Genomic DNA, 52,500 nt, shown 5'->3' with positions numbered 1-52,500 from the left:
AAGCCCGACGCGGCTTCACGCTAAGGTTATATCTCAGTTCTTCGATGGGAGGTGACAGGGTTTAACATCACCTGGATCTATTTTGTGCAATATGAGGTCACGTCTTGCTCAAAACACATCACATATAGTATTAAAGAATATTGGACTCCAATACTCAGACGGCAGATGCACCGTACACTAGAGGAGACTAGCTCAAACTCATGTCCATGTCTGCTGAGACTATCATAAAGGAAAATGGCATTAACAAGAGCAGCTTCACTAACAGAAACAAATAAAGAGGATATGTTCGTCCAGGTTTAATGTAGGTCCTGACAACTGAAATGAAATATGTTCTGACACTCCCGATAAGAAAGCACTGCTCATACAAACACAAAGAAGAAATTTTGTTCTTATAAGACAATAACTTTGGAAAATATCCACTTCATTTGACCAAACCACACTCCCGAAGCCTCATATTAATATCAGCTAACCTATATTTTTGTACACAATGAGGAGTGTAGATTTTGTCCCCCATGAATGCGTCGACTCTCAGTATGGAAAAGAGGGCAACCAATAACGTTTTCACTGTAAAGTATATATGGCTTAGTGTTGTATAGAAATCGGCGCCTCACCTTTAAAAGAGCTCTGAGGGCTGTAGAGATATGAGAAAGACACAAATGTTTGCAAAGTGTATCAGCAACGCCAGTTCATTTCCAATCCTCTACGTTATACATTTCCTCAGTGTTGTTATTCACACACATACACAACATACGTGCTTGTCAGAGGGTCTATCACCATCTGAATCCCATCCATCGATTATCTATCAGGTGGGAGGGGGAGAGGGGGGGGCTGGAGCCCATCCCAGATGACTTTGGGTGAACACCATGGACAGATCACCTGTCCATTACAGGACCAACACAGAAAGACGGACAGAAAAAGACCATTTACGCTCAGAATTAAGACCTACAGTCAATTCTCCAATCACCAGTTAACCTAACGCGCACCCGTCTGGGTGGTGGGAGGAAACCGGAGTACTCGTACAATTACAATACTCAGGCAGGAACATGCAAACACACGCAAATACGCAAACGCCACGCAGTCGAGGTTGGAAACACTGTGCCGTCTAACATCTGGTTCCCTCGCATCCCAAATCCTTCTGATAAACAAAAACCTTTGGAAGTCCTTTAAACCAACAAGCCAAAATTGTCCACTTTAAGAAGTGACTATTTTGTCATGACTCAATCCACATTAATCAATATTTTTATAAATGTGTTTGCCATGCAGCTAATTTGCTGCATTTGTTTGGCAGGAAGTTCTTAATCCAGAGAAGTAACAGCGGAGAGTGTGAAAATGTGCACATTCGTCTCCATGTTTTAACAAATATCACATTTTACTGTCTCTGCCTGGATGTCCCCCTGCTCTCGAGTGATGTTTGGAAACACCTCTCAATTATAACTATATACATTGTCTACAGTCTAAAGTCTATTATACTCTATTATCATTAACTGATGTTCCTAAAACATGTCAAAAATTAACTATGCGAGTCTTTTTGTGTTAAATACGGCACATGTTCAGTTGGTGTCGCCAGCAGCAGCGATGTTATTCTGGACTGTGGCCCATCATGAAATGAAATGAAATAAAGGCAGCTCCATTATATTCTTAATTTTGTTTTAAATACCGATGTCAAGAATTAATCCGATATTAGAAGGACTAATGTTTTCCAGAGTTTCATGACAATTTAATTGGTGTGATGGGTCAAACTGCCTTAATTAGCCCTTCTGCTGACTCTAAAATTTGTAAGAGTTTCAGTGTCCAATGGCCGTCCAAACATTCATGCTGAGGCTTTCACACTCTGAAACCAGTGAAATTGTGTCCTGTAACTTTGTGTATTCGTGCTCTCGTGGAAGTAAAACGGGAGCATGTATTGAACAATCGTCAAAACTGGTTAAACCTCCTTCATATGCATCTTTGTGTGTTCGTCTGTGTGCTGCTGCGTCATTTGTCAGTAAACAGATAACGCCAGAGGAGTGGAATTGGGGGTGAAAGAACACACACCCTAGAGTGCACAATATATTCTCTCGCACACACACACACACACACACACACACACACACACACACACACACACACACACACACACACACACACACACACACACACACACACACACACACACACACACACACACACACACAACTAGAAGGCTTTCAGTTTCTAAATCAATCCCACATCCGTAGCTAATGCAGTGCTGGGCCCTCTTCAGGAAGCATTAGGCCTATTAGTCAAAGTGCGTACGCATTCCTGTATGTGTGTGTGCGCATGTGAATATGCGTGTGAATATGCGCGCGTGTGTGTGTGTGTATGTGTGTGTGTGTGTGGAAGCAGCACACTCAGCAGTAGCCGATCTCAGTGGATCCTGTGGGGTCAGCAGGTGCAACAGGGAATGAGGGACCATCTTATTGTGTGTATGTGTGTGTGCACGTTCCCTCCCCTCGATATCCACTGGGCTCTTTATCGCTCTAAAATTATCCTCCATTTACTGGCAGACGCTGGACAGCCTGAGAGGGAAAGAGAAATACGGACACTCCAGTTTGAATGTCTTCCTGGATCACTTATGGGTTCAGAACAAACAGACAAACAGACTTCTTGCTTCGTCAAATAATCAAATTCAATAAGTGCAGATACGCTAAGAAGCCAGAGATATAAAGAAAGAAGAGTGGGGATGCGTCAGCTAAGCAAAGGAGATGCATTAGCTTTGCCGAACAACACGCAACATCTGGAATGCTCATGTGACATTAGCAGCTGGACTTGTAGTCTAGCGGTAGTACTAATTCTGCGAAGCACCTAGCCGCCATACGTCCACCGTAGGCTACTCTGCTCCATCTTACACCACGTGGAGACAGCAGGAACTGTGATTGGTCAGCTCGGTCTACCCAGGTTTCCTTCAACAGGTTTAAAATGCAGGTGACGCATCTTTAACGAAGCCATTTCCTGTGAATGAACGCAAGCAAATGCGGCTATAGCACAGCAGCAGACCCAGAGTCAGTGATGACACGTGACAAGATAGAAGTTATCTGGATGTAACTCCAGCTATTCAAAAATAATGTTGATTTACATCAAAAAAATTTAATATTATAAACACTATTACGGTGGGAAATATACTGCACATAAACCATAATCTGGCCAGATTACATACAATACATTTGTCTGGCGTTCATTTATCATGAGTTGAAGAGCGGTTCATTAACCCTTGTTTTAACTATAATGCTAGTTTATGTTGTTCGACTCATCATAAACTACGTTGGTTAGCAGATACAGATACTTTCACTGGCCTTGTATTAATGTTTGAGTAATTCAAAATTTGGACACAATATCTTTTCTCTCGCTCCTATGAAAAGTGAGATTAGTGGATTAGCGGGAGTCACTGCCTCTATGGGGAAAAAAACATGTCGCTGTTGAATGTTTCATATTTTTAAAAATGCTCTTTGATGTGAGGGCCACAAAGGTGTCAATGGACCGAGGTGATGCCAGGAATCTAAAGCCCTCTACACATAAAACTTGCATGGAAATCAAACAGCAGTCAGTCAGTGTCATCTGCCTCTGATTTAAAATCAACAGCGACGCCTGCACCGCCACCTCCGTCTCTCCACTTAAAGGAGCCACTCACCTAAAAGTAACTGTTTTAGTCCGTCGTTTAGCGGGAAGTTTCCGTCTCGTGTCTCAACACTGTTCTGAGACAAATCACCACACAAACACATTCTCTGACAAACCTTACTACACACTACAATTACAGCCTTGTGGCTGTGGGCCTCCGCCAACAAGTGAAGTTGCAGTTTACACCCAGGTCTGTCCAGACTCATACAATATAGTGAAGAAATAAGGCAAATAAATCTGATTGTGATAGAACACAAAGTTGTTGCCACGTCTGTAGACAAAGTTTCAAATATGGACGCCGTTATTCATCATTTGACCGAATGTGAAATATGGTCACAATCTCTCCTTCTGTTCCTGAGCTGCAGCGCTGAATAATGAACAGAAAGGTGTTTTGGCAGAATATTACGATGTCACAGTGAAGTCGACCTTTGACCTTTTAGATCTAAAAATAAATGTCATCACTTCATCATTTTGTCCAATTAAACATTTGTGTGAAATGTTGTCTCCCTTTTGTCTTTGATTACAAAAACATAATCGGTTGATGCTCAAATTCAAAGTTGTGTCTGAATTCGAGGACTTCCGTTCGTCCACTTGCATGTTGGTCCACCAACTTGTGTACTGGACGTATTTCGGCAGGTTAGCGTTGTCTCAAATCGCACACTGATGTTGTTCAGTGATGACTGCAAGGCCACAAACATATTTTCCGGCTTTGTTAGGTTATTTTACTCTAAAATGAACCGGCTTTTGGTGCCCTTCGTTTCACAGACAGAATAAACAGGCTAATGGCTTCCGTGCAACTGCAGTTTAGTGAAACTCCTCATCTCATCTCAGACAGGACGCCTTCAAAATAGTTTAGTGGTCCCTTCCTTTACGTTACAAAGCCACGATGGTGCTCACCGAGGGTGAAAGTGTTCAGCGTTCTCTACTGAATTTGTGGTCTGTTGTGAGCGCACCATTGGGGGACTCATCGTGAACTGCATGTATCCACACGTGTCAGTGTTAATGCACCTATGCACCCAAACTACCAAGTGCAAGTACGCGATTAGAGACACAACCCAGGTGAACATTTGAAGATATTCCCTCAAGAGATTCTTGGGATGTTGCCTTCATGAGAATGGGACAGCAGGACAAAACAACACTAAGACCCCCCCCCCCCACACACACACACACACACACTGTAATCGTCCCTGAGGATCTTCACATCCCGAGGTGGATCAAGTCTCGGCAAATCAATATCAACCATTCACGCACTTGGAGCTCATGCACGATCGTGTGAACATGCACGCTCACAGACGTACAAGTTGCTGCACCTATATAATTTCCCTGTACCCCCGCAGCCCAGACGAGAGGTGGACTCAAACCGAGTTTTGTCGTTATTACCAAATAAATCGAAATTGCCTGGAATTATCTCAGCGTGCTCAAGATGGACAGAGGAGAGAAGATCAGGAACACCCATATAAATAATGGCCCTTACTAGCGCCAGCAGTGAGTACTCCAATCAGTCAGACAGGGCCAGTTAATAGACCTGTAGAGATACTGAGGATAGAAATGAGGCTGGAGGATGGAGAGAGCCAGTGGAAAAGTGAGAGGGAGGAGAGGAAGGAGGAAACTAGCAGAGAAAGCGAGACAGTGCGACTGGCCATTATAAATCATATCCGCTGTTGGCGCCGGCCACGTATCCTAGCAACCAGACAGACCCTCCGCCTCTCCTCCATCCACTTTTCTATGTTCCAATAACAGCCTGGTCAGTCTTATTACCCATACTGCACTGGGCTATGTCCCCCAAAAACTTATGACAGAGTTTGGTTTGTATTTACGGCTTGCTGACTGATCTCAGGAGGGTTTGTATCAAACCATATTAAACAAACCTAGCAGGAGCTGATCTCAGAACAGCACACGATAAACAGATAACAGACCCTGGTGTCTCTCTATCTCACACACTCACACTCACACACACACACACACACACACACACACACACACACACACACACACACACACACACACACACACACACACACACATACAAGCAATGACAGAAACCAGCGCTGTCTGTGTCTCCATGATCTTACTCACTCTCTGACTTGCACACTAAAATATAGACAGCTGTAAGAATTAATATAGCATACAAATTAAACCCTTACCGCATACAATGTCACACAGATGCCTGCGTGGACATTATCCATGTCATTCTAAATGTCCACGACTGTCGTGCACAGTGAGTATCATAAGTTGCTCACTTTAGTTTGTCGTTCGACGTTGGGTGTAGCTGCCACTAAACATCATGCACTAACAAGAAGGATGGAGGTGGTTTAAACTGCAACAAAACACACACACACACACACACACACACACACACACACACACACACACACACACACACACACACACACACACACACACAGAGTTACTTGATAAATACACACTAAAATGTAGAAATTCAATTGTAAACACACACATTTACGTTTTATGGGCTGGCAGCTTGTTAAGCAGAAGAAATGTACAAAAAAAAAAAAAACAGATAACAAAACTCTTTCACAGACGCTTAAGGTTTTAAATAGCCAATGGATTAATTTTATAATCGGCACAAATATTAAACAACAAAAACACTACGTATTACTGACAGAATACACGGCGATCTCGAAAAACTGCTGAAGCACTACAATTGAACCTCATGTAAAATCTTAACATTTAAGGACCCTCCTTCCTAAAAATGATGACAGTAAATTCAGCTAAAAATGATTATTCTTACAAATAAATGACCTGCCAGTTATTTATTAATTCACTAATCAATTGTTTAATCCATTAAATATATAGTAGTCTAATCAGGCATAAGTGAAAACCACTGATGTACCATGAGTACATGAGCATTAACATATATGATTTAAAAAGCCTTTCCTGAACATAGCAACAAATGATAAATTCAATGCAAGTTTAATATGTAAAATTAAACTAGTGTCAATTGGTCAGCTGAACTTTGCACTCTCACAGTTCGTGTGATTTTTGTCCTAAATCCACTACTGCAACTACATACTAATTGTATACAGTACGCAAATATGTTGTTACTTATAATATCACAGAGAAACATATAAACAAATCACAATGATTTCCATTTTCTTGGAAGATATTTAAAGAGCTGTCTCAGCACTATTTATTGAAATATATTTCTGTTTTTTTATGTTTTAAGTACACGTAATATCTTATTTTGAGCACAATTAATTTAGTGACCTTTCCAGTATAAACACACCATAAAGAAAGCCTGCTCATAATTATTATGTAGTGTTGACTGGGGGCTGAACTTCAGCACTGTTGACTCCCTGCAAACACTTGATATCCTTAATTTAAATAACTGCATTTGTTTTTTTTGTACAAACAGATCAAACGTGATGTCTGTCATTTGTGGTATTTTTCTGCTGATTTCTGCTTGCAGGACTGAGTTGACACAATACTAAACACTTGCAGGCATTATCAGTTCGATTACACAGACAATCAGATAATTTAGAGCACATTGTAATGGCTCTGGCTGTTTTGTGAGCGTTCCTCCTGATTGTCCCAGAACTGATGAGACTGAACAGACTCTTTGTTTAAGACAATTTGCTGCCAGACCATGAGTTACTGATTTTGAATCCCAGATAAAACAAGAGGAAGCGCGTATGTATAATATCTAGCTAGCAGGACCAGCATTTAGTTGTGAGGCAAAATGAGCCCAGCAGCACGATGCTGCAGCTTAATGTTGTCTCCTCACTAAAAGCTTCCTCCAGTTACTGGTCTCCAGACAGCTACGGTCTTATACTGCTCTTCCATGGGCTTGGCTACAGCCTCATTGTCTACTGGCTTATGAAATTTTGAGTACTCAGCAGAGTGAGCGGACAGTGTGTGCATCTATGGCAGTGAAGGAAATGAAGCACTCAGGAACCACTCAGTCTGCCCATCGTCTGAGAGCCACCAGAAGTGGGTGGTATGAGAGGAAAATTGTGTTTGAGGAATGAAGGACGAAGTAGTCAGAGAGAGTGGCTGGTTCTCAGTTTTAAGGACGCGTCCTTGGTAGGCGCCATTTTTAGGATGCTACGATGTCAAACCCCGCGAAAGGCTGTTCCGATGTCTATGATCCTTTGAAAGTCTACCAAAGACGGGAGTCATTCATTCAGAAAATTCTGCACCAGGTGTCCATCCATGTCCTCGTAGCACCCACAGTCGCATGTACAACACGTGACAACTTTTCAATGGTACACACCTAGAATATAAGGACTCTGTAACACAACAATAGGTGAGGGGGGAAATATTCTCACATATTTTGAATAGAAATATAATTTATGAACCATAGTTAACTGTTTTTATTTTATTAGGGAAATTTCATATATACAAAGGTAAATTTCTTAAGTCAGTTCCATCTCTTGCATGTTATTTTGAGTCTCCAAAATCTGCAACAAATAAGAAATGCAGTCTGTCACCAAAATTAATCTTATTTTGTATCTGATCCAGCTATTATCATCTGTGCGGTTGCTCTTTTTTTTTTTTTTTTTTTATTAAAGAAGCTGTTGTGACTGATTGTGGATGCTTACATTTAAAGGTTATATATATATTGCACTTTTCTGGTGTTTTTTGTTGTTGCTAATATTCTTATGCAGACACTTTGTGGTTTCAAGTACCGAAAACCATCTGAATATAGTTTTACATCTCCTAAGCTTCCCTCTGGAGCTGTCTGTGCCATCAATTAGATGTCTAGGGTTTTCTGATTGGCTGACTCTTTGCTGACTGACACGCTCAGAACAACCACAGGTTTTCTTTAGACTAAAGTTTTGACAGTGGGCCGGTGTGAGGGCACACATATGACAGGAGTGTGAGTTTGTGACAACACAAAACGGCACAGTTACTGAATACGGGCTGTGTGCATTTCAACATGACCTGAGCATTTTGACACTTTCAAAGTATTTATATAGCACCTACTTGATGGTAAAAAAAATAAATAAAAGGAAATCTTTATTTATACAAAATGGGACCTCCATTTTTTTTTTAAATGGCAGTAGGTGACAATGATGGTCAACTAGGTTGCAACTCGCCATTAAAACAAACAAGAAGAACAAGGACAAGAAGAAGAATGACGCACACCTGCACACGCTGAACAGTTGAATTATGGAATCTCCCAATGCAATGAAGGAGTCTTGTCTTACCTCTGACGGATTCTGCCTACCAATACCGCATTGTTGAGAGTGAGAAACACCCTGTGTATCTATCCGAGAGTGTGTGTGCACTAATAGAGCACAACTACACCACCTTGTGGACCAGATGTGAACGGGCTCTCCTCAAATCGTCCTCCGCCTGTGAGAGAAAATCACAAATCGTTTGAGAGTGGCTCTTATGTCACAGTGACTGAAAAGCAGTTATACACATGGACTTGCCACCATGTTGGGGGAATGAAAACACAAGTAAAGCTGGTTCAATGTTGACTTTTTTCTTACTTTCATAATATACAGTTTATACCAGACATACTGTATGTTCTTTGGAGACAAATTTAAATCCTATATCATCCTGCTGAATTCATTAAGTGGCCTCCAGTTCCCGAGGTCTCCGAAAGACACAAATAACTCTTAAATGTGTAGTCAGCAAGCACGGACTACAGAATAATTTCTTGAAGGATACTCCTGAGCTTTTAAGATAACTCCTCTATAAATCTATATGATAAACTCCCTTTTAAGATTTAATGAGATTCACGAGAAGAGTAGAGGCTTAAAAAGGGGGAAAAGTAAGATAGCAAAGGTGCTATTGCTGTAGCAACATGAACATACTGTACACTCAAATCCTCAAGGATAATGAATTAAATTAACTTTTCATTTAATCTCTGCCTTATCTTAAATTATAGGATGAGAAAAGATAAGCAAAGGTTTAATCTCTGCGTGAGCAATTGTGTTTTTTTTGTCTGAAAAAGTTTGAGGAAAGCCCAAATCCTCTACCTTGGTTTGTCCTTGCATATGACCTACAAAAAAAAGAAACAGATTCATCTTTCAAGAAAACAACCCCTTGTTGGGCGAGTGCCTGTTTGTGCATGTCTAATTAACCCCATACAGGAATGGGATTATTCTGGAATTATTTTGACCATGGTAACCATAATGCAAATATCAAATGATGTCCTCATTTGTGTAAAACGCTAATCAATTGTCCTTTTTCACAACCGTTTGTTCAAAGAGAAGTAGTACAGCTAAAGGGTTTTTTTTTTTTAAGCAGGATGGGTGAAAACTATACACAATTCAAAACTTGCTCACATTTACACCGAGAAGTTATATCGGGGTGGCCTTTCAGAAATGTTATGTTCAAGTGAAGTTTCTCAGGAGAAAAAAACATAAATGTGCTTACAAAGATAACAGTCGCTAGATCGTCATTTAATTGATCGGCCTCTGATTGGCTGAATGGCACTGGAGCTGGAATTATGCTAATTAACAAGGTAACTGGCTCAACCGAACCTCTGTTGTATTTACACTCCTTCAATTTTATATTATTCAGCTGTTCTTTCATTCTAATTACGTATTTATTTTAAGGGCTTATGTCTTAGCGTTGTGTTTAATGGTATATTACCTCTGTTGTTGTGTGAAGCCACTGGAGGTCAGTAACTGCAGTATATTGACAACAGTAACGGTGAATTTAGCCCTGCAGCGGGCACTACGTGTTTCTTAATACTTCAGTTTCCCTGTAAAAAAAAATAAACCGCAACATCTTTACCGCTTGGATAAAGTTAATAAACTAAATGAGGGAAGTGTCTATCCGAAAGCTAGAGGAAGAATCCGTACTCCTGACTAAGACGGCCCACCTGAGCTCCTGGCCGTGTCGTCCCTGGTTGTGCTGCTGCCTTCATGTACAGTTGGAAAAACAAACAACAGCACTTTAAAACCTCCCAAATCCACAATGAGCCACATAATTAACCGACTTGTTAAAACATTTCAATAACACCTTTATTAATCACGTCGTTAGTTAGTAACCTGCTGCACACAAACTACTCTTTTTTTTAGGTTTTGGTTTTCTTTACGGACTGTACATGAACGCATCATAAATAGTTCCGACTGTACTTTTTCACAACTTCACCAACTCGCGAGACCATCAAGTCATAATAAACCATGCGAAGGATGGCGGAGGAGATACAACCTGGCATGGAGCAGAGGTGAGCCGGGTTTTGACCAAGTTTTTATAACCATACCATTAGTTTCATACCGCGGTTTCATATCAAAGTTTGTCTGTTAATTTCAACGCAAATGGTGTTTTTTGTTTTGTCGATAACACTGCCCAACAACATTGTTTCTTGAATTAGCGTTGACCTCTTCAGTAGTAGTGACAAACACGCCCGAAACTATGCATACGTTGTTAAGTACAAAGGTTGAGTTACCACTCACTTGTTGTTTATTAGGGGTATTAACTAATACCTTTACTCGAATACAAAACTATTTTTAATCTCTTTAATCACATTTTTTAGCCTGCTTTTGTGTTTCAAAGTTCTGGATTTGTGTTGACAGTTTCTGAATGCGTTCATTTGGTCTGTGCCGAATCGTGGCTATATGGATTTCTATAAGTTCTTCAGCAACTAATTATATATGTTTAAAAGAAAGTAAACATGAAATTGATATGTTTTATTAATGTCATCGGACATAAAGGTCACAAAATATACAAAACAAAACATGTGTTTGGGCATCGTTCTATATTATTTGCATGTTGTTGTTTTTTTTCTAAAATAATTATTTGTATTTATCTTATTTTATGTATACGTATTTGTAAAAAAAAAATTCATATTGTGTGCACCTTTTTTGTGTCTATGCTGCTGTGACGACTAAATGTCCCCACTGTGGGATTAATAAAGTCTAAATCTTAGTCTTATCAATTTTTTTGCATACCAGCAGCACTGATAACAGGAATGTCACATGGTCAAAGTACAATTCATAGTTTGTTTGTTTGTTTGCATGCTCTTCATGTGTCCCGTCTGCCTGCTTGGTTGCATGTTTCGTCTGAATCCCAGCTCCTGGATATTAAGTTGGCTTCCCTCTTGGTGCCCCACTTCTCCTTCTCAGCTGAAAGATGCAGAGGAAAAAATGCTCAAGAGTAAGTGTGACTTAAAGAGCTGTTAGTTCACACGTTTTTAGTCAGTAGTTTGACTGTTGCATAAAAAGAGTCAAAAGGACCAGATTTGGTTATTGAAAAAAACAGAAGTTGGTCTGATTAATGTGAAGCAGTTGTAATGAGTCACATTTCACCTACTTTTCATCCATCCCCGCCCCACAATCTCTCTTCTCAGCTGTGAAGCGGCCTTTCTCCAGGCAGCACGTCCGAATATCCAGTGGCAACTATCTCTGGACCTTAGCTTTTTCCACCCATCCGCAGCCATGTTACCCGTCTCTCCCACCTCCGCCTGCCCAGCCCAGGACCCCTCTGGTTCTGCTGCACGGTTTCGGAGGTGGGGTTGCCCTTTGGGCCCAGAACCTGGACTCCCTGTCCGGCAGCGGACCGGTCTACGCTCCAGACCTGCTGGGCTTCGGCAGGAGCAGCCGTCCCCAGTTCATCGCCGACGCCGAGGGGGCCGAGGAGCAGTTCGTGGCGGCCCTGGAGGAGTGGAGGGAGAAGGTGGGACTGGAGGAGATGGTGCTGCTGGGACACAACCTGGGAGGATACCTGTCTGCGGCCTTCACGCTTAAATACCCACACAGGTGCTCTAGTGTGTGTGTGTGTGTGTGTGTGTGTGTGTGTGTGTGTGTGTGTCTGTGTGTCTGTTTGAGAGGACACATGGTCCAGCTTCTTACAAGGGGTTTTCCAGTTCTTCGGACAGTTTCACATCAAGTTTCTTCTACAGAGAGCAGCGACCAGTTGCCCTTGTTGGAGATACATGTCCAAATTCAAGTTTTATCTACAGAAGTAAAAGTGATGCATAAGGACGGTGTGCTGCTCAACTGCAGCAAATACCAAGAAGAAGAGGTTTGGGTCAGGGACTTTGGAGTTTAGTTGACTATTTAAACAGCAACTTGATTGAGTTTTTTTGGTCATTTCTCAGTCGTAAAAGTCAAACATTTGCTGGTTTTTGCTTCTCAAATGTTTTATGATCACATATGGCTTTAAATAAAATACATATTTGAGTGATGGTCTATAAAATCTGGTCATTTCAAGTTATATTTGTCTGCGGGTGGTTTTCATGGCCATTTTTGACTACTATATATTTAATGGATTAAACAATTGATCAGTGAATTGATAAATAACTGGCAGGTCATTTATTTGTAAGAATAATCATTTTTACCTGAATTTACTGTCATCATTTTTAGGAAGGAGGGTCCTTAAATGTTAAGGTTTTACATGAGGTTCAATTGTAGTGCTTCAGCAGTTTTTCGAGATCGCCGTGTATTCTGTCAGTAATACGTAGTGTTTTTGTTGTTTAATATTTGTGCCGATTATAAAATTAATCCATTGGCTATTTAAAACCTTAAGAGTCTTGTGAAAGAGTTTTGTTATCTTTTTTTTTTTTTTTTGGTACATTTCTTCTGCTTAACAAGCTGCCAGCCCATAAAACGTAAATGTGTGTGTTTACAATTGAATTTCTACATTTTAGTGTGTATTTATCAAGTAACTCTGCGTGTGTGTGTGTGTGTATGTATGTATACACACAGGGTAAAACACCTGCTGCTGGTGGAGCCGTGGGGATTCCCAGCCCGTCCAGAGAACCCCAACCACAACTCCATCCCCGTGTGGATCAGAGCCATGGGGGCCTTCATGAGCCCCTTCAACCCTCTGGCTGGACTCAGACTTGCCGGGCCTCTAGGTCAGCACACAGACACATGCTTTTACGTTCACACACTTAAACATGTTCTTCTTCTATTACATATTCAGCACACAAATTTAGATGTTTTAAGATGATTTTAAACTTCTAAAGTCATGTATAATTAGCAGCAGTGCTGTGGTTTAATAAAAAACAAAAATTAGGCCTTGAATGAGATATCTTAACCATCTCAATCTACTAGTATTCACACTAAGTCTTTTTTTTTTTTTTAAAACATCTTTCCTCATAAAAATGCAGCTTTTGCTACCAAAGACAAAAGTACGTTGGTACTTGTCGCCTGAATCTTCTTAAACAGGAATTAACCACAAAAGATGAACATGTTGAAGGCCTTTTCTTTTTAATCCGGTCTGAAAACTAAATCCCTCTTTGTGACAGTAAACACTGTGGTGCACCACAAAGCAATCATCCAGTGAAGTTGCCAGCGCTCTTGGCAATGGCCTGATTAGATTTGCAGAGAATAAATTTCTATGTTTTGCACCTCTCCTCTCTCAGGTCCAATGCTGGTCCAGACCATCAGGTCGGACTTCAAGCAGAAATACTCCTCTGTGTTCAACGACAACACCGTGTCCGACTACATCTACCATGTGAACGCCCAGACTCCGAGGTGAGCAACTTTCTAACCCGACACGCACAGATATGTTATTTCTCAAAGCATCATACAAACTCAGACATTATTTTGTTTGTGTTTTAGCGGAGAGACGGCCTTTAAGAACATGACCATCCCTTATGGCTGGGCGAAGAGGCCCATGTTGGAGAGAATCGGCCAGGTCCAAGCCCACATTCCCATCTCCTTCATTTACGGATCACGCTCCAGCATTGACAGCGACTCTGGATATGCGTTAAAGAAAACCAGAACAGATGTGGAAATTACAGTAGGTTCTTTACCTCGAAGAGAAACGTCTGCAGCATTGGTGCATACATTTTCCTTCACAGAATACATTTTTACTTGACTTTGTAGATGTAAATGTTCATAAGATAAATTCATATTACACTCAGTATTCATTTGTATATTTTACTGTGGCATGAATCCATGCTTTTCCACATGTAAAGAGTCGTTGTGACTGCTTGGAGATAACCTGCCTCTGGGGAGCACGATAACTTCATCCCAAAACATCTGACTGTTTCTGTTCATCTGTGTCTCAGGTGATCAGGGGAGCGGGTCATTACGTTTTTGCCGACCAGCCAGAGGACTTCAACCAGGCCGTCCTTCAGATTCTCACCAGGACAGAGGGGAGCGATGAGGGAGCGAAGCACTGAGAGTTCCTAGAAAAACACAGCAGAGCACAAGGATAAACAAACCTATTATACAACCGCAGCTGTTTAACTGTTTAACATGCACTTTACTCTGAAAAGAGATCCATCTCTGAATGAGGACATTTGACTCATCAGTCTATAATCTGATACTCCCTAAGGCCCGAGGTCAAAGGTCAAACGGTGCCAGGGGTTTCTTTATCCAGCCTCATGTAAATACATTTTGTAAATAAATTTGAGACGCGGTCTGTGTCGCTCAGTTGAGTTTTTAGTCCGGGGTGAATCCCCTCGAGGGAATATGTTGCTTTGGATTGACATCTAGGCAAAGTACACTGTGTTTCTTCAGACCTCGCCACCACTCTGTGAGATATGGAAGGGAGAAGGAAGTAGGGCAAAGGGCTACTGTGTGTTTCATTAACAACGCATCACTTCTGTGCAGACAATGTGGCCAGCAGATGGCGGCACAGTAACAGCACTGGCGCTGCACCTCTCCTCTGTCTTGCAGCAGGGTGACAGCGAATCCCGAAGAAAGCAAAGCGCCCTCACATGCATATTGAGTTGAGTGACCCACTCAGGAGACCTGGACAGTGATGCTCTAAGAGCAGTACGACACTCGCCTCGCAGTCAAGTCACAGCTGCAGTGACAGAATAGGGTCAGAGATGTGTGCTGGACTAAAAATAGCCCTTCTGTTTGAGGAGGCATCGCCATGACTTAAACAACTTACTGGGACAGTAATTTTGTGAATGTGTGAGTCCGCAAAAATAGATGAACCCAAGAAAAATCAGTGCTTTAGTTTGTTCTTTTGTTGTGTAATTTCTAGTTGCACTGTGCTCTATTCTAAATTATTTTTTTTACAGTTTTACCTTCTTTATCAGTTGGGGAAGCTAAAGCTCAATCTTTTCCGTAAATCTAAACATTGAAATCACTAGAAGATGTAGTTTATGACAAGGGAAGACAGAAGTCACCATGCGGCCTTGTTAGAATACTTCAAATGTCTTTTGCAAAGACAAACTCGGTTTATCCTGCAACTGTCACTTTTTCCTCAACATAAAGGTACTCTGATGTAGTTGTAGACAACAACTAGAGTACTAGTATCACTATAAAGTAATGTTTTGATGAGTGAGTGATTATCATACCAGTGGCAACCCACCATGACGTCACTCATTGCCATCAACCTTGATTCTGGCATTTTGGCCTTTGCCGTCTTGGTTTTTTGGAGCCACAAAGGACCATATTTGGACAAACTGGGGAGGAGTGAGTGGTGGATCCTGAGGACACTATGCCTCACCCACCTATACCAGAAACCTGACTCTACCACAGGCATGTCAATCAAACCAGAAATGCCTCCAACATAGGTCTGTTTGAGACCTAATATCTAATTAATTATGGAATTATTTTCAGAAAAAACACCAAAACAATGATCAAAAAGAGTGAACCCAGCTAAATGACTTCATGAGAGAAGGTGACTTCGAGCACTAACATCATGGATTCAATTTTCACACCGAGAGACTATGTACAATTTTATATACAGTTTATGGTAACTTGATATATATAATTAATATATATAGTTCGTAAATACATGTTTAGACCTCTGGGACACACACAATACATTTTGGTGAGAAACACACAATGTAAATGGAACTTGAGTTTGTTTACAAGAAAACTTCACAAAGTACCTTTAATGCTGTGACTTCCCATCTCCATGTCTCCAGCTGCAGATTGCTGGCGGTAAAAGCTGGTATTGCAGTTTAGGAAACTAAGCAGGAGATGTATTATTTTTGAGCAATGTGGCATTTACCAGTGTCACCTCTGCCCATGTCTGTCATTTCTAAGACATCAACCCGGCCCACCCGAGCTGTCTCCTGGCAACAGGGTAGCCACGGAGACTGAGTCTTTTGGATTGCCGATCTGCAGAAAGTGATGCTGTGGTTGGAAGGGGTAATTATGGGTTGTTTGTTTTCATGAAGACGTTTGGCTGGCTGTTTGTCAAGGCGGAGAGGAGCGTTCAGCTGGAGCTCCACGTTAACGGCCTCTTGGGGTTGAAAAAGCACACACACAATGCGCCCAGTCCTTTGCCCATTACACTCACTTAATAAGCCTGCAGGCTTATTCGTCGTGTGTTTCTCTCCTTCTGTCACCCACTCAGTCACATGGTCACAAAATCGTTTCGTTACAAAAAGGGAAACAAGTGAGAAAAGTGACAGGAGCTTTCATACTGGGTTTGGGTGTAATTGAAAGCCTGAAGGCCTGAAATAACTTCACATAAAAGGTGTGCGCGCACTAAAACACACTGTTGCAGCACTGCTGGCAGTCTATCAGCTCTGAGTGTATCTTTAATCAGTTCAACCGCAGAGACGTTTGTGCTGGCAAAGCATTAGAAGCTGCATTTTAAGAGTTCACGTGATATCCTTCTTATGAGCTGAGGTGACATTTCTCATTTGTCATTCTGTCTCATTTTGGGTCCTGACCCATAAATTCAAAATAAAAGTGCCCAAACAAGCATTTTTTTTTTTTTTTATGAATGAATGTGGTGTTAGTCCTTTCGGAGGCTGTCCTGGAGGAGCAACAAACATTTCAAAAAAACAAAAAAAAACATCCACTAAACTACAGGTATCCATCATTACAGTACAGATACACAAGACAATTAAGTACATTTTTCATGTGACAATCAACCAGTGTAATTAGATGCATGCCTCATGCACAGGCAGCTGCTCTCCCTGCTCATCTGATCTGAACAATTATAGTTTGCCTGTGAGTGACTGATGATATTTACAGTCCAGAGGGTTATTTTTACCCACAAAGGTAGCAGCCGGGCTGACATCTGCACAATAAATAAAAGACAAAGATTCTGTGAAGTCTGTGCTACCAATGTGAAAATAAAAGGAATATCTTTTCTATCTCGGAAGTTAATTTACCGTCGTATCAAAGATCTGAAGGGTACAGTAATTTTCTCCGAACTGCAGAATGTTCTCAGTCTTTATGCAGCGAGAGCACTTCACAGCACCTCGCAGCTCTCACATTACACCGACAGCGACAGCGTCTAATGATCACAGCATTTAAATTCTGACTGAGTGCATCAGGAAAGACTAACAGAACCGGGGCCCCTGAAGTTTGCCAGCTGGCTGGTTATTCTCTACAGACACGGCGCAGGAAAAAAAGATGTTGATGTGATGACTTCTCTTCATCTCACGGAGGAATGAAAAGGATCCGAAGAGGCGTTGAGACTTTCACATTAAGAATCATCGGAAGGCATCTCAACAGTGACATGAGAGGGACTGATACTCAAGTGAAGAGCGACTGATTCATAAAATCAGATGATAATTTCTCTCTCTTCACTGACACTTTTGATCCTAAATCTGGCCTCTGAGCTACTTCCTGTCACCAAGCAAATTTAATTTACTTGTCCCAGCTCTTTGTTTACATTGATTTTAAAGCACCTCTAAACCTTCTTTATCCACTTATCTATAGATAGTCCATGATTATTATTATATACTGTTTTATGTTACGCTGCTAATTTATAGATTGATCATTCATGACTGCATATCAAAGTTGTAAACACATGTTCCTATATGTTTGCACTCATATTTCTGCTCAATATTTTTGCTTCTCTGTGCGGAGAGGGCTCTATAAATAAAGTTGATTTGATTTATAGTTGCATTTTCATGAAGTTGGGTGACTCATCAAAATAAAACCGATGCTACAAGATTTAAGATGTCTTTAAATCGCACGCAAAATTAGCCATAGAGAGTTATCCCCAAATTCTGCAGTTCCTCTCTTGTTTAACAGCATTTTAGCATCTTTCAGCTAATTGTTTTTGTTTTGTCGTCGACAACTTTTATCTCAGTATCTATTTTTCTGCCCACAACAGGCAGCTGTTTTCAGTGATTAAAAGCTCTGAAAACCCGCCGCGCATAACTCGGCCTGCACCAAATAACAGAGTTAGCTTAGCAGCTGAATGACGACATACTTCCTCCAGGAGGCGGTCGAACCAAAACAGAGCTAAAATAGAGTGAATATTCATCAAGATGCAACTCTGAGTGAATACTGATGCTTCGAAGTGTCTGCTTCCAACGTGTGCCAACAAATTTGCCACATAAAAGGTGCCAATTTGTCGCCATTGTGTCACAGCTTGTTTCCACTGCCCCCCCCCCAAGTTTCCACGGTCAAAGCAGGTGTTCGCTGAATTTGGCGACGCTCCAGTTAGACTGTGTCGTCAGACTGTCATGTGCAGCCCTGAGCTCTTTTAAAAGTCTGTCTCCGAGCTTCAGCTCGTGTCGTTTGAGTGATATTGTACTTTACGAAGCTCCTCCTATGACAACAACACAAGGTTAACACGCGCACTTCAGTTCTCGCCATTGCTCGGAAATTGTCTTGGCGACATAAAAATCCACAGACTTCCACTTTAAAACTGAACAATAACTGTTAATTGCCGCTCTGCAGGTTCTTTTTTACCGCGTGTGGAAAAAGGCCACGGGCTACAGTTGTTAATTATTTCAGGAAGTGTTTTGTTGCCACAGTGTATGCCTGCAGGTTGAGAATCCTGTGCGGGCTCCTGTTGAAACATGTTGGGGACATTCTCATGTTTCAGACCATTAAAAGCAGAACCAACAGGATGTAGCTCGAGAGGAAGTCTGCTGTCCCCACTAATGTCCTTGTGAACAAAAATACATCTCGTCTGTCGACCCGTGTAGGCTTCCCTGGACTGCTTTCTTTCATTAAGACAGTTAATTTGATTTGAACCCTATGTTTGCTTTTAATATATCGGGAACTCTCATATTCTTCAAGTTCGAGTTTAAAGCTGTGTGCTGCTTTAAGATTGCCTGTTTAGCAGCAGTGTTGTCCACGAGTTTCACATGTTTTCCACGTGATCACATGAAAAGTTATGGGATTCACACATTACACCATGAAAATGTTCCAAAACCACAAGTTTTCAACAGGTAAAACTCATGTGATCACGTGCCCAATCACGTGATCACATGAGTTTTTTTGCACCTGTGTAATTCATGTGTTCTTTTCTGTAAGGGTGCGGCTGCCTGTTATAGCTATGATGTCCGGTATCCTCCAGCTGTGTCCTGCCTTTCTCACAGTGAATGACATACATTTCCTTGATGTGCCGACACTGTTTGCACCTTCTATTCTTGCTCATAGTGAGTTTCACAGGTCTATTTGGAGACAAACTGCCGTGGCCTCTGGTATCTTCTCTGTAATGTCAGTAATAACAGTTCTTTTCCAGCACTGATACTCTCCTGTTTGCCTTTTCCCAGGCTGTCACGGCTAATGAAATTTGCCTTTGATTGACTTTAATTGAATTTTCCCCTCTCTCTCTCCTCCTCCCTCTCTCTAGCCTGTCCTCTCTGTCAGTCCTTGATTTCACATTGTGTGAAATGAGCAAACACAATGTTTCTGTAAAACTCTGGAACAATCAAGTGAAATCAAATGCACCCACACACACACACACACACACACACACACACACACACACACACACACACACACACACACACACACACACACACACACACACACACACACACACACACACACACACACACACACACACACACACACACACACACATACCTTTCAATGTCAGATAAAAAGCTCCCTCAGATGGCCAAACAGTGTCTGTGTACTCTAGATATCAACTGTGTGTTTCTGTGTGTGTGTGTGTGTGTGTGTGTGTGTGTGTGTGTGTGTGTGTGTGTGTGTGTGTGTGTGTGTGTGTGTGTGTGTGTGTGTGTGTGTGTGTGTGTGTGTGTGTGTGTGGCGGTGGATGGACATAGTCACAAAGAAATGAAGTTTTGGAATAACAGAGGAGTGCAGAGCCACGGCAGGCTGTATTTAGTCTAAGAGGTGTCCGTCTGGTTTGTGTTGTGCTGTGTCGTGTGTGTGTGTGTGTGTGTGTGTGTGTGTGTGTGTGTGTGTGTGTGTGTGTGTGTGTGTGTGTGTGTGTGTGTGTGTGTGTGTGTGTGTGTGTGCGTGTGTGCGTGCCTGTGTGTTGGGGGACTTTGTTCCTTGCAGCAGTTCTAACAGCAGCTCCACTGACAGCCTGGTGGCAGGAGTTCAACCTCAACATTCAGCTCCACTGACAGTCAGATTAAATGTTCTGCTGACAGACACATCCTTCAATCTGGGACGTAAATCCCACAGAGAACATATAACCTAAATACAGAGCCATGCATACGTCGTATGACCTCATGGTATTAACATACTGGATTCTATTGTGTTCTACTGTCATCTGAATCTACAACTCTGCAGCTCTGAGATCAGGGTAAACCACCAATGCTGAAACGTTTCAAAGTGACTTTAATGTCAACTGTGATATGTTCATCTACAAATCCTTGTATACTTGCATTCATTCATTCATTCATTTGTTGTTTATAACATAAACGGCCCATATAATGGCCCACATAACAAAACGGTCCATGAGCCACTTGGAGCACATTGTAATTGTCATAAGGTCTAAAGATTTATTGTATAATGGAGTCTCTGCCTGCTGTGGGCAGCTGTTTCCTCTGATAAACTCAGTATGATACCCAGCACCAATTGACAAAGACAAACCTAGCATGAATCCTGGAGGACAGCAATACATATGTTTGGAGTACGTGAGGAGAAAATCAGAGCTGACAGTTTGACTCCTTTTACTGTCACGTACAAAACAACAACAACAACAACAGTGTAATTCTTCAGCTGTAGCATCAAGGAGGAGTCAAAAGATGTTTGTAAAATAGATCTAATTATAATAGAGGATTTAAAAAAAGAAAAACCTAAATTTCTGATGTGATAATAAATACTCTTATTTATGTTCAGGTCATGTAATGAAGAGCATTTTCAACATTTTAAATATGCAAAATGCAAGTTGTGTATTTAGTTGTGTGTGAGTATTTCAGTCTAAAAGCTTTAATCATTTGTGTATACTGCTCTGGATACTAGAAGAACAAAAATGTGTCTGCAACAGATGTTGAGATTCTCCTCAACTCAATTATCTAACATGTAGCCAAAGCTTGAACAACTTTTAAAGTTTAGATGAGAGGTGGTAGGTGTGTCACCTTGTTTTGTTTTTCTGCCCATTAGTGGCCAAAAAATTATCAAAACAGCTTTAAGTACAATTTAGAGGTACTTATGCTTCTTTATATTACATCCTATTAGAGGATGACATTGTCGTTTTTATACCAGTTTAAACATGCAGTAAAGTGGCAACTTGGAGGCAGCAGAAACCAGTCGTGAATATATTGATTTATTAACATATTTTAAGTTGATATGGCAAATGTATTGGCAAACAGTGGTTTATTTACATATTCAGTTGTTAGACGGCAACATTATCATTTACAATGGAGTTTGTGTCCACCTGATGATTGTAAATTCAATATTCACTCTCTTTTAGCTCTGGTTTTGGTCCCTACCACCTCCTGTGGGAAAATATCTGGCTTTTTAGCCGGCACATGCTATACTATGTTTAAAACAAGATGGTCACTAAATGTGATTTTGTGCTGTAGATTGTTTTCACAGAATCCCGCTGCCTTCTGCAGCCAAAAACTAGGAGAAACGTACTAAAAACATCAAACAGAGGGGATCTTAATGCTGTTCATCACTATAGGAGCAACCTCTTTCATATATCTTTCCAATGTCAGTTGATGCATTGCTAAGATCAAAATCTAGCCACTCTTGTCAGTTAAAGAGTTGAATAAACAGACTACTACTGTTAAAGCACACTGACCTGCCAGACCCAGATTATCTGTTTGCTGCTTGTCTCCCTGCCAGTCTGCCACACTGATCCCCTGCATGCCTCGTCTTAGACACTTCACAACCTAATTCAAGGGTTGCTTACAACTTGCATGTTTCAGATATTTGGTGCTTTGTGTGTACTGTGAAACAAATTCATCTATATAAGAAGCTAATACAATGAGGGTTGTACCAAAAAGAACAGGCGGCAGTGATGTGTTTCGCTGCTGGGAGAAGATTGTGGGTAGATGTCAGGATCTATGTGCCCCGGTGCACACATGACATCCTCTCCCAGTTACACTATCCTCAGCGATCCATTCATCGTCTGAAATCCTCATGACAACTTTGTCACCTGTTCATTTGTGTGTGTGTGTGTGTGTTATCCTGCACGGCTTCTACAACCCTCGCTTGTTTGTGTGAAGATGTCATTGTATTCAGCAACATGTTTCTGTGTGTGTGTGTGTGTGTGTGTGTGTGTGTGTGTGTGTGTGTGTGTGTGTGTGTGTGTGTGTGTGTGTGTGTGTGTGTGTGTGTGTGTGTGTGTTTGAGCATGTGTGCGCTGTGCATAAGCCTGTGGGGGTCACGTGGGTTCATGCGTCGACCCCGAGAGCTCATCTGGTCTGATCTGATTTCCTCCCAGCTGGCTGATGTGGAACAGTAGCCCAGATGTTGCAGAGATTACAACTCCCTGCAGTGTTTGAGGGAGGTGGGGGGGTCGATACCTTTCAGGAAAATAAACACAATGGGAGAGTGTGTAGTACACACAGACCCGCTCTGCTCAATCAAGCCTCTACCGCAGAGATAATCCCTATTTTTTCAGATATCACAGATGACAAACAAAACGTGTGTTTTCGGGAGGATGGAGTATCACTTTACCGCTACAGGAACCACGGCATTAAAATGATGCCTGTCTGCATCTGTGGCACTTGAAGCTGTAGCCTTTAGCTTGAACACAGATCACCAAATAAAACCAGGTACCCCTTGTGCTGCCGAAACAGCTCTGACCTGTCAATGCTTTAAATCAACAAGACCTGTGAAGGTCTCCTGTGACATCAGGCACCAAGACGTTGGCAGCAGATCCTTTGAGACCTGGAAGTTGAGAGTGTGACCTAATTTTTTTCCCAGCACAGTCCACAGATGCTGGGGAACAGCAATATGAGGTGAAAAGGTATTTGGTTTTACTTCAACATAATCAGTGTACATGTGGCTCAATTTATCCTCTGCCTAGTATAACCTCACTGGGAGCAAGAAGTTCAACCAGGAGACCACTTTTTTTTTTTTTTTTTGAAAGTCATATTTTGATAACTGTTCATTTTAGATCCAAAGTGATTTTTTTTTTCCTAGGGATGCACCAAATCTTGAAATATTGTACATATTTTATTTGGAGCTATTACTGTCATTGTCTCACTCACTTAGGATCCAATTACCCCGCTCTTCCACACAGGTCAGCCTTCACTCTCCACATGTATCAAGAAGCCTCAAGCACCTATGACCTTGCTGCCAGTTCAATAGTTGTCCGTCTTGGAACCACTCTTGGTACGGTACAAATCAATCCATACCGGGAACATCCCTCAAGACTTGTCATTTTAAAGAAGTGCTCTGACTCAGTCATATAGCCATCCCTATTCAGCCCTAATCAACGTCACCCAGATCCTTGTCCATCTTTCCTGCTTCTAACACCAACTTCAGGAACTGACTGTTCACTTGCTTTCTTATATTCCCACCACGTGACAGGTGCCTCTGTAATGAGGTAATCAGAGTATTTCCCTTCACCTGTCAGAAGTTTTGTCGTTTTGTTGATGTATGTGTACTGGACCAGCTGAGCTAAATTAAAAGGCTTAACTGTACTTGACTAATAACAAACTGGGAAGTGGGAAAGTTACAAGCTCTGAGTAGGAAAATACACCTGAGAACCTGTCAAAGTAGGAATATTCAACTAGGGAAGTGGGAAGTTTTTGAGAGCTCCAAGAAGTAGGTTTGACGTCACTTGACATGGCAGCATTTGTGGTGATTGGAGGAAATCACGTTCTGGAGACAGCCATATTGCCTGTTTGTGAACGCTCTCAAATGGCGAGTTTCCAAATTTTTCCACTACCTGAATGCACCGTGAACATGAGATGAGTTCATAAGTAGCCTCCTCTTGTGATATTCACGACGTCTGAACTAAACAAATATTTTAACTCTAAAAAATTCTATTAAAATGTTCTGTAAGCCTCGAGTTCACGCGAGTGTTTGCTGACGTTTACGGAAATGTCATTTTTTTGTTGGATGTTAAGCTGATATATTGTCATTTTAGTCATGTCGAGTTTGTCTTCATAACATAATAGCCTGCATATGTACGATCTTTTCCCTCTGTGCCTTTGCATTTCCTGCATTAAGTTACCCCTGTTAGCTTGCTAAATTGTTAGCCTCTGTGGCTTCAAGACACCGAGCACTTTGCCGTTGCGTAGCAACAGTATTTTTACGACTTAACCACTGGAAAGCCACGCACGACTTCCCATGTTGTAAACATGAGCTCACGACTTCCCTTTGAACGCAACGTAAAAGTGACAGTTTTCGGGGCAAAAGTCACAAAAACTAAGTAATGTGTTCTTTCTGATCGCCAGGGTGTTGGTCAGACAGCGTAGTACGTCATCATTTAATCTGCTAAAAGCTTGATTTTTGTCTCATTTTCCACCTTTATTGCCTGTGTAACATGTCATTAAAAACTCCTCCCTGGTCTCTAAAACGTTTTACACATTTAGGTCCAATAAAAGCATCAGTGTCATTCAACAAACAGACTCGGGCCTTCATTCACATCCTTTTATTTTAATAGATCTCTATCATGTACATACAGTACAATATGCTCAAGACAGAATTTATGGCACATCCATTATTGTTGTACATTTTGCAGTCGCTGGTATTGCTGTGAGGTTTTACAGTAAAGTGACCATTTGAATCTGTTACTTAGGTAGATACGACGGGTGGCTCGACCTCGGTGGGTTAGGAGTAAAGTTTGCTACAGCAAAAACACATGCACTGTCAAGTTATATATTCCACTAGGGGTGGGTCACACATCCAGTTACACAGAACGACACTTGGAGGGGCGCTGTTGTTAATGTTTTGGTCAAACCCCTCAGTGGTTGTTGTTGTTGTTGTTGTTGTCTTGGAATATGCTACAACAGTGGCTACTGTGATCCTGGAACGCTACGGGATGTACACGGTTTGGGTTCCACCCAGTATTCGAGTTTTCTTCCACAGAACATGAACTGAGGGCCACTTTGAGTTTAAAAAGCTGCCATTGCATGTTTAATAATTTACTTATAATCTGTTTTAGTGTTCTTTTGAAACCATCCAACACCTTTCAAGCTCTGGGTTCAACCAAAACCTTGAACATCCAGTAGGAATGAAGAGTAATGGTGTACAAGGATCTAGTATTGGGGTTTCTACTGCAATACAACTTTACCGTTAAATACTACAGGTACAGAGTACTGCTAAGTTATTCACATATGTACAAACTCCTGCCATCTTGACTTGACAAGTGAGTGTGCGTTTTTTTCTTTCTGCAGAGCATGTTCGAGATAGAAAAATAAAACAGTGATAAGACTACAAAATATCGCGTGCCACCATCAAGTGCTGCTGTCCATTCTCGCCCTGCATTTGTCTTCATTTCAATGAAAACACAGTCAAAACTTTCAGTGAGGATTTAAAAAAAAATAAAATGATTGTCAAGAAATAATTAAAAAAATATACTAAAAACACAGCATCAAAATACAGCAAACAGACAATATGTAACGTGATACTAAAACTCGTCAGCCTTCCCTTTTATCATCTTATCAGAGATATGGGTGAACATACGGTTCGTATACAGTAGATGTAAAAAGCAGGGCTGTGAGCACTTCCTGTATCTATTTCCATTCTGAATGTTTCTCATTTAAATACACCTGCAGGTCAAAATGTCTCCTTAGTGCTCTGTTTAATCTGCTGAAAGTGCTTCACATACTTGGCGTTGCACCAAGTCTCCTCCATGGAGACTTTTTGTGTCTCTGAATGTGCAATTTTGGCATTTGGACTTTGTCCAAGTTATCCACCGTTACGTGTTGAAGGAAAGGAAACAGTAAATCAAAAAGGCAAAAATAATGTGAAATCATGAGCCAGTGGTGACATAACTAAAATGAAAGCAGGATGAGAAGGGATGCACGAGTGTGAGTGGAGGAGTGTGGAGGTGCAGCAGCTGATGGAGCGGCTGCCGTCGCTCTAGATGACCTGGCAGCAGCTGTGTGGGGTGGGGGTGCAGAGCAGACCCTCCTTGGGGCTCCGGTGGATGTTGACGGACAGAGTCTTGTCGCTCAGAGGCATCTGCAGCGCGCGGTTCTTCATGTTTCTGTGGTTTTCCCTGGCCAGGTCCAGCTCTCCCAGCCTCAGGGTGCCCGAACAGGGGCCCTCCAGCAGCGGGTCGGCCAGTGCGTCTCCCAGCGGGGGCTGGTGGTAAAGGTTCGCTCTGGGCGAAGGGCCACCTAGGAGCGAGACCTTATCCAGGCTGCCAGTGGAGCCGCCCATGCACATCCTCCACACGGGGCGGTCCTGGGAGTCCCCCCTGACAACGCCGCTGCCACCGCCACCACCTCCCCCTCCTCCCCCCGTCAGGTTGTGGAACTGAGAGCTCAGGCACAGGCTCATTAGCTTTAGGCTTTCCACCAGGCCACTGGCGGCCTTGCCTGTGCCCTTGCCTTGGCCCGATCCTGATCCAGGACTGGCACAGTTCAAGGGACTGTCTTGTCCTGACCCCCTTTTCTCGCCATCCTCTTTACTCCCTTCTCTCCCCTCCCCTTGTCCACCTTCAGTTGCTGTGTCTGGTTTATAGTGACTCTCTGTATCATCATCACTTGTCTCTGAGCTGGGAGTGAAAGTGGCCACCGGTGCCGTTATACCGACGGTGTTAGGCGATGACATGAGCGTTGAAGGTGAGGGTATCCTCGAGTTCAGATTGAGGCTGAGGCTGGGTTTGGGCGGACCGAGTCCATGCAGCTCCCTCCTCTCCTCCTCTTCCTCATCCTCCTTATCCTCCTCATGGATCTGATTAAGAATTGGTGCGCTCATACGAGAGGTCAGACGATTACCGGAAGAAGACAGAGGTGACGATGAGGAGGAGGCTTTGCAACGAAGCACCACCTGAGCAGGCAGTGTGGAGGAGGGAAAACACTTGTCTTCTGTGCTCTCTTCTTCCTCATCCTCTTCCACACTGAAAAGACTGGGACTACGAGGTTTGCAAGGGCCGACTGAGGTCAGAGAGCCCAGCCGGAGGGGGTTTGGGTGGGGCTTTGACAGAGGCCTGGGTCCCCTTTCCTGGGTCTTTGGTGCAGGCTGCTGATAGGTGGATGCAGGAGTATGGTTGTCCTGCCGGTGGCTGAGGTCCAGCAGGGCTGTTTTGGGCCTGGGCCCTTTGTGGAGGCTCTCAGCACTACGGGCAGGGGACTGGGGCCCTCCGGGGTGGCATATAGATGGACGCCCTAACCCATCACTGACATCCTGGTGAACGTCCACTCTGGTGGGCCAGGATTGCCTGTGAAGGGTTAAACACAGTGTTTAGTAAATTGAACAGAATTATCAAAACTGTATATTTCTCAGGTTAATTAGTTGAATGATGACAAAGAAACGAGTTAAAGGGATTTATGCTTGATTTTTTTACAAAAGATTCTGTACAAAGCTTAAAAATCTTGCTATCAACTCCACTGTGGCTCACTACTTAACACATTTTAAAGCAAAGATATAGTAAGCACATAACGTACACACCTAAAACCACAAACTAAGCCAGGCTAGCCTCCCGAGTCTTACTCCGTTTTTTTAAACCGTACAAAAATCCAGTATGTAAAAACATGACGCAATGATGGCTTGTTTGAGGAGTTGGTGCTGTGAATTCAGGCAGACAGGGTTCAGCTCTTTATTACCTCAGTTACTGAATATCTTCATACAAAATCCTCTTTTTACAAGTGAACAAGCCAGTGACTTCATGGATTTTTATTAAGTCTGTTTTATAAATATTCTCAAATAAATTTTCTTCAGTTTCACTCTCTCAGGAGAGAAAATATAAAGTACAATGTTTTGTCCTTTATTTCAGGATATTTTTGGTAGTGAATCCCTGACAGTGTTGCTGTTCTGCAGCCTCTCTTCTATTCTCAGCCTGTCCTTCATTCCCTGCTGAAAAAAAAGACTTTGTCTGTCCGTCTGCTGTCAAACTTTTTTTTTTTTTTTTAGAGACTGACAGTACGCAACACTGCAGAGGCAGCAACCTGTCTGTCTCGAGCAACGTGTGTGTGTGTGTGTGTGTGTGTGTGTGTGTGTGTGTGTGTGTGTGTGTGTGTGTGTGTGTGTGTGCGTGCGTGCGTGTGTGTGTGTGTGTGTGTGTGTGTGTACCTGAACTGGGCCTTGCTGGGGCTTGGTGATCGTGTCTGGCTGTGCTGCTCCTTGTCCTGCCTCTCCCTCAGCATCCTCTCAGCCAGCAGGAAGTAGGTAGCTGTGATGTGGTTGTACTGGTTTGCCTCCAAAGCCCTGAGACGACAGAGGGAGAAATCCATTTGAAACGCTAAACATGCAAAAGTATGCACACGTGCACGCACACATGCACATACACAGACACGCATATACCAACACATAGATCAGCACCGAATCCTGAAAAAGGAAGTGACGGGAGGGGAGATTTAATTTGACATGGCAACAGCTCAGGATTGACTGCCAGCCGGTCCTTAATGGCAATTAAACTGTTGATGCCACTCAATTAAGCTTAAGCAGGATGAGTGAACCGTGACAAATTTTTGAAGATTACACAGGAGAGAATAGCTGCACGTTTGTTGAGAGAGGCACACATACTCAGTTATGGTGTCTCTGTCGGCGATGCTGCCCAGCACCATGCGTTGGATGATGGAGCCGTGCTCCTCCTCCGACAGGCTGCGATGGGACACCAGAGGAGTGGACAGCTTGGTGGCCGGGGAGGGGTCGACACCTTGGAGCCATTGGTGGCCCTCAATCTGCTCAAGGGTGGCACGTTTCTTGGGGTCCCTCTGCAGCATATGGCCTATAAGACTGGAGAGAGTCACAGTGGAGACGAGTTATTAGGACTAACTGTTGAAAGAGCAGGTAGAAATAGTCAGATACACAATCAATTCCTTTCATATTTAGGGTACTGAATATCATGTTTATGACCTGGCAAAGAAATTAAAAAGGCCAGGGTTCCCCGCTCGCAGTAAAATGTCAAATTCCCTGACTTTCACTGACTGAAAAACTGAAATTCAATGGCCGATAATGAACAGATGAAAAGGCTGTGACATTTCTATTAAAAACAGGCTGGCACATGCCCCTCTGTTAGCGCTGATATTGAAAGAAATTAAACACGTCTAAATACTAGTTACAGAGGCAAAGAAGTTATCGAACAATAACGGTAATTAGCTTGCAGCCTAATAAGATAGATTTTCGGTTTCTGTCAGTGACCACTGATGCTACCAAACATACACATTGACAATAACTAGCTAACTGACGTTATAGCAACACACGTGGAAATTATTACATTTTGAGAAATGGCAACTAAAATTATACACGACCCCAAAAACATTATCAAATTCTCTGACTTTCCCTGTCTACAAGAGAGTTTTTGAAAATTCCCTGATATTCCCTGACCCATAGGAACCCTGTAAGGCATTGTATAAAGGATCATTCAGTTTATTACAGCTTGAGTCTTAATTTTGTAGTTTTGGCCGATTGAACACTAATTTTTGAGTTTCTAAACTGTCGTTAAAAACTGGTCCAACTGGTTGAGAAACACACACTCAGACAAATAAAACCTCAACTTGTAAACAGACCTGCAAATTGGGTCAATTCATAAATGTAACAGAAAACAGAGTTGAAAGGTAAAATTATTACCTGGTTGTAAAACATCCAACCTGATTAAACTTTACTTCCCATAGTTGTAACTATACAGTTTTCTAGTGACTATTGCCTGTATCTTGACATAGTTTTATACTTGTACTTGTACATAGATAAACAGACAGACAAACAGACACATACATAGATATACTTTATTGATCCCACAAGGGGACATTTTTCAGTTTACCTCAGTTTGCAGTTCATTTGTTAATACACATAGTTGAATTAATAAAAACCTCTGTTGACATGACAATGGCTTGAATAGGAAGCAAAACATCTCATTTCACAGCAGCTCAAATCTAAAAAAAAAATTATATTATCCTCAGCCTGTTTACAATTTATCCCACATTTGTTTTTTGCAGTCTGACTTAACAAGATGTTCTAACTTCACAGGCTAAATACGCCAATAGGAAGAAGTGCTGTTTCCTCAAGGCCACATGGCCAATAGATTTGTTTAAGGGTTAAAATAAACAACACATGAACCAGGCTGGGTGCCAATATTTAAAGTAGTCCTGCCTGAAAGTCAACACCGCCCAATGAAGTCACATCCAAAACCAACGTTTGTTTTCAAAGCTGTATTCAGAGACTATTTTGCCCTGCTGTGCTTTGACGCATCGTTAAACCCTCACAATGTTAAAAATAGAAGGCCGATTTTAAAGGGTGCATTAGGTACACTTAACGCAGCGCTGCATCTCTGGCGGGGCAGCTGACTGCAGCAGCGAGTGGAAGCAGGACGACGGAGACCCCGCTCCTCTCTGTCCGTGCTCTCTTTTTTTTCTTCACACATCTATAAACATGAAATATGCAGCACCTGCAAGAGTACTCCGTCCATCTGTGTGGGGATGTGCGCGTGCGCGGTACTCACTCTCTGCATGCATGGGAGATGTGCGGAGGCACGGTGTATTTACAGTCCATGATCATCGTGAGCGTCTCGCTGTCGTTGGCCTCCTGAAAGGGGGGCTGACCACAGACCAGCATGAAGAGGATCACCCCCAGACTCCAGATATCTGCAGACACACATACAGAGAGGATGCAGTCTGATTACACCGAAATATAAAAACCCCACGTGTGCAGAGGAAATAAGAACAAATGTGATTTTTTTTTTTTTTTTTTTTTAATGAAGATGCCCACAGAAATGAAAAGAAATTAAGTGTTCAGCATAGTGAACCATACATGTCCTCTCTGCTTAGTGACATAGATGTGAAAAAAACAAACAAGAGCTGTCTCCCCCCCCAGTTCAAATGAAGCGTGAATCATATTCGATCACAGCCATTTCCATAAATGCGTACGAGCTTTGGACACATCTGTCTAACCCAGGACGAGGCTCTGCGCCGCTGCCTACCGCCGGCGTCCTGCTCACTCATGAGCAGGCATGCATGCACTCCCACGCAAACACACAGTCCGGAAAGTGGGTTAACGTGTTCATCCCTCAAAGCTTCATACAAATGCTAATTTTATGGAACAGTTCTCTTGGTCCGACTGGCCGTTTTTAAAAGAGCAGCTTTGTCGCCCGGGGCCCTCGCGGCCTGCTCTGGTCAGCAGGATGGTCCACTGACACACATTCTGCCGTCACAGACGAGAGCAGGAACGGCAACATAAGAGCACACGATCAGCGTCTGCGTCAGGAGTTTGACCTCTTTTCAGCTGAAGTCAGCTGATTCACAGTCTGCCTTTTCTGCTCAGTGAAATTAAAAGCAGCCAAGGACCTTTGTTCATTCTTCAGTTATCTCCTAAACATAAAATGATGTAGCCAAAGTATTGAAAGTATTGAAGTTGGTCTGCATGAGGTCTCAGTCATCCGTCTCTCATCCTCGGCCTCCTGATCAAACAGTGTAGGTGAGGACGGTGGTGGGCAGGAGACTCTTGTAATTAAAACTCACCCACATATTTCCTTTTAAATAACGGAAGCTAATGACGCACTAACTTCCACCTGACTGATTTCTAAGCTGCAACAAATCATTTTTAGGCCAGTGTGACGAGCTGTAAACACAATGCTAATGCACTATTGGAGCCATAAAGCTGTATAATGACAAGCACAGTTTTCCTCTCCTTCATGACCACCTGTCAGCTAAGTAAACCACTGTGTTCACCAGCTAGTTACTAACATTTGTTAGCCGTTTCATGCCGAACCGAAAGATGAAAAAAAAAAAAAAACTGGTGAAAGACAGTGATGAGCAATATGGACAGAATCAAATATGATATTTTTGACCAAATACCTCGATATTGCAAATTATATTGTAGGGATTACTGTTGGTGCTTTCACAAAATATTTAGAGTGAGATTTTTGATCAATAATCATCAATTCTGACTAAATGGGTGAAAGCAAATAGTAGAACAGCTACAACAGTCTGGTATGTACAGAAAATGACCACGTTACTGTAATTCAGCCTTTAAAACCAGGAAAAGTCAACAATTATGGCACATCATGATATTACAATATCCAAAATCAAAGACAATATCCAGTCTCAAGTCATGATACGATAAAAAAAAAAAAAAAAAAAAATCAACACATGGTCCAGCCATAAGAGGAAACATCTGTCCCATGTTATTCATTAATAAAGCTCTACGGTTGCAGCTCCCAAACTAAATCACATCTCTTCTCTCATTTTAAATCCATCAACGACAGCACGCGATCCAGTTACTTCACTTTGGATATCATTCAACTCTGCACCAACGTCGGCAGAACTGGTTTCAGGTTCGACACACCTTCTGAATGCAATGAACCACAAACTGGAGTCTTAAATTCCTCTAGGAGATTTTACAGCTGTAGTATTTGATATTTGTTTTTTTCTATAATGAATTTTGTGACTGTTTTTATAGATTTTGTATTTACTGTGTAGTTGTGTTGTTTTGTTTGCTGACTGTGTTCTTGTGAATGTTTCTTGTTCTCAGGTCTCTCTGGGAAAAGAAGTTTCAATGAGACCTTATTAAATAAAGTTTGAATAAAGTGAAAGGCACCGTTTACAGTGCGCAGTTATCTTGTTCATTGTTAAACTAAAAATAGTGAATAGTGTAGCTTTGACACTAATATCTGAGCTCCTTTGTTGTATATTTTTCGTGCTGTGTGGTTACTGCTGTAGTTCCTTTGGCGTGCCCTTTGGAGAGGTCAAACAAAGCATGTGTGTCTTCTTCCATTTAGATTTGCAGATAATTACGCTTGTTCTGCTGTGGTGCCCGAGGCAGCAAAGGCCAAATACCCAGCTGTCCCTCTGAATATAAAAAAAAAACACAGCAGAAACAAAATGTTTCTTGTGTTTTCTCCAAAGACTAAACAGCAAATGTACCAAATAATACCTGAACAAAACTCTGCTCTTGTGCTTTGGATCAGTTTTATATGTTAAAGACTAATTCAGCTGAAAGAAAGGAGGTAAATAAAGCCCGAGTGGGTTTATCGTCCCGGCCGTCCTGTTGACACGTCTTCAGATTTCTTCATCTCACTTCAGTTTGCCAGGATGGGCTGCTGATTTCAATCTGCTGATGTAAATGTGGCAGTTTACTGTGGGTGGCTGTGAAGGAGTGTTTCACGCTGCTGCTGATGGAGGGAGCAAAATGCTGCTGCAGTCCCCACCGCCACCTTACCCCTAGCCAACGTATCCTAGCAACCGCGACCCTCCTCCCTCGTTACTTGCGTCAGCGGTCCGCCAAACTTCCTTCCTCGATAACTTTATTTATAAACCAGATGGCTGACACATCTCTGGATAACGCTGTTCACGTCACTGCACATTAGCATCACTCGGGCCAACGACACCGGCTACTTAGCGGTGACAGCTGGGAGTGTAAACATCCCTTTTTGCTGCCCTGCGTTGCATTTTAACACAGTTGTTTCCCTGAGATAACCGATAACCGGTCCCTTGTGTCTTGACACTGCTAACCCTGAGGCTGAGCGGGCCAAGTTAAGCATCCTGTCCTGCTCATCATTATGCAACATCTTTTTCTAAACAAGCCTCCCATTTGTGCAGGTTCATTATGCTCTGAATTATGCATGTGATCAGGATATGTACTTTGTAACTGCTTAGGTACGGTATTATTATTTTTTTAAACGTTTAAAGGAGGATGCCCACACAATAAAGAGCGTCGATAGGAAAAGAGAGCACTAATCAGTGCTTCATCGCCTGCTCCAAAAAAATGCTAATCTGTGATTTCACATACTTTTGCTTGTCCTCTAATATTGTAACGTCATGACCTCAATATCTTCAGTGCCCTGAGATGGGTTGCGTTTTGATTTGTTACAACAGGAATAAAACTGAATTGAATCAAAATCCCTTTAATTTCACAGTTAATCATATATTTCCATCAATCAGAGGCTTCGAACCGCATGATGAATGACCAACAGATGACCAGTCCCTAAATGTGTCACAGCTCTTTCAGTGCTTTCTGATGTCGTGTTACAGATGATCAGATGATTAAACGATAAGTCGATTGACAGAACATTTGCACGAACTATTTGTCATTTTTAAAGCAAAACTGGAAAGATTCTCACTTCTCAGTGAATATTTGCTAGTTTTAGCTTTGTGGGATTTAGTGCCATCTAGTGGTGAGGTTGCAAATTGAAACCAACTGAAGTTTCACTCCCCCTTTTCCAGTTATAAGAGAATCTCCGGTGGCTGTGAAACTCGCAAAAAAAAGCTAAAGGCCCTTTCTAGACCCAGTGTTGGTTTGTCCCTTTTGGGCTCCTGTAAAAACATGGTGGGGCAACATGGTCCTGCGGAAGAGGACCCGCTGCCTATGTTGATTTTAAAATGACAAAAACAGTTATTCAGGGAAGACTGTCACGAAATAATTAGGATTACTGTTTTTTTAATAACCAAAACACAGCAAGCTGTATTAACTTTGACTGTTGGCTGCAGCACAAAGTAGGAAATAACAACAATAAACACAAAACAGACAACAAAGACACAATTGTAAACAAATGTTTACCCGCTAGAAGCACAAAAATTTTGGAAACATGACCAAATCAGGGAGTATGAAAAAATAAACAGACAAAATGCTTCGTTTTTGAAATGTATGAAATTGTGCAGGGGAAGGAACAAAATTAAAAAAAATTGTGGAAAATGCAGCTTAGTTGCAGGTGATTATACATTAATGAAAACCTAATTATAAATATTATATTCCATTTCTGACAATAGATACCCTAAAATCCCACATACTGAACCTTTTGTACACATTTATGAAAGTAAATTAAATATTTTCAATGGGCTTTTCTCCTATTTTTTGACACAAGGATTGAGCAAGAAAATAAACAGATTAACAGGCAATGAAAATGCTTGTTAACTGCAGTTTAAGTCTAGATACAAGAGTCTCAGGAAAAAGGGAAATTCGTCTGCTGGGAAAAGGACACTACTAATACAAAAAAAATAATTTTTCTTTGCTATTTTGCAGTTTGGAGAGTTCGTCTTCTGCTAATTTGCTCCTTCTGCTAAATCAGAAGGACTGACTCGCATTTAAATCTCAAATTATTTTCAGCACTTCCTCAAAAGAGCAACAAATCCCAAATTGGCCCGACTTGAGAGAGCTGAGCGAGGACAGCCTCTTTACCTCGGCAACAAACTGGGCCGGCCGCCACTTGGCGCGTCACCAGAAAAACTCATTGCCCTACGGACTGTCAGCAGGTACGTTGGCAGCAATGTAATCCCGGGCCCGGTTAGCTCAAACCCCCAACGTCAGGGCGGCTGGCCTCCATTTAGCCTGTTTCACATCACACCGCACCGCTGACACAATCACACAATATTACATCCCGGCTGGGCGGATAATCTCCGCAATCAAAACATCATCATCTCAGCTGAATGATCAACAGCAGTACAAAAACGCACGCACAGAAAATCTCCACAACCAAGTGCTCAGACAAGAAAGCAGACCTCACATCACAGGCAGTCAAATAAGATGATGTTCACTTCACTTTCAAAATATAGGAGCTGCTTGGAAAACCAGAGAACGAGAGGGAGCGAAGAAGGACAGAAGAAAACAGCCACTGCAAATCCACTCAGTCAGAAAAACAGAAAACGCTTCACTCTTGCTCTCCTGCATGTTTTTTTCTCCTGCTTTTGCACTGACGCAGTGGCCCCTGGGTAGACAGAGGGACTGCTGATGCCTCTTCTCACTCTGTCTGTTTCTCTCTTGTTTCTCTTAGCTCTTTTTTTTTTTCCCTGTCTACCCTTCTGTCTTACCGCCTCTCTTATGTTTGATTTCTTTTCCATTACAATTTAATTTAATATCAAAGCTGTGGCTCAACAAGGATTGGAACCACTATCGGCAAAGAGGTGGAGGTGACGGTGATGGTGAGGCTGCTTCAGGTGTGTGTGTGTGTGTGTGTGTGTGTGTGTGTGTGTGTGTGTGTGTGTGTGTGTGTGTGTGTGTGTGTGTGTGTGTGTGTGTGTGTGTGTGTGTGTGTGTGTGTGCTCTCCAATCACAGAAGAAGACAGCGCTGGGAAAAAAATCTGAATCACAATCAGAGAAACTTTTATTAATCCCTGCGGGGAAATTGCTTAGAGAAGGTGGAGGAAACCAATTTCTGCCAGATCTGATATGAGATTTTACCGTATGCAGAAAGGCCACGACTCTCAATGAAAGTAAACTGCTGACAAAAATAAACTGCAGGTGTACGACCGCAGTGCTGTGGATCATCTAATTTCCATCTGCCCGGTACGGTTACATGTTCTGAACTCTGAACAGCTCCTCTCCTTCTATCAGTGGGCCGATAACGCTGCCAGTGTGCCAAGTTATCTGCAGGGTCCATCCAAAGTACTGTAGATTATACAGAGCTATTAAACATGGCCATATCAGTGTGTGAATGTGAAAGTATCAGTTAACTAGCCTGATATATAGTAGAGGGCAGCATGTGCCATATTCTGCTGCTGGGAAAAGACTATATACTGGAACACCGTCCATTTCCAGTAAAAGGTAGAAGCTGTAATAACTACCCATCTGTGATAAATCAGCATCAATATCAACACTGAACTCACTCTCTCAGTTCTTCACTTACCCACAGCAGGAGCGTCATATTCGTCCCCCAGCAGTATTTCAGGAGCCGAGTAGGCCAGCGAGCCGCAGGAGGTGTTCAGTGTTGTCCCAGGCTGAAACCGGTTGCTAAAGCCGAAATCGGTCAGCTTGACGACGCCCTGCTTCTCGAAGAACACCACGTTTTCCGGCTTCAGGTCTCTGTGCACCACGTGCAGCCGGTGGCAGTAGGAGATGGCGTGGACAATTTGGGCAAAGTAACACTTGGCCACCTTGGAAAGAAAAGACGGAAATGGTGTCAAGAAATATGATGTATCGGTCAGTTTGACTTTATTGTGCTGGTTCACTCTCCAAGATCTTGTGCCCACTGTTAACGGTCCACAGCTTTGGAAAATTGGAGCATTTAGCACAAATATACATTTATTTTTTAGAGTAGGGAAGGACTAAAAACAAAACTAATAAAAGGAGTAAACATTGAGCTCCAAATAAGTACTAAAGTTGCTTGATAACTGAGGTGTATGTAAACAAACAACAGGTTGATAACCTTATGTTTGTAGCATCAACTTAAAGGGGGATATGTTCATGTTGTGTTCAAAAATGGTTTCTGTTGTCCACAACTAGCCAGAAAATTAGCAGGAGGAGGTTTACATAAAAAGCTGCCAGCAGACTATTAGTTTATCTCAGCATAAAAACTGACAGCAGTGGAAAAGAGCCAGCCAACTCAAAGGTTCAAAGGTAACATGGTAAAACATGGTGTTATCTTACTATCATTTTCATACACTGATTAAACAAGCGAGATAAAACATGTTTAAGTAATTAGTCAGCAGCAGAGATGCTGGTGGGTGGATGTTTTGGTTTCTTTTAGACAGAGCCGGGCTAGCTGCTAAGATAAGTTAACCGTCGTCTGGCCACAGTAGCTAAGCATTATGAATGGTATCGATCTATTAATTGTATAACTCTGAACGAGAAAGAGAAGAGGCATATTACATAAAATCTTATTCTCTGCATACACCAGTCTAACATATTTTTTACAGAAGATTACTGGATACCTCACTGTGTACCAGTAAGTAGACATGTAAATTCGATTAAAAAAAAAAAAGCCTATTACAACTGCAGACTTTGAGATCGTCCCATTCCTTCTACCATCCTTTACTTGTGTTACAACTTTCAACGTCACAAAGTTGCCTCCTGGTGTCTGGAATTCATTAACTTAAAATAATCTGTATGCACAACGCACTGGTGAGCTTCCTACTACCTTTGAACTGTCCTTCGCTGCTTTTCCACACAACTTATCATCCTCAATCAAATTAAACTACTGAAATACAAACAAATGTTGCTCCATAGAGAATTATTCGTATCCTCTCCCAGGGCAAACAGTGTCAATATAATACTTCTATTGATCTCCTTTCTCTTGCCTTACCTGGAGGCAAGTACAAGGCCAGGTGCAGCTATAAAAGAGCAACCCTGAAAATGCTAGACTCATCCCAAGTCAAGGACACTTCTGCAGGGAATATGCACATTCATCTGCCAGTAGAGAGACTACGGTGAGCTCTCTCACTCTGCTGCCCCCCCAGACCCGCTCACCTCTTCACTGAGGCCCCCGTCATGTTTCATGATGCAGTCGTACATGTCTCCTCCGTCGCCCAGCTCCAGGATGAGGTAGAGCTTGGTGGCTGTGTCGATGACCTCGTAGAGGCGCACCACGTTGGGGTGCTGCACCATCTTCATGCATCGCACTTCCTGGAAAAGGTGAGCCCGTGCCACCGGGTCCAGCTTAGTCTTATCTATCACCTTTACTGCAACCTGGAAGAGAGAGAAAAATGAGAAAAACAAAAGTGATGATAGAGCTCTGCCAACTATCTGCAGCAACCTTTGCATACTGTAGACATTCTTGATGCATTTACCCATGTTGTCTTTAGCCTTTTCCTCATGTGTTTGTTATACTGTTTTGTATCTGTGCTGTTTGTGTCACTGTGTGGACTGTGCTGACAGGTCATCATTGTAAATGAGAATTGGTTCTCAATTGATTTTACCTGGTTAAATAAAGGTCATATATATATATATATATATATATATATTTGGAATGAAGCAGATAACTGCTTATGTGTAGCACAACTGGTAAAGTTATTTTGACGTTTATCAAGCAAACATATTTAGTGTTTCGTCATGTTGGAAACGCCTCTAGAAACAATGTTGACACCATCTGGCAATGCCATTCACATTCATTCAAAACAGCCAAGAGCAACACAATGTGTTGGCAAATCTACCCACACAAACCCAGACATTACTCAGATATCTGTGTGTCTGATCGCCCTTCATTGGTATGTCTGCCTCTGAGGGTGAGGGTGCAGGCTTCAACAGTATGATGAAACTGGGTATTTACAGTAAACATGAAGAAGTTCAGTTCTTGGCACGGAAGCACTGGATTTGGATGTGCAGACAAGGACCATCGTACCTTTTCCCCAGTGAATACATGACGGGCCAGTTTGACCACAGCAAAGTGTCCGCGGCCCAGCGTCTTGTCCAGGTCGTACAGCCCAGCGATCTTCCCATCGTGATGACGTTTGAGTCCTGCCATGGCTGCTGGCGGACCGTGAGGGAGGAGCTGCGTTTCTGTCGCCTGCCGGTCCTGAGCCGTCAGTTCTCCATCTCCTCCCGAGTAGGCTGACGTTAGATGAGGTTCGTGGCGGTGGCGCGGTTGATTCTAGACTAGCTGCGAATCTTCTTACGGTAGCTTTAGTGCACTGAAGGTAAGATCTCCTGCTGGTTATGCTCTGCTCAATTCACTCCCATCTTGGTGTGATCTGAGGGTGAGAACGGTACAACAAGAGTCAAAGACAATCAAAATGTTGCCCGTTGATACTAATAATGTAAATTTCCAACAAATATGTACAGTAAACTGAGTGAATGCTTTGGAATTAATCCTGCTAGCAATTGAGTCATGAACCTGCCTAATGAATGGTTATCCTCAACACCTCATTCTCTGTCACGAGCAGGAGGAATGCCAAATGTTCTGGCCACCATGTAATCACAATGGGAGTTCAAACTGCAGACAGCAAGAAACACAACCTGGGTAATTGCTCTGAGAGGCTGTGTTTAGTGGCGCAGTGAGAAACCGGTAATATGCATGCACAGACATGCTTACAAGTACAACGTTATCATGGTGATGTTCAGCAGGTAAAATGGTTAACATAGCCAACATCTTTGTTCTGTAATCCTCAACTCAAAGCACAGATGAGACTGTTGTCTTTAGTTCTGTAGGTATTTGGTCATAAACCCAACTATTGCAGCACTAGAAGTAAAGTTGGGATTACTGAAGGTGTAAAAATTCATCCAACATGACTGTCTGTCAACTCATCCAATTGATATATTTAAATTAAGACCAAAGAGAAGAATTGACCAGCCAACCTACACTGCCATCCAAAGAGCCATGTTACCGGGGTGACTAAAATGACAGCTGGACTAATTTTCAAGGTATCACTTAACAATAAAACCACATATGACTGTAAAATCAAAGATATGAAAAGCTTTGTAATCTATATATACGATTAGTATTAAAAAGCTAAATCAAAACAAAAACTATTAGTTAAATGTGTACAACCCAACACAGTGCGTACATCGACCAATACGCTGATGACTCTATACACTATATGAATATTAAGAGATAATCAGTGGTATTCAGTCATAGTACGGTTTGACTATGAGACAACTACCACAGATTTGAAGAGTTGAGGAGACATTTCCTACTTTATTCTACAGACCAAGTGCCCTGATCAGGGTTGGGATTGTGTTGGTTTTACTGGGCATGTGACACAGCTTTACAGAATTAAAGGATAGTACAAGTATGTTTATTATTAGGGCTCCAAATAACCAGTTAATCTGCTGATAATTTTTTTTCCATCAATTGGGTATTATTTACATAAAATGATTTTTTTTTTTTTTTTTAAATGGCCAAAGTGATGTCTTCAAATGTCTTGTAAAATTAATAGTCTAAAACTCAGATATTCAATGTACAAATGTACAAATTCTATGAAATCCTTACATAACAAGATCTTAACGTTAAAACAGTTTGCAATTTTCTTGATTAAATTACTTAAACTATTAATCAGTTATTAAAACCTTTGTCAATAATTTTTTTTTTCCCCTCTCTAAGTCATTTAACAAATTGTTGAGCTCTAGTCAATCATTGCATCAATTTAATTTCCATTGGTTTGTCCAATGGGTCTCTGCTACATTTAGATTTTTTTCATTAATCATGTTGTGCTATTTGACACTTTCAAGTCATCAGTGATGACAAAACTCAAATATTCTGAATTTATTCATCTCAAATGCCATCATACTCACATCTGACCCCCTGCTCTGCTCACCAGAAGCTACTTTCGTCATGTAGTATATTGCCTAACAGCCCTGATTATGAAACAGCGCCTGCAGGGCAGTCATGCTATTCCACTTCCAAGAATCGACCTGTGTGCCAACAGCACGGCAACGGCAGAAAACACACAAAGTACAGGCAAAGAACATTCCTGGGAGGGGATCCTCACCTAGGTGTGTCCCAGTCACTTGAATTTACACAGACAACACAAAACGAAACGGGTGTTGTCAGGGAACACACCTACAAACAGAAGAAACAGTCAAATGAAAAAATAAAAGCGTCTCTAACCCACCGGCAGTCTGCTGTTGCTTAAAGGAAACTGTAAAGGCCTGAAAAGCTCTTTGGGTGTTTTTATGGGATCCTCAGTTGGAGGTTTGTACCTGCATGAAAAGAGTGTATCATTTTTCTTCTAATAGGAGGCTGACATCTCTTTCTGTCTCTGCTTTGTCTCACTCTGTCACGCAGATGTAAAAACTACGCTGAACTCTTTGACTCCTCGACACCGACAACATGTAGGTGTTGATGTTTCAAGAAAGTGGAGCCACGAAAGAAGAGACGCATGCAGACACACCTGTGTCTCCTCACACGTTCACACACACCTCCGACACGTTAGTCTGATTATAGTCCAGGTTAGGTGAGATCAGCGTGTACTGTTGTGAGGTAATGAGCTGCTGAGTTGGCCTCAGTCAAGCCAGGGTATTAACAGTAACTCCCATGTGAACAGCTGATCTGCGGGTTTAAATCTGGACTTCTAATTTATCCCCAGGTGTCAAAAGCGCATGTACCTTCAAGCAAAATTACAAGCTGAGAAACGCCACTTCAGGTGAAATCAAGTTTATTGTTTTTAATTAAAAGGCAACCGACCCCTCGAGTAGTTCTGCGATGTCAGTTGTGTACGAATCACGCATGCTTTCAGGTTGGTTGTGTAACTGTTTGAGGTGCTGCTGGTTTATTGATTTACAAGGTGTGTGTGCGTGTGCGTGCGTGCGTGCGTGTATGTGTACTTTTACACACACAAACACAAACACACACAAACACGAGGTCAAGGGCCTGTTGTAATAGCTGCTCTTCTCTCATGGCCTGTGATGTTCAAGATAAGAATATAAACTAGGCAGGGAAAGAGGAGTGCTTATCAAATCTCTGGTTACTTGTAAAAAATTGTTTCCTGGTACATTTGATTGCAAAATCAATGATGTCCAACTTAGTTCACGACAAACCCTTTGACATACCGCAGATGGTGAGACTTCAAAGATGTTATTCTTCAAGTACAAAGTTAAGCCATCATCTCAGGACTCTTAAAAGGACTCTTAATTTGTTTGTTTGTAATTTTGTTTACTTGCTGTGCATCACTGGGGAATTCAATATTATAGTGACAGCCATCAGAATGTATGGCTGTACTGTAAGGTGCGAAATAAGGTGCTGATAAGTCCCAATGCAAATAATACAGTATCTTCTCTTGTCGGATATTCTTATTTTCACTCAATAAATACTGTATGTGCACAATAGCAGAATTATACTCCTTCAGTACGGGTAGCTACATCACGTTATCTTACCTGCATGTTATTGTAGGATTATAATAAAGTTACATCAACAAGCCATTGTGAACTCACTGCACGCAAGTCTCCAGTTGGATATCACATGTATGACTGAGCATGTCACTCAATGTGTTCAAGCAGTTAAATGAACATCCTACAGTGTATCAGTTGTATTTTTTTGACTGCATAGGTGCTTCTGCCCATATGGGACCCCCCCCCCCCCCCTCCACCGTCACCATGCCTGCTGGCTGCATTCACAATAACATGACAGTGCAGAGGAGCAGCCTGCGCCAAACAGCACACATATGGAGGCTGTGCAGACACGGGCAGCAACGTGAAGCCCGAAGGATGAAAGTAAAAACATCTCCCCCACCCCCACAATCCTACGGAGCCCAGCCAACTTGACACACATTACTACAGGGGCCCGCAGCACCAGGCTGCATGCGTGCACACTTCCAGCAGTCCTACTTACCACAGGAGGAAGCCGAAGCAGCGCCAGGCGTCCTATCTGTTCCCTTTAAAACTGCGGGAGCGCGGACGGAGAGCTGCGGGTCGGAGAGAGCCTGAAATCCGCCACCGTTCAGTTCACCACTCGGTACCGACTGACAGTCAACCGGCCGCAGATCATTCCAACGACTCCCGGTGTTAATCTGCCACACTGTCAACTCAACCCCTCTCTCTCCCCTCTCGCGCTGGCGCTCTCGGCAGCGTCAAGTCAACAGAGGTAGCAGGAAAATGCAAAGACGTCTGGCTTTCAAAATAAAAGCGTAGAATGATCTAAACGTCTATTTCAGTAGCTCTGAGGTGCGTCAATTAATATTCTATATATATTCAAATAATCTAGGTAATAATTAAATATGACTGAATGCCGTAGATATGCATCATACAAATTAATAAATACAATTTATATGACAATAATGAACAATAATAACAAAACAAAACAAAAATACCATGGAGCTTTGCTTTTGAATCTAGGTTCTTTCCTCTCTTTTTCATAAATAATATAAATATGAATTTTACGACTTGTATAAATTCATGGCCTTAACAAAAACATCCCCACCCCCAAAAGAAAAACAAAACAAAACAGGTGTTTATTTGTTTTGGTATTTTGTCTGCATAATATTAGTGCAATTAAATTTGAGATGTTTGTGTACATTCCCAAAGACATAAAAATACATCAAGTTAGGCTACACAAAGAGAAAATATTGGGATTTTGTGAAAATATACTGGGTATAGTATTTTTTTTTCTTTCACATATATTTGGTATGTAGAAATAAATTAGGTAGGTAGGTAGGTATGTACTTTATTAATCCCCGAGGGGAAATTTTTTTAATTTTTTTTATTCGGGAAATTACAACCAAAACAACAATTAACACAGTGAAACAGAATTAGAACTTGCAAAACATAAGTTTTTTTTTATTTCACTGTCTTTAACTGTAATTAAAAACAGCCTTTATTTAATAATAATAATAACTTTAAAACTGTAATGAAAAGACTATTTAAATAGTTTTACTATCTGTCCATACATTTAGGAAATATCCCCAATAGGCTATGTTTTCTCAACATCCCTGAAAACATCAAAATGAAGTTCGCTGTTTTTTATGGTCTTCCCAACCACAGACCGTATTGAACGGGGCGGACTGCATATAAAAGTGGCATGAAAAGGATATATAGTTTTAAACTTTTATTTTGAAGGAATGTTCGCTCCCACTTCCGGTATTGTTTCTACTGAATGACAGCCCCATGATCACTGCGCATCGGCACCGTTCATCTCTGACGTCACAGTTACGCTCAGAGAAAAGCGTGTTTATCAGGCCCAGTGATAATAACACCAAATATACTTTGTATTATTTCTCTTTAACTGCGCTGTGTTCATACATCCGGGTTCTAATTTACGGCATTTTTTTTTTAAATTTTTTTTAAACACATGACAAGTGTGAGGGTGAAACATTAAAATGGAAGTTATCATATATTTCAGACTTCAAACGAACAATGGGTCATTATCAGCGTTTGTGCCTCCCATGTAAGGACCAGTCGGACTGTGTTTGGGCCTCCTTCTCTCATCACCCGTCCGCAGCCACATATCTCGGGCTGCCGGAGAGGAACCCAACGCCTGGTGGGTGGAGGTGCTGAGAGAGGAGGTGTGCTGGCATAGACTGCATGTCCTTGTTCTCTGCACTGAACCAGCTGGGCAGTGTTCAAGTGTTGTTATGTAATATTTACAAGCTCCTCTCTAAGATTTGAAGTAGAACCTGTTTGGCTGCTGACAGGATCTCCCGCCACGCCGCCTTATTTCAGCCTGGACCGGGCTGCAGGCTGCTCTATAAAAAGATCTTTGTCAGGATCATGTGGTTCAAATGAGAAAGCAGGACTGTGTGGTGGTCTGTTCAAGTGTTTCATTTCATTATTATTAATTTCCTTCCATCAGCAAAAGCTGACAGTTCACATCTTCTGGTATTTACTCTGTAGAGGGTTCATCTTTACATCCAGGCGGCTCATGTACCAACATGTATCTCAACAGCTACCTTATTTATGAATCGTTTAAATTAGTAGGAATAGAAACAAAGGTTGAATACTCCAGTTAGCTGAGACTGCCATCTAGTGGTTGACTGAGAACATTATTGGCACAAAACCACAATCCTTTTATACCTTTTTGGGCTTTGTGTTAAGAATTGTTTCTCTTATTTCATATCACGACACGGTTGGATGTCTGTTGATCTTCAGAAACCAAAATGCATATTGAAAATGTTAGTTTTGGTGATACCTTCTCACACTGCAGCTTTAAATCTGTATATACGTTTGTAAACGGATACAGGTACATAGGATGGGTTAGGGGAAACTAATTTAACTTCTTAAAGCTGCAGAAACGTTTGTAAAACATGTGTGTGCGTCATGCTTGTTAAATACAGAGAAACTGAACGACTGTGAAGCAGCAGGGTACCTCATGAACTTTACTCCATATGACATTAAGCCAATAAATAAAACTTCTGTTTATAAAGTCCAAAAGGAGGTTGAAGTGCAGCGAATCAGCAGTCGAGATCATTTCACTGGTTTATATTTGGCCTAGATAAGCTCCTCCCTCCCGGGGTTCACTGAGTGCATCGCACAACAGCACTTCCTGTCAAGAAATGTTTGGTGTAAATGAGGATATTGCTTTCACATACAGATGTCATCTTTTCCATGAAATATTACCAGTCCGTGATGTTAAATCCTAATGAATGACACCAGAAGTGGAAACACGTTCTGCCAAGTGTTTGATGAAATGAAGAGAAGACGCACAGGAACAATTGAACAGGACATTTATTTGGTGGAAAACTGTTCAGTTCTTTGCTGCCTCCTTCTGGAGCTTCTTCACCTCATGCTTGATGATCTTGTTCCTCTGCAAAAACAAAAAACAAGCGCATTTATTTAAAAAAAAAAGAAAAAAGAAAACCATTAACTCCGCTGTAGGAGCACCAGTTTACTTGTAGTAAGGCTTTGGATTAAAGGGATGTGTCTTTATGTTGCACTTACCATCCTCTTGGCCTTCATCACCTTGTAGCGGTCGAAGTCAGACATCTCGGCCCTCTGAAATTAAGAGAAAGAAATAAGAATCAGGCCAAGTAATTAGTGGAAGGCACCGGGCCACATGCTGTACTAATGTTTCTTATTCAGTAAGAGTTGCATGATGTTTAGTTTAATTCATTTTGAATGATAATTAAAAGCGGAGAAAGGAGCAAGACATCCGCTGCTCATCAAGATGCACGTGATCGTCATGGAGAGCAGTTCATACGAGCTCACAACCAGTGCAATGGATGTTTGTAACACGTTCAAGGGGAAGTGGGCTGCTTCCACTGATTTAAATCATTACCTCCACAAACATCCAACAGTAATTCACAAAACTTCATATATTTAATGAGTTTATACCATCGTCTGGTCCCCAGATAATCACAGAAGACTTGTTTCAAGATCTCTCAGGCTCAGAGCAGCGACTTTCAGTGAGCGATCGGCTGCACACGTTTATTTTGCCAAAGTACTGCAAATAGAACTAATTTACATGTCATATGTTTCCTGGAGGAAATCGTGCCATCCATTTCCATTTTGTTAATTGAACTGGAATTTGGTTTGACATGGAAATCAATTCAAAGCAGCCAATAATTTTAAAAAAAGCACTAGGACCAGGCAGGTTTCGTAGTGGACAGACGGGCACAGCGTCCGAACGTCCTTCTATCCTCAATACCAGGCTGCTCAGTTTACTCAATCGGATCAGAAAAGAGCCAATAACTTTACTGAAACATTACTAATTTTGTCAACTACTTTGGCTTTGACTCACTGGTGGCATGTTAAATAAATATTGTCAGAATACAGAAACTCTAATTTAGTATTACGTGTATACCCGCAGTTTCAGAATAGTGAAGTTTTACTGTACATGACCAAAACTGCACCACGTTTTAAATAACTAATACTCTATGATATGGAGGCCAAGAAATCCAACAGCTGGACATGAAGACATCTGATTTGTTGATGAAGACCGCAGAGTGAACCACGGCCGTTACCTTCTGTCTGGCCTCGATCTTCTTGGCCCAGCTGCTCTGCGACCACTTCTGGTTGACTTCGGCCTTCTCCCAGGCTCTTCTCACAAACTTCTGGCGGGCGCTGCAATCCATCAGTTTTTTATGCGGATATAAGGAGGGTGCATTAATGTTTCATCACTAAGACAACAGATTCATGCTGATGTTGGCACTCTGTTCAGTCAGGAGTAAGTGTGTTGTAGTGAGGGCTGCTGCAGTACACTGTGGTATGAAATCTGATGGCTATTATTATGTATAGATGCTTAGACATAATATGGAGAAATGAATTGTAACCAAACAGAGAATCTCGCCAGCGTGTTGCGCATCTTGACTCATTGACTGCTGCCGTTGTCACACACAAGAGTTTAGATGGATCATAACAAATCCCAAAATGTTTATAAAAAAAAAAAAAAAAAAAAAGCAGCAGCCTGAGATAACTTTGGATATCCCAAAAATTAACGTGCGCTTGTCCTCGAGGACGGATGTCTGGTTTGCAAAAAAACGGTGATCGCAAAGTGGAAACATCACACGTTCACCCAGCTTTGACAACACAATCCCTCAACACAGATCAAAGTATGTGTCCTGCTTATAACTTTAATCACTAACAAAAAAAATACAACAACATGTATAACTTTAAACATTAATCAATCAATCAATAATTTCTCACATCCCTGAAGGTGGCTGACATTAGTGCATGCGTTTGAGTTTAAGGTACACGGTGTTCCTTACTCGGGGATTAATAAAGTAAATACCTACTTTTTTATTTTCCGAGGCCGTTTTAATATTGTGACAAACTCCAACATAGTCACATTAGATACACTTATGTACATAACTGATATGCAGCAAAGACACAAATCTACAATAACACCATCGCGTGAACGATGTGACTGAAGTGGTTTGTCTTCAGTGACAAGATAAGATTATAATATAGTAACATTTGAGGGTTTTTAGCCAATCAGCGAGTGGAAACTTGGACAGGTCATATTTTGATTGGTTGTCCTATAAAGCAAGACATCCAACAAATCTCTAATTATGGAGGATTTTAAGCAGTACAGATGTTATCAGTTTCAGCACTCACCTGTGAGGCACTTTGATGACGTAGTCTGTAAGCTGCATGCACTTGAAGGGCATGGCTTGTCTCTTCACTCCCGTGCAGGGACCGTCCACAAGAGCCTGGAAATAACAAAACAAAAAAACACAAAATACACGTTTACATCAAACAGCAGGTCCGAGGTCAAGCCGACACGGATCCATGCGCCATATGCTGGAGCACTCACCCTATTCTGGTCGATGACATCTACGATGGCCACCAGCTTGCCAGAATAGGGTCCGAAAGAGATGTAGGCAACACGGCCGATCTCAACGTAGCGCTTGAACACCTGAAGGAAACACCAGGAAACTGCACGTGAGAAATGACTTGAATCTGAAAAATGGGCCGGCTGAGTACAGTGGGACAACCAACAAGGGTGGAGGCTGGACAACCAACAAGGGTGGAGGAGGCTGAGCAGCAACTCCGCTCGTTGCATCATCGGCTACAAACTGGACAGCCTGGAAAAGGTGGTGGAGAGGAGGACGCTGAACAAACTATTGTCCATCTTGGATAATCCTGTCCAGCCTCTCCATCACCTGCTGCAGGGACAGCGGAGCACTTTCTCCAAAAGACTCCTCCAGCTCCGCTGTCACAAGGACAGATACAGGAGATCATTCCTGATACAGGAGATCATTCCTGATACAGGAGATCATTCCTGATACAGGAGATCATTCCTGCCCACTGCAATAAGACTTTACAATAACTCACCTCTGGCAAAATCCATCACAGTACAAAAACACTGTTGACTGTGTTTCTTGGTTTGTTTGTTTGTATATTATATAGATATATACTGTATATATATATATATATATACACATGTTGACTGTGTTTCTTGGTTTGTTTGTACATAATATATATATAGATATATAATGTACTGTATATACTGTGCATTTTACATTTTATACTGCTATTTTATTGCTTTTCTATTATTCTATCCTATTATTTTCTTATTGCTTCTGTATGCTGCTGTAGCGGGGAAAAAAAAAAAGTCGCCTCGGTGATTAATAAAGTAAATACCTACCTACCTGTACAGCTAAAGCTAGCCAGCGTCAGCTGCTAACTATAATTGCGCTGAACGGCATCATACTGAACAGATAAGTTTTCTTAAAATGTAATTTTTCTTGACAGGAAATCGTAAGCGCGTGTGTTAAGTCATGTTCCGGGGACCCGACTTGTGAGCCGGTTTCCCGGAGCAGTTCACGGCCTTCTCGGCCCGACGGACCACGTTGTTGTAGCGCGGAGGCCCGCCGACATCTTAACACACACACACAGCATTAAAACCTCAAATACAAACGCGACTTTCATCAAACGCAGCGCGGATATGCGTATATATATATATAGCAACACGTACGGCCCGCGTTGTCCCGTAAGAATAAGATAAATTAACAAAAAAAAATCGAGTTGAAAACGCTAAATCTCATATAGGACTTACCATGATAGCAATAGTTAAAAGAAAGGACGTGACAGCTTCCGCCCGGCGCATTTACGTCTTCCGCTTATTCGATGCGCATGCGCGTTTAAAATTTTTTTAAAAAAAAATCTATCGTGCACATAAACGCTATTGTTGGTTTAACACTGTTAGAAATGGCTGTTTACGGCCAAATATCAACAGTATAATCCTGTTATATTTAAATGCAGTACATTACCGTTCATTTTGGTTGGGGGGATTCCTTTGGGTGAAATCTAACAGTACTTTACAGTATTGATTGTGGAGAGGAGAGAAAACAGTAATATACTATATTTTTCTAATTGCATTTTGGAAACACAAGACTTCAGTCAGCCCACATGTGCTGAAGTGGTGATTTTTCACCCATCTGCTTCTTGAGAAGTAATACCCGTTTTTTTAAAGTACCCTTTTGCTTTCTTGGTTACCAACCTGGTCCTGCTGACACCAAAGTATGTCCCTCTGGTGCAGAGGCAGCCTGTGACCACCAGGTGGACACAGGAGGCTAAAGACGCCCTGCAGGACTGCTTTGAGTCCACGGACCGGGATGTGCTGTGTGGACCACATGGGGAGGACATCAACAGCGTGACGGACTGTATCACAGAATACATCAAATTCTGTGAACACACCACCGTACCATCCCGGACTGTACACTGCTTCCCCAACAACAAGCCGTGGATCGCCAGTGACCTGAAAGTTCTTCTTAATAAGAAGAAAGCAGCCTTCAGGTCTGGGGACAGGGAGGCGCTCAGGAGAGTGCAGCGCCACCTGAAGGAGAAGATGAGGGAGTGCAAGGACTCCTACAGGAGGAAGCTGGAGGCCAAACTCCAGCAGAACAATGTGAGGGAGGTGTGGACCAGTATGAAGGAGATTACTGGGTTCAAGGGGAGAGAGAGACAACCAGGGGGAACCTGGAGAGGAACAACCAGGGGGAACCTGGAGAGGAACAACCAGGGGGAACCTGGAGAGGTCAAATGAACTAAACTGTTTCTTCAACAGGTTTAGTTCACCGCCCTCATCTGTCTCCTCCACACCTCACACCTCCAAAACACCTCTGCTGCCTCCCCCCCTCTCCCTTCTGCGCCCCCTGGTGAACTGCATAGAGCCCTCAATCTCCATCGATCCCCCCTCACCCCTCACCCCCCTCTCTGTGACGATTGGCCAGGTTAGGAGACAGCTGGAGAGAATCCACCAGCGCAAGGCTGCAGGACCTGACGGCATCAGCCCCGTGGTCCTGAAGACCTGCGCCGTCCAGCTGGCTGAGGTCCTACAACACCTCTTCAACCTGAGCCTGAAGCAGGAGGAAGTCCCGGTTCTGTGGAAGACGTCCTGTCTGGTTCCTGTCCCCAAGAAGAAGACTCCATCTGGCCTCAACGACTACCGACCGGTTGCCCTCACATCTCATGTGATGAAGGTACTGGAGAGGCTGGTCTTGGCCCACCTCAGGCCGCTGGTGAAATCTTCTCTGGACCCACTGCAATTTGCGTACCAGCCTCGTGTGGGAGTGGACGACGCCATCATCTACCTGCTGCAACGAGCTCAGTCTCACCTGGATGGAACCGGTGACTCTGTGAGAATCACTTTCTTTGATTTCTCCAGTGCATTCAACACCATCCAACCACTGCTGCTGAGTGAGAAGCTGCGGGTGGTGGGGGTGGACGCGTCCACCGTCTCCTGGATCACTGACTACCTGACAGGCAGACCACAGTTTGTCCGTCTGGGCAGTGTGCTGTCTGATATGGTGGTCAGTGGTACTGGAGCTCCACAGGGGACTGTTCTGTCTCCTTCCTGTTCACCTTATACACAACTGACTTCCAGTACAACTCAGAGTCCTGCCATCTGCAGAAGTTCTCTGAGAGTTCTGGGAGAGGAGGTGGACATGGTTGAGGAGTACAAGTACCTGGGTGTGTCCATCGACAACAGACTGAACTGGAAGACCAACATCAATGCTGTCTACAAGAAGGATGAGTCGACTCTTTTTCTTGAGGAAACTTCGATCCTTCAATGTGTGCAGCAAGATGTTGGAGATGTTTTACCAGTCTGTTGTGGCCAGTGCTTTGTACTTCGCTGGGGTCTGCTGGGGGAGCAGCATTGGAGCCGGTGACACCAACAGACTTAACAAGCTGGTTAAGAAGGTCGGCTCCATCATCGGCTACAAACTAGATAGTCTGGAAAAGGTGGTGGAGAGGAGGACGCTGAACAAACTATTGTCCATCTTGGATAATCCTGTCCACCCTCTCCACCACCTGCTGC

At 42.3% G+C, this 52,500-nt stretch overlaps 3 protein-coding genes across 3 annotated transcripts; 1 reads left to right on the top strand and 2 right to left on the bottom strand.

Moving 5' to 3' along the window:
- Positions 1-10,738: 10,738 nt before the first annotated feature.
- On the top strand, positions 10,739-15,322 carry LOC138634514 (1-acylglycerol-3-phosphate O-acyltransferase ABHD5-like). Its single transcript, XM_069721495.1, has 7 exons — positions 10,739-10,783; positions 11,630-11,712; positions 11,906-12,314; positions 13,263-13,414; positions 13,925-14,036; positions 14,124-14,304; positions 14,576-15,322. The coding sequence occupies exons 1-7, from the start codon at positions 10,740-10,742 to the stop codon at positions 14,687-14,689; spliced, it is 1,095 nt and encodes a 364-aa protein (XP_069577596.1). The 5' UTR covers position 10,739; the 3' UTR covers positions 14,690-15,322.
- Positions 15,323-25,207: 9,885 nt separating this feature from the next.
- LOC138634515 (SNF-related serine/threonine-protein kinase-like) lies at positions 25,208-43,840 on the bottom strand. The gene is made up of 8 exons (XM_069721496.1): positions 43,636-43,840; positions 39,712-40,060; positions 38,841-39,059; positions 37,282-37,528; positions 31,168-31,309; positions 29,253-29,465; positions 28,800-28,934; positions 25,208-27,948 (listed from the first exon to the last, which is right to left on the bottom strand). The coding sequence occupies exons 2-8, from the start codon at positions 39,832-39,834 to the stop codon at positions 26,643-26,645; spliced, it is 2,385 nt and encodes a 794-aa protein (XP_069577597.1). The 5' UTR covers positions 39,835-40,060; positions 43,636-43,840; the 3' UTR covers positions 25,208-26,642.
- A 2,605-nt stretch (positions 43,841-46,445) lies between these two features.
- Positions 46,446-49,254, bottom strand: rpl14 (ribosomal protein L14). Its single transcript, XM_069721514.1, has 5 exons — positions 48,991-49,254; positions 48,792-48,886; positions 47,699-47,798; positions 46,677-46,730; positions 46,446-46,542 (listed from the first exon to the last, which is right to left on the bottom strand). Exons 1-5 carry the CDS (start codon positions 49,240-49,242, stop codon positions 46,483-46,485), a joined length of 561 nt encoding a protein of 186 aa, XP_069577615.1. The 5' UTR covers positions 49,243-49,254; the 3' UTR covers positions 46,446-46,482.
- Between the last annotated feature and the right edge of the window lie 3,246 nt (positions 49,255-52,500).

The sequence above is a fragment of the Brachyistius frenatus genome, unplaced genomic scaffold, assembly GCF_029030835.1.
Source record: "Brachyistius frenatus isolate BFR_SWC_R1_liver_20210118 unplaced genomic scaffold, ASM2903083v1 Contig_266, whole genome shotgun sequence".
Classification (NCBI taxonomy): domain Eukaryota; kingdom Metazoa; phylum Chordata; class Actinopteri; family Embiotocidae; genus Brachyistius; species Brachyistius frenatus.
Note: the sequence above shows the minus strand (reverse complement) of the source record. Positions and strands in the feature narration are given on the sequence as shown.

Coding starts and splice junctions, on each gene's coding strand:
- LOC138634514 (XM_069721495.1), top strand. CDS start 10,740: ATGCGAAGGATGGCGGAGGAGATACAACCTGGCATGGAGCAGAG. Junction 10,784..11,629: donor CAACCTGGCATGGAGCAGAG/GTGAGCCGGGTT, acceptor TCTGAATCCCAG/CTCCTGGATATTAAGTTGGC. Junction 14,305..14,575: donor GAACAGATGTGGAAATTACA/GTAGGTTCTTTA, acceptor TCTGTGTCTCAG/GTGATCAGGGGAGCGGGTCA.
- LOC138634515 (XM_069721496.1), bottom strand. CDS start 39,834: ATGGCAGGACTCAAACGTCATCACGATGGGAAGATCGCTGGGCTGTAC. Junction 31,310..37,281: donor ATATGACGCTCCTGCTGTGG/GTAAGTGAAGAA, acceptor GTGTGTCTGCAG/ATATCTGGAGTCTGGGGGTG. Junction 27,949..28,799: donor CCCAGCAAGGCCCAGTTCAG/GTACACACACAC, acceptor AACCCTTCACAG/GCAATCCTGGCCCACCAGAG.
- rpl14 (XM_069721514.1), bottom strand. CDS start 49,242: ATGATGCAACGAGCGGAGTTGCTGCTCAGCCTCCTCCACCCTTGTTGG. Junction 47,799..48,791: donor GTCATCAAAGTGCCTCACAG/GTGAGTGCTGAA, acceptor GATGGATTGCAG/CGCCCGCCAGAAGTTTGTGA. Junction 46,543..46,676: donor TGATGAAGGCCAAGAGGATG/GTAAGTGCAACA, acceptor TTGTTTTTGCAG/AGGAACAAGATCATCAAGCA.